Genomic DNA, 72,089 nt, shown 5'->3' with positions numbered 1-72,089 from the left:
CTCTCACAGCTGGGGACGGCTTCTCTCCTTATCACCTTGTTACATAAAAAGGGAGATGTCGCTGCTGGAAATGTAAACTTTAAAGATCTAGGACAAAATAATGGTTTTGGAATTCATACTTTCAGCAGTTCAGAAGGGTCCGTTCAGACATACAAACACATACTCTCTGTGTCTCTGATTCTCATAAGAACAGTGTCTGATTATCCGGGATCTTGATAAAGTAGGAGGAAGCTTTCCCTTAAGTCCTGGTGTGAATGGAACACCCACAAGGAGTCGTAAGCTCCGGACTGTTCTATCTGCGCTCAGTTCATATACTGGGGATCAGTGTTCTTGGATGTTGATAGTAGTAAGGTTAGGATTTATTTTATCTTGGAATGAAGTTCTCATGATAAATACCTCACAAATTCATTGCTTTTGGTAAGTTGAACAATCTCTTATCAACAGGGTCTTTGCCAGAGATGGGATGAAACTCTTCCTGGTTGAATGACGTTCCAGGAACCAAACCACTGGTTCCTCAATTGGACCTTTAAGGCCTGTTCTTGCTTGGTTGAAGTGACAGTGCGTGTGGCTGACTTCTGCAGGTCCACCTTGGTCTGGATGGAATATTCTCAGTCCGTTGGATCTTCAGTTCATTGCGTAACAAACAGGGTGCTCCTTTATTCATCCACTTATTCTTCCAAACAATCACTGAACACTTTCTACACAGCAGGAGGCATCCTAGATGGTGGATACACAAAAGTTAAATAGAAGAGACTCTCATGGATCCTAGCATTCATGGAGAGACAGACAACAGAAAAACACACCATTAAATAACATGGCGTGAGATATAGATAAAGACAACAGAATTAGGTTGGAAATGAGCCCAGGAAAGAGGTGTACAGAATTGTCTCCGAGGAGCTGAATTTACACTGAGACCTTAAAGGAGGGAAAGCATCAGTCATATAAAGGTTGAGATGAAGAGCGAATTCCTTCCTTGCCCTTTCCGCAGTTGATCCAGCACAGATTTAATTAGTAGCCTGTTACCATTGTTTTATTTATCCATCATTTGCTTGCTCTGCTGAATCTGCAACCTGATTAAATTTTGTTCCTTTCCATTACATTTACACTTACATTTTTATCACACAGTTAGTGTGACAGCTTGACCCATCATGTCTCACAGATACATGCTGCCTTTAAGTGGTGGAGCACGACCTTCCCCTATCTTGCTTGTGGTATTCACTTGGTATTTCCGTGGTGGGAAGGACAGATTTTTTTTCTTCATCCAAGTTTCTGATGGTGAGAAGTACCAGCCTGTATTTGTAGGTTTGATATATAGGTTAAGATCCAACAGCTTATCCCAGTTTTATATAGATCAATACCCCAGGAAAAGACCCTGGTACCTGGTCAGTTTAAATCTTGTTGTCATTTCCCTTGTCCTGTTGACATGTTTAGGAGCTGTCTATCGATGCAGGAGTGCAGCACACACACATCCACACCACACACACCTTCCTCTCCTTCCTCATTATCCCCTCGAATGATTTCCTCTTCTGTACTACAGACTTGTGGCAGTGACATGCCCATCTTTCATTTTCCTCTGATTCTAAATCTCCACATCAGGATTCTGCCTCCCTTTCCTCTCGGACATCTACTCGGTCACAGAGTTTGTTTGCTCAGTCTGTTTTGCTTTCTCCCTTGTAGCCTGGCATTTTTCTACCGGGAGCACCTATTGTTCCAGGTCTGTGCTAACCCAAGAGCCACTGGCTACATGTGTCTATTAAAATTCAATAACGTTAATTGAAATTAAAAATTCAGTTCCTTGGTTGCTTTAGCCAGGTTTCCAGGACTTTGAAGTGTTCTGTCATCCCAGAAACTCCTATTGGGCAATGCTTTCCCAGGCTGTTACCACCGTCTCCCAGCCTCCAGAACTGTGTGGGTTCTCAAGCAAAGCCTAACATCATCCGCTATTTCTTGCTGTCAGAGTTAATCTTCTCAAAGAACTGTTCTAGATATTTGCTCCCTTGATCAAAAACCTTCAATGGCTTTCTCATTAACTTCAGAATTAAATTCAAGCTTTTGGTCTTGATACTCATAAAAATACTGTAAGAACTAATCTCTTTTTCTACTCATACAATTAGCAAACTTTTTTTTTTTTTCCTTTATTGATGATACTCAGTTCTGGCAAAGGGAACAGGAGGACTCGTTCTATCCTGTGCTGGTGATAAATTGACATTATTCCAGAAACAAGTATAGGAGGTAGCAAAGTACTTAAAATCAGTACCTCATGTAGTTGACTGATTTCATTTCCAGTCATATCATTTTTAAAATCCAGTTAGATTTAAAATCCTAACATCATCAATAGGATGATGTTCATCACAGCTCAATATTTGGGAAAAATCAGAAATACTCTAAATGCTCAACCCATAGGAAAATGTTTAAGTCATTCAGGCTGCACCTATACCAGTGAGTCTCTGCTTTAAGATCTTGATACCACAAAATATTTTACAGTGTTCTTTCTTTCCACCCCCCATTCTTCCATCACTTCTTTATGTACATCAAGTACTTCACACATATCCTCCATGTTTTGTGTAAGCTGTTCTGTTGCTGGTAATGCTTTCTCTCTCCAGGCCACCACATGCCTGCTGACACTTTGAAAATGGGGCAGATCCCATCCCTCCTCTTGGACTCCACCAGACGTGACAGTTCTTCTCTCTATACTCCATGGCCCTCAGGCAGCGTTTATCATACATGGTTGCAATCCAGTATTATGCCTTTATATTTCCCAATTACAAAATAAACAATCTCAAAGGCTGAAAACAGTCTTTGCTTTTTAAATTTATCATTGTGCATTTAGCATGTGACATGGCACCTGGCCCATTTTAGTATTAATGTTTCTGAATAAATGAATGCAGGAATAATACTAAAGGTAGCTGTACTCATTAGTGCTTGGAGGATTCAGTGAACACTGTCAGATCTTCCTTTTCTTTCTTCTTCTTCTTCTTCTTTTTTTTAAAATGATAGAGTTGGGGAAATCGATGTGGGCAAAGAGGAGATAACCACAGAAATGAACTACAGGAATGCCAAAGGTTTAATTTTGTGTTATTGTTAGTGCTAATCCTCTTCAGGCTGTGTAAACTTTGCTCAGTTAAGCAAATACTCCAGAAGACAAAGATTTCATATTTACTAGGAAATTCACAGTTGCAAGTGCCTGTGTGTTTTCAGTGTCCTCAGGAACCTCAGCAAATAACTAACAGATTTGCATTTTCTTTCCACCTAGAGCGAAAGGTCTCTAGGTCCCTTACTGAACAATGACATTAAATAAATACTTAGAAAACAGGACCAGAGTTGGTAGAAGGGATTTGAGTTGATCTTTGATTTTGGAATAGATTACTCACAAATGCTGTAGCTCTGTAAGGAGAACAGAATTAAAATTACATTTATAATTATATTTGTACTCACTCCATAGGCACTGTTAACTTAAGGTTTTAAAAATCGTGAGTTTTATATATCAGGCAGGTCAGGTAATTTTGAAACAAATATTCAATTCAAAGTCAAGCAAACTCATGTAGTTGGGAAAAAGTGGCTCCTGGTAGGTCTCCACTGGTATCTTAAAAAATCATATTAAAAAATTCACGCACAGCGTTTCACCACCAAATCCCCCAATTTTATGGCATATGTCTAGGTTTTGGGAACTAAATTCATCAAGCTTATCTAATTTTTGATGCTCCATAAATAAATAATAAAAGGGGAGTCAATACATCTAAATCACCTCTCCACATATTTATTTATATAAACTTATATTTTCAGGAATTTACATAATAATTTATATGGAGAAATGCTCTGCAGGGATTTCTGTCATCAATACTTGTCAGAGCATTTTGACTTTACCCAAATTTATGAATTTTGCTTTACATATAGTAAAAAAGAAGACAGAAAGATGGTGATTTCCCGAAAATGACGGATCAAGATGCTGGAAACTGGAGTGGAAAAAAAATTCTTGGTTTCCACTTGAAAAAGAGGAGATTTGAATATCAGTGTTTTTTGCAGCCAAGAGGAGCACTGTCAGTGAGAAGTGTGTGCGGGAGCCAGTTGCTCTGGTCCTGGGCCCACAAGGCCAAGGGAAGGGTGGTCTGACTTGCTTGGTGACCTTGGCCCGTGCTCACCAACTTCTGATGTTCAGTGAGTTGTTAGTTGTTTAATGGTCTTACATGTATTTTTTTTTTTTTTTTCTGGTGAGATGTGAATGCAACTTTTGAGTGGTTTTACTTCTTAAAATAGGGCTACCCAGTTGTGGAGTGTCCTGGCCATGTGGTCTCTGTTCCCAAGTAATGGTGACTGGTCACACAGGGTGGCCACAAATCTGAGGGAGGAAGCAGAACTCTTGGCTGGATTCTTAAAAGCCAGGCAAAGAGGTAGCTCCAGGGACAGAAGGAGTGAGAATGTCACAGCAGGTCCCAACAGACGCCTGTCACGATGACCCAGGAAGAACGGGGGGCTTTTGAGGGACCCTGCAAATAGGAGCACAAGGCCCAGTGGTTGTTCTTCTGGAAAATGGTCCAATGTGGGGAGAACTGCTTCACTGTTCCCTTTGAGCAGATTCGACAACCGTAAGGACCACAGCGCGTTTCCTCCCAGAGGCACAGCGAGTCTCTGGGGGAGACCACTGGGCTCTTTGGACAGTTCTTAGAGCATTTCAGAATTTTCTAGTGAATTTGTGTTATACAGTCTTGGCCCACTTTAGAAAATAATACAGTATATTTTTTGCCTCTAAATACATTTGATTTTTCATTACATTTTCTTGGCCTGGATCCTGGAACTAGGTGACAATTTACCTCAGCAAGAGTCCTCTGTTTCCTTTTATGCATTGCTTCTTTGGAAAGAGGAGAAATCATTTTGCTGACAAAGTGATTTCTAAACCTCATCTCAACTGCTTTCACTGAGGTAACCGGGTTATTCTCTTCTCCTGAAATCCCCACGACTTGCTCTTGGTACTGAATCATTTCCTTTATACCCTCATCTGGCCTGCCTTGTTTATGTCATCAGCATTATCTCCTGATGATCTGTTCATTTTCTTCCATCCAGAAACAAGCCTCTTCCCCTAAGTCTCTTCATCTGGTGCCTTCAACGTACACTAAATGTCCTTAATCTTTATATATCTAAAGAGAGTGATTGTCCTCTCTTAATAGATACAAACCACCTCCTGAGAAGTCTAGTTTCATTAGTTAAGGCAGGTGATGAGCCCTCGTTTAATCAACTATGGCTCACCACCTTGATCAATTTCTCAGTATGACTGTGCTTAGCTCCAGGAAATATTTTCACTACAGTTTCTTAGACTTCTTCTTCTTCTTCTTCTTTCCCCCACCCTAATCTGGGAAGGAAAAAATGCTGGAGATTTTCAGTTTTGAGTGTAAACTCAGTACTGTAGGTGGAAGAGTGAAAGAGAGGGGCATATGGCTACACATTCTTACACTGTCTGGTGCAGAGAAGCCAGTTGCTATGGTCCTGGGAACAAAATGATACTTGGATTCAGTGTTGACTGGGGTAAGGAAAGCAGGGTCATTGAAGGAGTTCTAGAATGATCCCTATCTCCTTGAAATCTAAGATTTCTTCATGGAGTGGGTTGGAAATACCCCACCTCTATGAATATTCTCCTTCCTTTATGACCATTTAATTCTTTTTTAATTCTACTATTTTCCATGGTGGACTGTGGTATTGGTCAGTAGTGACACACATTTATCTAACTCTTCCGTGGCTGAGCATTGGGCCTGGTGTGTGGCTGGGGCCACACAAGAGGAGTGTCTAGAAGGCAGACAAGGCTTTCACACTACAATGCTTTTGCTCCCCAGCTGATCCTGATATATGATTCAAAGCCTCTTATTCTTATGATTGCCAATTGAGCATTTTTGCCACCATAACTTTGATTTTGATATGTGCCTGGATTCAAAAAGGCAGATTGTTGGGAAAAAAAAAAAAAACCCACTATTTTTGCACTTTTCTTCTACAGAGAAAGATGCCTTTGGAGCCATTGAAAGTGGGATGTAGCTGTTTTCCTGCTCATCAATAGAGAAGTCTGCTGAATTTATCAGGTCATCATGGATACATGTAAGGTGAAGGATGTCAGTTCCCTGCTCAAAACCTTCTGCTGGCTTCCTGTCATACACTGAATGAAGCTGAGTCTTCACCACAGGGTTTAAGACCCAACACATCATGTCCCTGACTTGGCTTCTTCCATCTCATTTCTGACCATACAACCTTCAACATCCCTCTGGCTCCACTGACCCAGCTGCTCTTTCTGGAGTGCATCCCACATGGTCCTGTCTCAGAACCTTTCTACCTACTGTCCTTTCTGCTTGGAGCACTTTTCTTCCAGATGTTCTCCTCATGTCTCTAGTCAACTCCCACCATAGTCTTTAGCATCAGCTGAAGTTATAGTCTATAAACTACCAGATCAGGGACTTTGCCCAATCCATACTGTCATGTTCCTCAAAGCCAGGAGCAATGTGTGGCTCCTAGGAATCAGTCAATAAATATTGATGCATTTTGCTGTTGTTAATGTGCCGATATCATCACCATATTGTGATAATAGATTTCTTTACCTCCTTTAGTCACGAAGGAGTCATTCCTGGGATGTGTGGTCTTCCATTTAGTGCTATAGAAAAAAAGAAAATGATTTTGTTTTGGTTGGGGTGCTCCCTGTCTTGATCCATTCTGACCAAGAGCCGATTTAAATCAGTTATGTTGGGGGTGTTCAAAAAAGAAATGGATTCTTTAGAGAAATTTAGTAAAATTTATGGAAAAATTGATAAGTCTGTATTAAAATTTCCTAGTATTATGGTTTGAATATGAAATGACACCCCAAAGCTCCTGTGTTAATGCAGGAATATTCAGAGGTGAGATAATTGGATTGTGAGCACTATAACCTAATCAGTCCATCCTTGTTTGAATGGACCACTGATCTGGGTGGTAACTGTGGGCAGGAGGGGTGTGGCTGGAAGAGATGGGTTACTGGCAGTGTGCTCTGGAAGGGTTCTTTTCCCCTTATTTGAACCTCCCACCCCCTGCTTCCTGGCTGTCATGCATTGAGCTGTTTTCCCATTCCATGCCCATCCGCCATGATGTTCTATCTCCTCTCCGGCCCAGAGTAATGGAGTTGGGTGATCATGGACTGGATCTCTGAAACCTTGACCCCCAAACAAACTTTTCTTCCTCTAAGCTGTTCTGGTCAGGTATTTTTCATGAAAAGCTGACTAACACACCTGGTAAAGCTGGCACATGGGTTTCCTAGTACACACATACATCGACTTTCCTTTTCTTCGTGTTGGGGAGGCAGGTCTACGAATTGGTTAACATCTACTCTGTGGTAAGGACAGAAGGCAGCAGGGGTGGTGGCTAGAAACATCACAATGCCAAACAGAAGAAAGTCCTCACGTCCAGTGACAGTGCTTGGAACTGCAGAGTACAGATGGCTTTTGTGAGCCTGCCCTCTCCTATTCTGCCGTCATTCATCTTAGAGAGTCCCTGGCCTGTTCTTTGACCTGAGTTGCAGTATCACAGGCTCTTTCTAGTGCCACAGCTGTGCTCTCACAAGGATAGTGGTAGAGTGGGAAAAAAACTGTCTCACTCCACAAAATTTCCTATGATTTAGCCGTATCAAAATTTCTTTTAGGAATTCTCATACAAGGGTAATTTAGTTAAGTACAAATTACACATACTAAAACTGGCTGGAAAAGAAATATTGTAACTCATATTCTTCTCCATTGTAAAACATTTCCTATTTGACCATGAATTTCATCTCAGTAACAGCATTAAACTGCCATGTGTAGATTTTAATTAGATCCCAATTTTGACTAATAGGTATGACTTTTTATGTATTTAGTGAAAAAATTCCTTTCTCTCAGTGAATTACAATCCTTGCTGTATCCCAGCAGGTCCAGGCGGAGTTTGGTCTTTTTTCTTCAGTTGCTGCTATAATCTGTATTCTTAAGGTTCAGAATGCAAAGCCTGCAATCAGCTCATTAGTAGATTTGGCCATTATATGCTCAAATTATACATTAATTTCACCTGAATTACTTGGAGCTAAGTAACAACAAAAAAAATCTGCTTCAATATCTGCTGCCTTAAAGGTTATTGAATTCAATCGTATTGAGATAATAGTTTTAAATTAACATTTATATTGAACTTTACAGATATGCAGTTCTTAAATTATTGAAACTGGTTGCTCACATCACAGAAATGGCATCCCAACTAGATTTTGCTTCTAGCCTTTCCCTCTCTCACTCATTCATTATCTTGTCACCACGTTGTTTCTCTGAGTCACAGATAGGGTTATGTGTCTGCCTGCTTGAAAACTGGCTTTGACTCCTTCCAACCTACAGAATTCGGTGCAGACCCCTTGGCTCAATGTTCTGCGCTATTTATAATTTCAAATCAAGCTGCCGGCTCACCTCATCTCCCGCATACTCTATGCTTCTTCCACACCTACCCTCTTCACACTGACCTTAACAAGGAGCCATAATTTTCTAGTCATGCACACACTTTCCTGTCTCAGGCCCGTCCTCGTGTTTTCAGCTCGGTCTGATGAGCCTCCTTCCCTTTTCATTGGGTTACATTCAGCTCCACCAAGATGTCGCCTCCTCTGGGCTGCTGACCCTCTATTTATTTGCTTACTTCAGAAACAAGTTATTATAGTCTCTTTGAAGATTCAGAATAAAGAGAAAGTTCATTACTAAAAAGCAAAAGTAAATCCCCCCTCTGCACTGACTACCCAGGTAAGCCACTGGATGTGCAATGTTCTATTATTCTATTTAAGCTTAGGAACCATCAAACGACTTGTGCATAAAATCTGTTCTGTTATTTATGTTTATACAACAAATAAAAGCCGTGTGTTGCTGTTAGCTGGGCTCTTCGGCTTGTGAATCAGCTGGCCGGGCGCAGGGACCCCCGTGCCCCCCAGTTCACCAAAAGGCAACTCACCCGGGAAGCTCAGGGTCCACTGCTAGACTGGCTCTGGCTTCCTGGGCTCCCTGGAAGGGGACTGAGCCTGGGCTCCCTCTCGGTGCAGACCTGTTCTCACCAGCTCCTCTGCCAGCCCAGAGGAAGCTCAAGCAGCGCGAAGCGAGCTGTGGCGGAGGAAGCCACCAGACACCCAAGACACGTGGGACGGGTTTGCAGGCTCAGGGAAAGCTTCCAGGAGGAAGGATCCGCAACCAGACTCCAAGGAGGAGCTGGTGTTAGGAATTAGCCGGCTAAGCAACAGGAAGCAGCAGATCTCGGGAGAGACGAGCCCATGTGGGACCGGGAAGTCAAAGAAGCCAGAGCAGGATTGTCATTCAGCGTGGCTGCGTCACAGCGTCTGTGCCTGGGCTGTGCCTAGTGTGTGCGTGTGCGCGGCCGCTGCCCAGGGCCAGCAGGCGCCAGGCAGAGGCCAGATGTTCCAAGGAAGTTCAGTTCAGTTCAGCAGCCAAACACCTTTTTTTTTTTTTTTTTTTTTTTTTTTTTTAAACAAAAGTAGCTTTTAAACGTTTTTCTCCTTACCTGGTTATTGTTAGAATGCTATCAGATATTTAACACTTAATGGGAGCCTACTATGTGCAAGGCACTGGGTTGACTGCTCTGGTGGACAAAGGAATTTGAAGATCTCAGCACAAAAGAGATAAAGTCTGCATACAAATAAGTATAATGCAAGGTAGGAAGTGATAAGTGCCATATGAGGGATAAAAATAAAATGCTACGGAGTTCAGAGGAGGGAGCATTCACACATTTCTGTGTGGCTGACCTATTTTTACTAACACTATGATAATCTTAGCTCTGCGACTCATCTCAACCATGGTGATGTTAATTTCGCAACTACTTTGACCTTCTACAGAGGACAGTCCCTCAAAAACATCCTATTTATTGTACAAACTTGGTCCCACTTCTCAGTGTCTGCTGGCTGCCAGCTAGAATGGAATTAAAGACTAAGAGTTTCAGTGGGCCGAAGCTATAAATGAGAGGAGGTAATGGAAACAGAGGTTGCCATCAATCAAACCTGGCGTCTATGCCTCTTAAGTGTGGGCAGTTGCAGAATTTTAATTGTTGTGAATGGACAGAGGGGAAAATGAAGAAAAACCAGGAAGTTTTATTAATATTGTGCCAGTAGGTTTCTATTCTGAGGGCAGTTGCTATTGCTTTGCCCATAGAAGAACACATTTAATTTGTGAAGAGACACCTATGCTTTCACTATAAGACACCTTCTATGCCCACTGAGTGGACACTACCAAATCAGAGGGACTCTACCCTATCTATAGCTGGTGGTTGCCAGCTGTGGCTTCCTCAGGCCCCCACAGGCCCAGTTCCACTGGGTGGCGAGCCTAATTCACCAGACCTGCTAATTGGATGCCCCAAAGCACCAGATGAAGAGATCAGGATTAGTTCTTCTAAGTCCAGCTTTGTGCTCACCGAGTGTGATCATTTTATCCTAAATTCTGCTGAGCCTACCTGGCCTTTATGACTAGAGAGTTTACATCCTTCCATCTTTGAACAGGTGGTGCTAAGCCTGTCAGCAGAAATAACTGTAACTTTCCATTCCCTTGAAATAATATACTGGTCAGAACCAATACCTTGTACTTAATCTGATCCCTCAAGCAAACATTTCCAAAGAGGCGAATAGAGCAAATGCTGCATGATGGAAAATCTCCCATTCAGAGCTGGATTCCTGACTCTTTGGCTGAGTAATTATGTCGGTAGGGCAGATTGGTTACCTGGTTGAGTCTCTGTTTCATCACCAGCAAAACGGATTGTTGTGGGATTAAACGTGAAGTGTAAACACAAGGCTTACAATGCTACATAAGGTAAAGTTTTATTTATTGAAGATCAAAAGCCTTTTGGCATTGAAAATGCTTTTTCCTTTTCCTGGCTCTTACACATATGGTCATTTATTATCGCTATTTAATTTACAGATCAAAGTGGGAGCTCTGTTCTTCTGGACATGCAGTTGGAGACACTTCCAGAGAGCAGAGATGAGGGTGACTTTGTCTGCCCTTTCAGGGGTTTGTGCATGCAGGCTCATTAAAGCAATGGTCATTTTTGTAAATTCAGTCAGTTGAAAATGAACCTCACATTCCTTGTAAAAATGGCATATTATTCCATCAAACTTCATTTTCATACATTTCACGTAGAATATGAACATTTAAGTGAAATAACATTTCAGGAGAAAGAAAAAAGGACAGGACAGTAATTACAACCAAACTTTCCTTGAGCTGACAGCAGCCAACTCATTTATTAAGTCAATGTAGTCAAGCAACACAGCACCATCACACTTGATTGAAATCTTGGCCAAGTCTGACAGATGTTCTCTACTCATTGTCAATCTCAAGTACGTTTTAATGAGTTTCAAGTGGTTGGAGCGCCCCTCTGCAGATGCCACTGTTGCTGAGATTGTGAACAGATTCTTCAGGGCAATGGGTTTTGTGTTTAATAAGCGGTGCATGGTAGGTAACGGCAGAGATCATTGCGGCAAATGCACTCACAACTTGGGAAACAGCCGCTTTTGGTCTGCAGCTGATGAGCTTCCTTCAAATCAGTTAAATTCAGAATAGTGCCCCAAAGCCAGTCTGTGTGCACCACTGCTCCAGTCTTAAAAGTTGATAAGAGTATTTCAAAACCGCAATCTCTTTAGAGAATTAAGAAGATTCCTACTTTAGGAGACTCTCTGGAAACATGTTTAAAATGGCTTTGCGATTTTTCCCTTTGTTTGTCCATGAAATCGAAGTGTTCAAGAGTGCGGGGAGGCGGGCAGCTTACAAAGTAATTCCTATTTATTTGTATGTATTTCAAGTAGGTGCAGCATACAGTTTCAGATGGTTATTTTTTAGTTTTCAGAGAGATAGTTTGATATTTATACTGGTTTATAGACCTGCTTGTTCACTTTAAAAATTATTACTTGTGCAGAGAAAAGCTGTGAGGATAATATTTCCTTTGGTCAATCTCTATCTCAAACAAAATGGTTTATATATTTTGTATACTATGCCATAAAAATGAATATTGCTTAGCTGCTGTGCTGTATTAGTTTTTTCCACACCAGGATAAATCTACTTTCAATTACTAGCCTATCTTTCCAGTTCAAATGTAATAGAATATATCCCCTTTTCTTTCCTTATAAGTTAGATATAACTCTTTTCATGATCTAAAGTGTTTTTTCAGGGTGGGTCTGAGCTAAACAAATAATTCCTAAAAAAAGAGAAAAAAAAATTTGTTTGGTCCTAGGATGCACATATTGTTTAAGAGCAGAGAAATGTTTGAGAGAGGGGACACACCTTCACATAAGTCAGAGGAGGTGTGTGTCTGTCCTAATTTCATTTATCTGACTCATTGTCTAAAGTAAATGGAACCTGCGAACATGAAGGGGTGCTTTGTCAGGCTATTGATATTTATAACTCGTTCTGCTTCATGCTTGATTTAAAACCCAGAGTCTGTCAAAGCCAGATGGCAGGTAAGGAGATCTTTGATACATGAATATTTAGCTACTGTGAGGTAGCAAAGGATGGAAGTGTGAGGTGGAGAACTGCTGCCCTGGCATTTCATGACTGCAGGGGTTTCTGTGTGCGGTATTTTCTTTAAAAATGCCTTATTTATTCTTACCTGTTCGGCTTCCATAGCTGCGTGCCCTTGGAATATCCAGAGCCTGGCTGCTGCATGATGGCAATTAGTTTGTGCCCGAGAGAAAATGAGTTGTGAGAGAAATCTTGGGGCTGAAATGTGGGTGACAAACACAGTGGAATCTGCAAGAACTCCTTGTTGGTTAGAAGTGTGTCTGGGGCGGGCTGCAGGTGGGCAAGTCGTGACTGTAGGTGGTTGCTCTCTTGCTGGGGCAGTCTTATGCTTCTGTCAGCCCTGGCATGCCCTCCAGGGAGCTGTTCATGGCACTGCCAAAAGAACACAGTATTTATTGGAAAGCCAACTGAGAACAAGACATTATTTGTGACCAGGAAAGGCAATCAATAAGGGGGTATGGAGGCTGGGGTGGGGTCTTTCCTCTCCTCCAAAGAGAAGGGCAGTAAGGGCTGAGGTTACCCCTCTTAGGCTGATTGGAGAGCAAAGATGGCAGGTTGGTGGAGGGTGTGTACACAGACCACAGAATCTATTTATCTAGAAAAGTACATTTGTGTGTGCTCATTTGAATGTGAGGCTGAAGGTGGCTGAGATCAACTGCAATATTTAAAGTTATTGTTTACCAAAGCAGCATTCCTGTGTCCTTGGCATTCTTATGAATTGTGGGCAGGATCTATGGGCTGAAAAATTCAGCCTCCAAAAAGCGCAGCTTTGAAGCTTTTGAAGCCATTAAACTGCCTCTGCTGATTACATAGCAGGCTCTTCAGCCCGCCCGTCTCCCGGCAGGCAACCCTGCCTCACATTTCCCTATTTATTTTTACTGAAACTCCACCTTGGATTTTAACCTGAAAGAAAAAAAATAAACATGCAGGCATTTGTTTAAGAAGAATCTGGGACCTCTGTGATCCGCTGTGTGAGCCGAGGAACACCAGTGTGGCTGCCTATTGTGTGCCACCACCTGGAACCACTTCCACTGGAGAGCACTTTACAGTGTTCTCTTTAAAGCAGTAATTGGTAAGTATATTTTCTGCCTGTTATCAATAGCTTTTATATTCCACGTAATATTTCTCTTTGTTTATGTGGAATATAAAAGCTATTGATTGCAGAGAGCCGATGCCTTTTCCACATGCCACTCTACGGTACGAAATAATACGGAAATTCTATCATGCTACCAATGTGACTAATGCCTCTGTCATTAACTGGTTCTCCAATCTTTGAGAACCAAGGAAAAGGAAATTTCTTTACCCAAATCTCCAGAGAAACCATGACCTTTGTATAAAAATAATGCCATTTGATATAAACCTCCCAGAATAAATTGAGGCCTTTTTATCCTCATAGTAAGTTCTTGCATATGTGTGTGTGTGTGTGTGTGTGTGTGTGTGTACCTAAAATATGCATGTGTGTGTGTTATGTATCCACATTAGTTTTCCTGATCTTCCACATGGCTGAAATGGATGCTGTACCTTTGTGTGTGTGGATGGGTATAGACATCTCCCCGAGCCCATCTTGTCTCCACCATGACTGATAGGCAGTCAGCTCCCTCATCATATCTGTGTCTGCATCTGCATCCCATTTCAGCTTGTTTTGTACACACACACACACACACACACACACATACACATTATATCGGTACTGATTTGTAATCCCTCCACTGGTCTTTCACATCCTAATGGTAAACATTTCCAAAGTAGCTGACTCTGGTCAGCAAAGGGAATTCTGAGTAGAGTTCAAGTTTTTTTTTTTTTTTTCTTTTTTTCTGTAAAAACGAAGGAGCTTATGTCATGATGTTTACTTTGGTTGAGCAGCATTGGTCCACGCACGCCGCTGTACCAGTTGGACCCACACTGGGCACCTTCCTGAGTGGGGCAGGGATATGTGATCCACCTTGGCTGGCTGAACTCCAGCTGCCTCCCTGTGAGGAGAGAACTCCTTATAAATCTGTGTGAAGACATCCTCTTCTGTTCAAGCCGTGGTGGAAAGAGGTTTCTGTGGTATGGTGGCCGTTTTCTGACTCTGCTGTATGGGCTGGCAGGGACCTCCCTGGCACCGTGAGGCATGAATTTACCTAATGAATGAGGCAATAGCATCGGTGTACGTAATAAGAAAGACAATCCCTGAGTGATCCTGAATTGGAATATGGGTTATTTTCAAACTGAGAAAAATATTCATAGATATGAGATTTTTGTAAACTGTAACTAATCTAATAAGACGGTAGAGTCAGATGTAACCGAGAGAAATTGAAGTAATCAAAAGTCTTTAAATCAGAAATTGAAGATATGATGCAGCTCTTCTATCATTAGACTTCATTATGATAAAGCCCACTCCATAAACACTAAAACATGACCGAAATGTTCTTCTTCGGGTCTGCTACCCTGGAAGGGCATTCTGAAATACAAACATGGGGGGCGGGGTCAGGAAGATTAGAATGAAGATTTTTTTCTCCCTATGAATAGAAAGGGAAACTAGATTAGCAGCACATTCTTTTAAGTGGCTCTATCCTAACAATATTTAAATCTCTGACCATTAGTCATAACACAAAATAATGTGAAAGTCTTAAAAAGATCAGTTTTGTACTGGGCTTTACACAGGAGCCCTGCGTTAACACAGGTCCTCACTGGGGGCTGACAGGCTGTGGGGGATGAGCTGGCCAGCTGAGATTTCCTCCTGATCTAATCCTTAGCTCAGAACCCACAGTCTCAGGGCCAGTGAAGTCTTTAGGGACAAACAAGAGAAGCCATCAGATAATCTCCCACCACTGAGAGCGGCTCCCTCTGGAAAGGGGCCGCAGAGGAGAAAAGACAGCTCTCTGAATTCAGTTGGCACACGAACAGAAGAATTCAGGCTCCAAAAGAGACCACCTGCTACCCTTTATAGGTGCTAAGAAATACCAAAATTAAAAGTACAAGAAATACGAGACTCTAAATAGGGAAGGGAAAAAAATGATAATGAACTTTTAGAATAGACAAGTAGGTTGCACTGGTGGCTATTAAAATACACTTCCACAGGCAGAGGAACAGTCCCCCAAGTTGGGCAGGGATGTTCTAGCCCTCTGGGGTTATGCTTTTAACTTACAATGAGGCAGAACAAAAAATATTCACTTTTTGTGCTTGTGTCTATGGATCTGTGAGTTCAAGTTTTAGAAGAGACACTGTTTTTTTTTGGGGGGGGGGTTGTGTATTGGGGGAAATTTATTTCTTTCATAGTGCTTCATTCCCTAAGGGAAGCCATGTAAGGTGAGTTGTTTGATGTATGGAAGAGTGTTTTATATAGCATTAAATCCAGGGTTTTATTATTTGGGGCCAGACTCACATTTCAGGGCAAGACCAGTATTCACCTTACTGTATTCTATCCTTTTCTTGGCAGAAATATCCTGTAGAGATCTCCAAATAGCAATTCCCTCAAGTCATAGAACCAGCAAATATCTTACTCACAGCACAGAGTCATTTTTCCTCCAAACATGCTCGGAGCTATGAGACTCCTTGGTGATGGTAAATCTTAGGTCTCCCAGCACTCAGGGGTAGTGCTGCAGGGTTCATTGATGATGAGTTGAAGCACTAATTAGTATGTTTGCATTAAGGTTTTGAGTTTCAAATACTACACCTTAAAGAGGTTGGGTGTGCATAGTTTTAGACACACACATACTCAAGGATCCAGGCACTTATATGTGTATAGATCATAAGTTCCCTTATTCCGGTGTAATAGTACTAAAAACATTTGATCTAGCAGAATAGAAAGAGAATCAATAAGCCAATTAATAAGAAAAGTGTTTGAGTTCATGACTATTTACAATTCCTTGTGCAAACAGAATCTGGCATGGCAACATCAGTCAGAACATTTCACAACCATCAACCTCATCACAAGCCAGGTGACACATGTCAGTACATGTACACATATACATTGTATCCTTCACATATCTGGAATTCCTAGCTTTTTAACTTAATATAATCTAGAAGTTACTGTTATTGAAGAGAATATGCAAAAATCAAGGCTTTTGCAAGCACTTTAGAGACAATTTAATCCAACTGTTCGGTGTTAGGTAAAGGTAGAATAGGAGGCTTTAAAAACAAACAGCACTTTTCATTTGGATAAATATATTTATTCTGATAGAGACCTGAAAGCTTTTTAGCCGTGATATTATTCATTACAACCTAGACTGTTGTACTTTAGGATGTGACATTCTTAACGTATTAGATGGGCTTCAGATGAAAATTGCACTACTTTTCTGCGCTGTAAAAAGTGGATCTGTAGGTAACAAGGCTGAATAATTTTATGTGCTATACTGACACATAATGATTCTCATAGTGTGACCCTTGTCTAAAGCTAGTGACCTGCTTTGCATGTGAATATATGTAGTCAACTTAAATATGCTGATGCTGTAAATAAGAATTAGTGGCTTTTTTAAGCACAGTTGAGAGAACATTCCATTTAAAAACTAAAAACTAAAAACTCTGGTTCAATAAATGAAATAGAGCAGCCAAAGAAAGAATTTTTTTATATGATCTAGACTTCATCCTGCAGGCTTTCATAAAAAGTTGAGATGACAGACAGCAGATGGATTTATCTTTTTACTTAGCTGCAAAACTACAAATCAGTTTTATATAAACAGATCTCTCAACAAAATATAGCTTGACAGTAATTCTATGAGATTTATCAAGTCAAGGGGGGTGATTATGTCTGATGACATGTAATAATGTAGAAGTGGGACATATCGCATGATTCCAACATATTAGGATGGGAATCCATTCAATATAACCTTTTTCTTTAAATGAAAATGTTTTTTTTTTTTCACCAAATGATTTCCATACTCATTTTCTTTTTAGAATGATAAGCAATATTTATACCTTTTTCACACTTTCACCACCCAGAAAGATCTGAAAGAATTACTAAAATGGGTTTTGGCTTACAAGTAATACTAAATGTTTTTACATTGAGAGGTCCATGTAAGGTTTTAAAAATATTTTTTGTTTCACTTAATTAGACTAACGCATACGTAGAAACTGCATATGGGATTTAGGTAGTTTTCTTATAAGAGAAAAACTAAAAGGTGAGGTGCACAAAGCACTAATCAATTGTAGGTTAAACCTCTTTTATTTCTCTTATTCAGGGCAGAGCCACACCAACTTGAGAACAGTGATGGAGAGAGATTCTGTACGTTAACAGAACCTCTCAGGCTGCACTTCATTCTGATATAGTGACATCTGGCCAACATTCTTAGATGAAATTTTCAATAAGTGCTGGCAACTAACACAATTCATTATGCTTTCTCCTGATAAAGGATGTGGGCAAGAATTGCTTTGGCTCTAAAAAAGCTTTCACTTCATTATGGGCCTGGATCAATCACCATCCACAGAAGATACACGCCGGCAACTTCTTTGCACTTGTTATGCACTTTGTCTTCGGGGCCTGTGAAGACACTAAGAAACTGTTTTTATTAGGCAGGCATTATTGTTAGCCTCCTCTAAGCTAAATGCGCTTTTAAGTGTATTTCTTTGGTAAAGAGATGAAACCACCATCTGAACTGAGACTGGCGTGAGGTCACCTGCTTATCCCCATTAAAGGAATGCCATTTAGAAGATGTTTTATTTGTACTTCTGCACAGAAAGAAGTGATAACATATATTTTTCCATTAAACTGAGAAAGGGAAGTCAGATTCCTCAATGATCATTATGCATTTGCGATAAGTGGAGAGGTTAAACCTCATGTCCAGTGACTCCTTCCTTCTCTCTCCATCTTCCCACTACATAAGGAAAATTTAAACACTGCTCTAGGTTAGAGCTGTGGTTTACAACTAAAGCTGGAGAAGCCTCAGCTAACTGCTTCATTGTTTTTCACGTCTTCATTGATTTTATGTCCGTATTTTAGAAATGAGACAGGGAAAGAATTAGATAAAATAAAAACCTTCCTGAAAACAGGTCTTCTGACATTGAAATGAGTTTTAATAACTATCTCACCAAAGATCACCTGATGTATAAGCATTATTTTCCATTGTACACTTGTGGTTTCTGAGTAATCCACCATATATTGTAGCAGATTCCTTTGGACAAGCTGTATTTAAATTTTTACTGCTTGCCTCTCTCCTGGGCCGTCTAGGAAAAAAATGCAGAATCTTATGTTACCCATAGAATCAATTAATTCCTTCAGTCAGATTTTCTTTACCCTTAAAGAAAAATTCAAAAGGTTGCCCAGCATTCTGTAGGTAGTTCATTCTGAATGTGTCTAAAGAAAAATATGTAAATTAAAATATGAGTATGTACAATGGTTCTTATTTATTAAAGAACTATAAATTATTGCAAATGAAATAAGAATTTGAGAATAAATGAGCATGCTGCAATGATGGAAAATAACAACTAAAATATTCCAAAATAGAGCTTGCGTGTGATTTGGTTCTTCTACATCTCCATCAACAAACTAAGAGAGGCAGTGTGCAATCCCATGTCAAGCTGCTTAGTATTTCACCAATGCTAAGGCATAAAAGTATTATTGAATATGTTTATCCTTATTGGGTAAGGCAGTGAATAATTGGCTAGAAAAAAACAGCTGGAAAATTTTTTTCAAAGAAAAGAATTCTCAACTCTCCCACACTATCATATTGGTGCTGTAGAAAAGTCTTATCAGAAAATATATTTTGATAAATTTATAGGCTTCTCTGTGGCCCCTAAATGGAATAGGATTTTGTCTCCATGTCTGATATAAATAAATACCAAATTCATTGTTCCTATGAAACATCAATTGACACCACTAACAAAATACATCTGAAGTTTTTATTTTTTTTAATTTTTTATTTTCTTACAGTTTCATCTGAAGTTTTTAAATGGCAAAGGAAAAGAAAAAAGTAGGTCAGGGAGCTGGCACATTTGTACTAATGAAGGTAGCATCAGTTGCTATAACAAGTGAACCCTAAGGTACTTTAATGGCTCAAAAGTGCAGGGGCAGTTCCAGGTTGCCCAGTTGCTTTGCTCTGCACAGGCAGTCAGGACCCAGGCTCAGAGGCTCTGCCATCATCAGCTTGAGGATTAAGATTGGGGAATCAACACCCAGCAGGTGGATGGCAAAAGGCTATGCATGGTCCAGACCTGGAAGTGGTGAACTTTACCCCGCCTCACATTCCGTTGACTAAGAACTCAGCCACATGGTCACAGCTAATTGTAAGTGAGGATGAGAGTGAATATCTAGATGTATGTTTCAGAAGAAGAAGGAAAGAGTCACCTATCGTCAGCAAAAACACTGTGCTGTATTCACGAGTGCTTGGGAATACAAAATGGAAATTTATTCATCTGGATGCTACAGAAATTTCCACAAAACCACTTCATGAGATAGAATCTCCAAGGATAAAACTTCTAAGTTGGGACAAAAAGGTAGAATTTTGCTTAATGAAGCGCCCATTAAGCAGAATTTGAATTTAACGACTGGCCACCAGCCTTCTCCCTGTTCTTCTTTCATCTCCCCCCTTCCTATGTGCTTCTCTTCGGAAAAGCACAAATTATATCACAAGTTATAAATACTTCAGCCAATGTTTAGGCATTTTTAGCATTGTTATTTATGCTTTTAAAACATTTACTTATCCTTACATAATAATATGAGGGCCCTTGTTAAAAACTGAAATATTACACAAAACCTCGTTTGCAAACCATGCAAATTTGAGTTGTTTTGACTGAAGTAACTTCAAGGATGCAAAGTCACTGCCATTCAACTTGCCTGTATCCCCTCTCCTGCCCCATGTCGACCTTAAAGAGTCTCTAAGACACAGGATGAGATCAGCTGTTCTACTTCAATACTACTGAAGTCAAATGCGAACAGCCAGTTTGTGTGTACCCACTCCATATTTCAGGTAATCCTATGTCTCCAGGTTCTTTGGCCTGTTTGGTCATTCCTTATGTGATGTTAAATAAAAAAAAAAAAAAAAAGTGGTCAAGCATTTGTCCACCTCAACTTCATCTCTGGTTTGCTAAACAAGATTTCCTAAGAGTTTCAGACAGAATCCAGTTCTTGTAATCATCTCCTTTCCAATGTGGTTGGATCAAATACATTCTTCAGTGGTCTTTTCCACTGATGGGCTTTTCTATTTCTACTTCTTGGTTCTGAGTCAATCCAGTGGGTGATACAGCTTCCCCACCACTGTTCTTATCTTTAGCTGCACAGGAGACAGAGTGGGAGCAGGCTCTCAGGAAGGTAAGGGTCCTTCTGGGAGAGGGTTGCATGTTTTCTTAGAGCACAATGGAGAGATGTTCATTTTTCCCGTTGCTTGTCCCTGTCCTGAGGTGGGGCCAAATCACTGCCAGGAACTTCTTGCAGCCCAGTTTCCTTGCCATTTCTCTGAGATCTCTCCCCTTCTCCTCTCCTTTTCCTGGTCTTATGGACCCCTGTCTCCTTCTCTTCAGAGTGCATCCTGTGGAAAGTCAAGTTTTTTCTTTTGTTTTTACCCCACAGGGTTTTGTTGGTCTCATTCCAGTATGTTCCGCTGATACCAAGAAAACTATTTGTATATACATAAAATAACTTGTCAAGGCTTCTGTTGGCTAAAAAGCACAACTTTTATGTAAAGAATTTTTCCAACAGGTTTTAAACACCCATTTAAACTCCTTTCTACTGGCTGAATCCTGCCCTTCTCCTCCTGACCTGAAGCTTGTACAAAAGGAAGCCTTTACATGTGGACTCATGGTTCTTTCCTTTTAGAACTCAAGATTAAAAAAAAAAAATAGTTTGGAATGAATGCACAGAGGGACCTGTATACAGAGACAAAGACACTGCATGGAGGTTGATAATAATATTCCTCCCTGGAACCCAACAGCAGAGAAAGCAAATATCCCATCACCTGCACTCAGCCATTGTCTCCTTCCCATGAGTAGACTATCTTAGGTTTTAAACTGTGTTTGAAGAATTATGTTCTTTGAATAAATAATGTATTATGGCCAATAGTGGCTCCTCAAATATGTTAAGCAGGAAACTTGACCAGACTGTTTAAAAAGAAAAACACATCTGAAGTATGACACTTGCGTTTTTGCCATCTCACCACATGCACGTTTCTGCCCCTGTTACTGCTCTCCCGGCTCTCCATCAGATTTCCATAATGCATGTGCATCCTGCACATGCTTATTACAACAGATTGCTGAGTTAACTTAGCATGGCTTTCCTGCATTTATATTTTCTCCCAATTTAAAGTTTTAGGAGATACCAGGGCAATTTTGACAGCTACCTAATAAAGTTGAAATTCTGCCTCCGGTTGGAGCGTCCTGGGACCCCGGTTGCCTTGAGCTCTGAACACAGGCTGTACGCCGGTGCCGCACTGATCAGAACGAGTCTGCCTGCGGTGAGCCCTGGGCATGCTCTGGGCGGTGGACGCCAGGGGAGCGGTGTAATCATCCCGAGGGCCGCTCAGATGGATGCTCGTGACACCAGCCATGAACCTCTCTGGAGGCGTGCACTGCAGCTGGGAAGTCAAGCAAGCCTAAGTGTGGCCGGCTGCAACTTCAGTTTTTCTCCATGTAAAAAAAAACCAGGGCAGGGGTCACAGGTGAGGGATGAACAGCTTGGCTCTCTGGGGTGTCTGGGAAGATGGGGAAATACCTGCGGATATTTCCATAAAGGGCCTCCTTTAGTTTTAAATATATACCATTGGGTTAGTAGGAAAAGGAAACCTGCTGCGCTGCAAAGACAGGGAACCTTCACACTCTGAGTTCGCGGGACAGTGACGCGCGGGTGGGGCATGGATGGGGAAAGGGAGCCACGGGGAGCAGCCTGCTCCAGCACCAGGGGTCACTTCAGCCCACGCGTGGGACCTCAGGGCGCGGAGGTGCGCGCCTTCTAAGAACGCTACAACTTCATTTCCTCGGATTGGTACTGGGCTGAAATGCGCCTTCCTATTTGTGGCCCCTTCATGGTTTAAGTTGCTATCTTGTGGTTAACCCTCGCCTGGCAGTGTCTTCGGAAATGGGGAGCCCAGTGCAAAGGGCAGTGTTGTAGATTGAGGGGAAAAGTCACATCATAGTGGGATTGTCACGTTTCCTTTGGTGGCATTGCAATTTACCTACAACCCAAGGTCACCTTAGCTATTTTGGCAGTTACGTGTAGTTATGTCGGTGTGGGTGGTTTTTTTTTTTGTTTGTTTGTTTTTTAAAATAAAGACTGCTTTTAAATTGAATAGTTGATTGTCAAACGATACTCATTGTTGATATTTATTCTCATCAAGTTATACACTCTTAGCTACAATCTGCTTTAGAACCCATTACAAAGTTTATAAATTTATTGTTAAATGGATCTATCTTTTAAGTTAGTCATCAATACATTCAATAAAGATGTCTGCACATTTTCTAAAAATACCTTATATGATAATTAAATCACTGATTGAAGTCGGACTGGGCAGGGTGAAGTGTTTCAACTAGTTTTCTACATTGAGCTGATATCAATTTATGAATTTGTTGTTTGGATTTTGTTCAAACAGCTATTAATCCCTTGAATTCCGCTATCATCCAGTCTCCATGTCTCCTAAGGAATCATGGGAAAATTTGTTATTTTTTTTTTTTTCCTGAAATTTGTATTTGCTTGTGTAGGTTATTCATCTTTGTTAATGTAGGGATCCTGTTGCAAAGAAAATGAAGTTGGCATGATCTGTTCTCAGCGGAACCATGGAGCTGCTAGTAATTGCTATTTTACCTAAAAAATGTCTGTAAGATATAAGTTAAAAGTTCTGCTCTCAAATTTTGCCAGAGATGGATATGAAGTTATCAGAGCATTTGGAGATGGTAGGGACAAGGGCATTGAGAAAGGGCCATGAGAATTTGCATGTACATAAGGGACTCCATTCTAATTCTCACTGTAGGTAAGACTACCATTTACCTTGTCTCGTTGGTGGCTCTGGAAGGAGATCAGATCCTGTGGGGGCAGAACAAGAGCAGGCGGTGCTCGAAGGCTGACAGAATGCTGTGTGTTGTACTTTCCAGAATCCACTTTCTCTCACTTATGAAAATTGAATAAATTTTTGGCTCTCAATTTTTCTGAATCCTCTTGCATTGTCTAGACAGTTGCCCCTAGCCATTCTGCAATCGCCGGTGGGTACCCCTTCCCCACCCTTGTGTGCATTTCACCTGCACTTGGAGACTTGAAGGTAATTTAAAGCAACCCAGCTTTTTCTTAGCAAGTCCTTCTTTAATTTGTAATCTAGTCGACTGGTGGCCAAGCATGTTCTATCATTTCTAATGCAAGTGTCGCTCTCCTTATTAAAGAAATGGAAGTAAAATAGAAATCGAGTACCTTTGCTGCATCTCTGTCTCTGACATCACTGAATCTCATGTCTCAGTGTCTTCTCTACCCAAGCAAATGTCACTGTGTGTTTACTCTATGTCAGTTCTGGAGCTAAGTATTTTATTTATAATATTATTTACAATATTATAAAATATCATTTATAATGTTTGCTTTTTTAACAGATGGAAAAAAAAACCTGATATTAGATAAATTTTCCAAGGCCAGTAGTTAAAGAAACAAATTCAGGCTTAGAATCAGGTTTGTCTCTCTTAAAATACTTTTCTCCCTAGCAATATATTTTGTGGTGCTATTTTAGAAATTCTAGCACTTTGTTTCAAAGGCTCAGTGCAGGGCTTTTGCCGGCCTACTTACATCCCTCCCCCTAAGTCAGTGATAATGTATTTGTCTGTTTTTGGTTAGAAGACTCCATCCTTTTTTTATGCATGTGTTTTCAGAATGGAAATTCATTGTGTTTATCTACAGCTACCGTGGTGGTTTCTTTTGATGAATCTGTGTGCTCCTTCATTTAGACTGTATTTTCAGAATGAGTGTTGGAATCAGCTCAGACCTGAGCCATGCATCTCAGCTTTCTGTATTGGTGAACTCCGTAAACGGTGTAGTCACAGCAGACCTGTAGTCAGCTGGAGCAGGTCCTTACTGGCCCCCTCACTGCTTTCACCAACAGATAGCCTTGCAGGCGTGGAAGCCACTCCAAAGGCATGAAGAAGCTGCAGGGCCTGTGACCAGCGCCCCAGGGAGTGGAGCCTGCATCACTACGGCCACAGGCAGGGTAGGGTGTGTGTGCGCCCTTCTCGTGCAGAACCAGCTCATTCAGTGTTTGGGTGGACCTGGCATCTGCAGGGATGAGGCACTGTGGTCAGATAGAAACTACTGGATGAGTTCTGATCCTAACAGTGAGGACATAATAGTCTGCAGAGGGTGAAAGATGATACTGTATTTTTTAGATTATAGTTTTGTTTTGGTCGTCACCAGGTTATTGCTGGGGCCTCATTTTTGGACTTTCCTAGCCACTTGGCCTATGAAGCAGAATTTAGGCTTCCTGGGAATCTAAACATTTGTAAATATCAAGTTTTATAATCATAAAAATATATTTTCCACTTTTTAAAAGATACCATAAGTCTCAAAATTTTATTTTCACTTACATACAAGTTTTCTAATGTAGGAGCACAACTTTGCAACTGTCATCAGTAGAATCACCAACTTGTTACTCTGATTTCTTGGTTCATATTTTAAAGAAGAGTTTTTGAGGCCTCATTTAAAAAATGAATTCAGCTGATCATTAGATATAAATTTATAATTTTTCAGTCTTCCCACAATTATTCTGGCAGTAACTCTCTGAGAAGTCTATATGTTAGAGGTAGTTTAAAAAATAAACATTGAAACGTGTAGAACTATAATTCCTTTCTGTACCAGAGTCTGCCTATACCTCTATATGGATCTCCATCTCCATGACCATCTCCATCTATTTATTTATACAAAACAATTGGAGACTCAGAAGCAGGACTGAAGTACAGCTCTTGCTCAGGACAGGCACTTGCCCTCTGAGCTGTGATGAAGGATAGTAGTGCTACTTACCTTGTGGCTGGGGTGAGAAGTCAATGAAAAGCCCTTTACGGACGATAAAGCTATAAAGACATTAGTTACCTAAAGTTTGGCTTTGCACTCTGGGCACACCTCTTTTCCCATGGAAATTGTATTCTGTCTTCCTCACGGCCCACATCCAGCTTTGCAGATCCCTTGCCCTGGTGTCATTCAGCAGAGAGCACCGTTTTCACAGCCAGGTATAGCAAGTCAGCCACCAAGGAGCTCCTCAGTGCAAGAGTGTGTCTCCCATGTAAATCAGCACATCTTGTTCATTAACACCGCTCAGGATAATCAGGCCACAGAGCCAAGAGCATGTTGGAAGAGATCCAGACTGCTACAAACCCAGCTCGATGGAAGCAGATTGGGATGTGTCTGGAAACTAGAGTCTGCCTACTAAATACTACCTGCTTCCCCGGCAGCCTCTGATGCGGGGGGTGGTGGGGTTGGGGGTGTTAAATGCCCCCACCCCCACAGAACTCTCAGATGAAGCCAGACAGAATCATCTCCCCTGGCTTTCTATAGATCATAAGAGCATCCTCAAATAACCACTGCTGCATGCAATTTATTTTCTCTTACCCTCTGTTCTTCTGAATGACACTGCTTGGCAGGAGGTTTTGCCACTTTCAGAAGGTTCAAGGCCTGAGTGGGTAGCAGGCTGCCTCAGTGGAGATTTATCATGTAGAATAATTCATTGAGCCATATGTTCCAATGAATATATACAGAGCATTGTAAATACATCCACTGAATTTCTCATTTGCTACCAGAGGGAATCCATCTTTCGCATTTTCTAGCAGAGCACTTGGCTGCAGATGTTAGAAAATATTTTGCTTTAAGTTTTGTTCTGACTGTTCCCTCTGGTATGATTTACCTGGTTTTTATTTTCTGCTAAAGTCTAAGCTCCGAGTGGATATTTCACTTGGAAATGCCATAAGCACCCTTGGGTATTTGTGGGCTGATTATTTCCACCAGAATATTCTCTCCTGGCGTTTCCCTATCACAGCAGAATGACAATGTCTCATATGCCACCTGTTCAGGCACTTGTCCCAGGCGAGGCAGGAAAGGATTTGATTTCAACCCTGAATTCAAGCAGCACAACCAGAAGCTGTCCTAACTAGCTGAGATCCTTGATATAGACAGTCTTGCCCAACTTGTTCCGTCCACGTGGCTTCTTCTCCTTCTACTCTCCGGGATGAGCCTGTAGTCACTGCCCCTGAGTGACACAACATCATCCTTAGCTGGGTCTTAACTCGGTGTCGGTTGACATCAATATCAGTGTCTACACTGATGAGAGGTGGTTGGCAGTTAATTGGAAGATGGGTACTTGAAAATTTGTCCTTAGTGGGTTGAAGATTTTGGAGGCCAGCATAATAAAATAGATGTTGGGAATTGAGAAGAAATACAGGGATGAAGATGGTAGGCAGGACGGAGAAGTAATTTAATCTGCTTGGATAGATTGTATTTTTGTAGAGGATCCTGAAGATGTTTGTGAACCACTAAAAATCATTTCCTCCCGCCTTGTGAGCTATACAGTGGCCAAAGCATGATTTGGGATGTGTGGAATATTCTGAGACCTTGAAAATGGAAACCATTCATATTAGTTGGTGGCTCCTCTGGGACATGTTGGTCTAATCTCCTCCACTTCTTCATTGTTGAAACAACTCCATTTTCCATTTAGGACAGAAGAGGATAGATGTCGAAAGAAAGAAAAGAATGAAAACTAGGACGGTAAATTCTTAATGAATATCATGGTTAAAATAAGTTAGTTTTCATCTTTTTCATTTTTCATTATGGAACCTCAGAGATCTCTTAAAACCTACTGAAATTCTTCAGATGTCAACAGTTGCCACTGCTCTGGAGACAACTGGATTTATGTTCTAGATGAAGAGAAGGGAAACAATACAGCCGAGTGTAATGAGTTGTGGTTGGGAGATGACCACTTCAGGGAAACACAAAGTTTTTGAATATTCATATTTCATCTCTACCTGCAAGCATGTGATGAAAACTAAAAAATAGAATTAAGAGATGAATTTCTCTCATGTAGCTATTGGTGATGATTTTTCTAATACAGTTAATAAGCATCCCTTTTAATTTTTCACTCTATTTCCTTCAGTTTTCTACTAAAGGAGCATCCCCCATTCCCATGTCCCCTGCAGTGATCTTTTAATAATACAGGGAAGAACATGCTTGCCGTTGGCTTATGGAGATTGTGTGAAAGAAGCTGGTGACAGCAGACACAGCTGCTCCCAAGAAATACAGTTTGTTGGCAGCCTGACAGCTGTTGACTGTATGAGTATTTAAGTAGCGTGGCCCTGAATGCCCTGCAGTAATCCTATAGAAACGCTGAAACTCTCCCAATTTAAGACACCACGAATGTGACTGTCATGACTGCTCGTGCCTTTTTTTATCAAAGGTAGTTTCATCTTATCAAGTTAATGTCATTTCTGAGCAGAAAACAGGAACAAGAAAGAATGTGCCTTCCAGAAAAGCAAATTCAAAATGGCACCTGACTGTCTGGTACTGGGATTGTCCATAAAGTTAGCTTGCCATTAATGACACAATTTTGTAATCCTGCTTCTATTATTATTTAAACCAGTTCTAATGTGCTTTCATCTCCATCTCTAATAGCTCAGTGCTTGATTAAAAAAAAAAAAACAAGTAAAAGCTACTGTAAAGCTTGTTTTTGCCCTAGAACTCCACAAATCTTCAGTATGGAAGTGTTAGATTATTAAACAAAGAAATTTTATAATGTTTGAAATAGGAGGAAAAGAAAAAAAATGAGATTCTACATGTATTAATTCTTCATCACTGTCACGAATTACCTGACACAGGCTACTGAGGAAGAAAAAGAGGTTCAGTTATTTAGTTCACAACTTTAGAGCTCTGAAATCCAAGTGCTGTGGTGCAGGCTCAGTAAGGGCCACTCCTTGACTGTATCACCTCATGATGCGTGGTGGAGGGCAGTAGCTTTGTTCCGATTCTGCATCATTCTTTACTTCTTGCTACATCAAAAGCTGAATCAGTCTTTTTTCATGTTATGCTGGTCTCCCTCTTATGTAACAGAGTGCTGGGCTAATTGAAAATAATTTTTTATTTATTTGCATGCGACTGGTTAATGTCCAGTCTCTAGGACACATCAACTTCCCCTGCACTTCCGAGTCTATTTGTTGCTACATATAATTGCTGTATGCTGGAGAGGCACTTCTTTATGTTCTCTTCAGAATGCATGTAAATGCCTCCAGAAAAGAACATTTTCTGCAGCTGCAATGAGAGATTTATTTATTTATTTATTTATTGTAGCCTCCTTGATGTTAGAAGAAAATAAGAATAACTTCTGCTTAGATTTCTACCTGGGAGACTTTACTTCATTACTCAAAAGCCTGGTGCCTCTGATTGTTTCCCATAATCAAACATCACATCACCTTTCAGTGACAAACTTGGAGTTAAGAGTTGGTTTGCATCTTCAGGGTTTTGATGCACAATTTATTTCCTGTTGCATATTGATTACCTGGAGTGCCATTTTGAGCATTGTGGGGTAGTCCAAGAGTCAGTTCTTGAAGAACTAATAAGTTTTAAAGAGCTTGGAGTGTTAAAAAGAGGAATTGTGAGTTCATGAAATTTTTCCCATTAAAAGCTCATAACAGGCAGTGTGGGAGATAACTGTTGAATGATGATCAGTCCATCTTGACTGGAGCACATGTATTTGATTGAGATGTAAAAAGAAAGAAAGAAAGAAAAAAAGGATTCTGGTTCAATTTGTGTCACAAAGGCCTTGTGTTTGGACTTCATTTAGTAAGCTGGGGAACTCTGAGGACGATGTGTAGGAAGGTTCATTTGGTAGTGATATAAACAGTGGATTTGAATAGGAGAGGGACTGGAGTCTATCCCAGCTCCCAGGGAAGTGCCCTCAGTTAGACGGTTCTCTAAAGTACCAGAGAGATAGTAGGGACTTAGGATGGTGACACTAGGAATAGAAGAAATAGGGGGTTGGGCTGGGGAGGTAGCTTGGTGGTAGAGCCCTTGCCCAGCATGCACTGAACCTTGGGTTCTACCCCAGAAGGCCTCATTTAAGGACTGATCATTTCCCCACACACAGTTGCCAGCATCAGTGATGGAGAATTTAAATATAAACCTGAAGCCTCCACCTGGGCTCTTGTGATGGTGTTATTTCCAAAAATAAGCTGGAGAACAGTGGGAAGATCCAAGGACAAAGGGAAAGAAATTTGCTTTAAGAATCCACTGTACCCGGAGGTCCACGGAGAACCTCTAGGTGGCAGCCCACGCAGGCCAGAGAGAGCATCTGTTGCAGGCTCAGGAGGGTAAATGCGGTTGGAGATCCAGCTTCAGGAGCCAAGGTGTGGAAGGAATGGTGTTTTCAGGGAGGGAAACAGTCTCGCTGCCCATCTGAGCCATCTGTTGGCTTTGATATTCAATTAAATGGCATTCTGTAGAGGATGGTTCCATTGGTGGGTCTCATTGGGTAATGGATGAATAGGTCGGCAGAGGAAGAACTTGGGCCAGAGAAAGGGAACACATGGTCACCGGCCCCTGACCAAGCCACAGGTCCTGGTGTAAGGCCTCCCTAAATTATTAAGGAAAAGAGTCCGCTGCTTGCTTGACAATCTACTTTTTTTTTTTTTTTTTTTTTTTTGTTAATTTGCTTGCTGATTTTTAAAAAATTGTATTTGGTTTTCAAATGAAGAATAATTCTGCTTGAATTGTTATTTAGACCAAATTAAATTTTTTTTTTCTACATGAATCGCATGGATTACACAAACTTTTCAAACTATTTATTTTTTACTATCATGTAGATCTGGATCATTTTAACAGTTATACTTGATCATTAAAACACTTATTTTTTAAAATTTTGTCATGTGAACTAAAGGTTGAAAATTAAAAACAAATAAATGGTGAAATATTTGATAACTGCCAAATACTCTATTTGCTCTGTTGGACAATTTAAATCTCCATAATTGTTGAAAATATGATATGTTATTTAAAAAAAAGTCTTTCAGGAATTCAGAAATCAATGTTTGCGTCAAAAATGATTGGAATTATCTTGCCACACTAGGGATTGAATCAAAGCCCCGTGCTTGCTAGGCAAGTGCTGTCACTGAACTGCACCCCGCCCCTGTGACTTTTTTTCTTTTTAAAATTTGAGACAGTCTTGCTAAGTTGCCAAGGTTGGCCTCGAACTTTTGATCCTCCTGCTTAATCTCCCAAGAGCTAGGATTACAGGTGTGCACCACTATACCTGGCTGATTTGAACTATCCTTAATGGTAAGAACTTGTTGAGGACTGATTTAAGGGATGAGTCCAATAATCCATATTTTTCCGTTTCAAGAGAGTCAGACGTGTGTAAGACACAACTTTTCTTTTTTTAATAACAGAGCAACTTGTTGTAAAAGCAGAATTCTTCCTAAACTTTTCCAGTTACATGGCTGGCATTAAATACAACCAGACTCATCTTCTGTATTTAGCCACTGAACTAAATTGAGATGTGAAGCTTCATGAAATAGTAAAAACAAAACCAAACAAAACAAACAAAAAAACCTTCCTCATCCTGAAACTTTATTTGTATCATTTTTGACACTTTTAAAAAAATCTCCAAGCTTTTGGAAATTAATGCTTTGGCTCACTTTACTCCTTAAGCAAGTGCTTTTGGGAGGAACATTTGTGTTCTGAGCTGAATCAGAACCAAGCACAAAGTTGCCATATAGCACTCTTACGTAAGAATTATGTTCTGCAGCTCCAGTGCGGGGTGTCTGTTCTTGTCTGTTGGCATATGTGCAGCAATCTGCTTATATTTAGGTGCTGGTTTTAAGTGACATCCTCTAGGAGTTTTGACTGATGCTAAAAGGAAGATATGGTAATTGTGTAAGTGACAATCTCTTCAAAGACTCAGAATTGAAGTTTTATACTCTTAGGTATGGGGGTTTTGCCCGTGGATGCTAACCACTGATGTTTGCCATACTGTACCCCTGGCTGGATTGATTTATCTTGTGTCCTATGTGTTTCTCCTATGCTTTCTCCTCTGGGCTGTGGTGTAAGAAGAGAGCTGCTTTTAAAAAGACTGACACTGTCTTCTCCACACATGAATCAGCCTGTGATTGTACATCAAGGTCATCAAGGGACTTCACAAACAGGCTTCTGCAAGAAAACCACTTTTTTAAGCAGGATTACTGGTAGGAAAGTTCACCTAATCTTGGAAATAGATGGATTTTATTTTTCTACTATAGTAGCTGTAACTAGAAGTTTTCAAACACTATAAAATAACAATTATTCAGAAATACAACAAAAAGTATCATTAATCTAAGTCTTGTTTAAAATGACAATTTTAGTTTTTTGTTGCATTGTAAACCTGGATTGTTTTGTTATATATCCTCATGCAGAGGTAAAAACAGGAATGACAACCCGAAACAATTTCAATTCCTGCATCCCTTCATCATCCTATGCAGGGGAAGGAAAAGATGTTTACATCTTCAGAAATCAATCAGGAGTCAATATAATGAATACAGTTTTGCGTTATTAAAAATGGAAAACTTCATTTTTTTGCATGTTTATATAAGAGGGATTAAGTAGAAAGTACAATATTACACATTCAGGAACTTTGCTAATAATATATTTACTCATGCCACATTATTGACCTGTCAGTGTTTAAAATAGACTATGTTCACTTTTGAATCACTCATGTCTGTAGGAAAATTTAAAAGACATGATTTTGCTACCTTATAATGCAGTATTATTAATTTTTCAAATTTGGTCTCATATTAATGGCAGCAAAATTATTCCTGAAATAAATTAAATCTTAACCTTCACAATTTAAATTATTTAACATAATATGTTGGACCCATGGCAAAAAAAATTTTTTTTTTTCTTTCCACTTACTATTTAGATTTCAGTCACTTTGGCCACCCCTTTGCTTGGCTTCCCTGAAAGAGGAATGTGATCTGAGTCCAGCATGCAGGTCATTTATTCAGGAAATGACCCCAAGGAGCAAGAGGGAGGGGCTGAAGGGGTGAAACAGGGGAGGTGACAGCAGAAGGATGTGTCATGGACAAGGTCACACTGGAGAAAAACATGCCGCAACCATGGGCCTCTCTGGGGGCCTGTGTTGTGTGTATCTCAGAAGCTTGGCCCAGGGGATCCAGGAGAAAGCACTTATCTGTTGGTTCCTATTCCCATTAGTCAAGGGCAAGTTCTTGGACAGAGGTCACCCCTTGCATACTTGGATTGGACATATGTTGAGGGCCACTGAGTTCTCATGGGCCAAAGTACCCTGCGGGGATGAAGTGGGTGGCGTCACTCATTGAAGCTGCTCAGAACTGGCCTCCAAGGAGGATCTGGAACAAGGGTTAAGCTGGTAGGATTTAAAGGATGCATAAGAGGGGATCTCTGCGACTGACCTCTGATTCCTACAACTGTTATCCACTGCATTGTCTGCTTGAGTTGCCTACAATAAAAATCTTTAGAAAGTGTTCAGCTTAACTATTTTATAGCCTCTTGCATTTGCTCTGTTGCCTCCCTAATGATGGACAGTTTGTGATATTTACCCCGTTTGCTCTTGTCTCTGCCGACACCTAGCTAGACATTGGGTGTCTTCCTGGTCTCTAATTTGCTTCAGCCTCTATGTTCAATTACTCATCAAGTATTAAAGCCTTAAAGTATAGAATGTTACCCAAATCTATCTTTTTCAAGCCAATTCTATTTATATGGATCTTATTAGTGGCTTATAATTTGGTAGATGTGTTTTAGCTTTTTTAAAATTGATTTTTAAAAATTTTATATGGCAGTGAAATGCATTGTAATTCATATCACACATATAGAGCACCATTTTTTCATATCCTGGTTGGATACAAAGTATATTCACAATAATTCCTGTCTTTATACATGTAAACTGGATAACGTTGTCCATCACATTCCACCATCATTTCTAACCCCATGCCCCCTCCCTTCCCCTCACACTCCCTACCCTGTCTAGAGTTCCTCTAATCCTCTCATGCTCCCTGTCCCTATCCCACTATGAATCAGCCTCCTTATATCAGAGAAAACATTTGGCATTTGGGTTTTGGAATGGCTAACTTCAGTTAGCATTATCTTCTCCAACACAATCCATTTACCTGAAAATGCCATGATTTTATTGCTGAGTATAATTCCATTGTGTATATATACCATATTTTTTTAATCCATTCATCTATTTGAAGGGCATCTAGGTTGGCTCCACAGTTTAGATATTGTGAATTGTACTCTATAAACATTGATGTGGCTGTGTCCCTGTAGTATGCTGTCTTTATGTCCTTTGGGTGTAGACTGAGGAGAGGGATAGCTGGGTCAAATGGTGGTTCCATTCCCAGTTTTCCAAGGAATCTCCATACTGCTTTCCATATTGGCTCCACCAATTTGCAGTCCCATGAACAATGTATGAGTGTGCCTTTTCCCCCACATCCTTGCCAACACTTTATTGTTGTTTGTCTTCATAATAGCTGCCATTCTGACTGGAGTGAGATGATATCTTTGAGTAGTTTTGATTTGCATTTCTCTAATTGCTAGAGATGTTGAACATTTTTTCATATATTTGTTGATTAATTGTATATCCTCTTTTGAGAAGTGTCTGTTCAGGTCCTTGGCCCATTTATTGATTGGGTTATTAGTGTTTATTTGGTGTTTAGCTTTTTGAGTTCTTTATATACCCTAGAGATTAGTGCTCTATCTGATGTGTGAGGGGTAAAAATTTGCTCCTATCTGTAGGCTCTCTGTTCACCTCACAGATTCTTTTGCTGAGAAGAAGCTTTTTAGTTTGAATCCTTCCCATTTATTGATTTTTTAATTTTAATTCTTGTGCATTAAAGAAGTTGGGGCCTAATCCAGACATGATGGAGTTTAGAGCCTACTTTTTCCTCTATTAGACGAATGGTCTCTGGTTTAATTCCTAGATCCTTGATCCACTTTGAGTTGAGTTTCATGCATGGTGAGAGATAGGGAGTTAATTTCATTTTGTTGCGTATGGATTTCTCAGTTTTCCCAGCATCATTTGTTGAAAAGGCCATCTTTTCTCCAATGTATATTTTTGCTACCTTTGTCTAATATAAGATAATTGTAGTTTTATGCGTTAGTCTCTGTGTCTTCTATTCTTTCCATTGGTCTCTCAGTCTGTTTTGGTGCCAATACCATGTTGTTTTTGTTATTATTGCTCTGTAGTATAGTTTAAAGTCTGGTTAGTGATGCCACCTGCTTCACTCTTTCTGCTAAGGATTGCTTTAGCTATTCTAGGTCTCTCATTTTTCCAGATGAATTTCATGACTATTTTTCTATTTCTATGAGGAATATCATTGGGATTTTGATTGGAATTGCATTAAATCTGTATAGTGCTTTTGGTAGTATAGTCATTTTGACAATATTAATTCTGCCTATCCAAGAACGAGGTGGATCTTTCCATCTTCTAAGATCTTCTTTAATTTCTTTCTTTAGGGTTCTGTAATTTTTATTATATAGATCTTTTACCTCTTTCATTAAGTTGATTCCCAAGTATTTGATATATTATTTTAAGGTTATTGTAAGTGGGGTAGTTTTTCTCCTTTCCCTTTCTGAGGATTGGTCACCAATACACAGAAATGCCTTTGATTTATGGGAGTTGATTTTATATCCTGCTACTTTGCTGAATTCATTTACTAGTTCTAGAAGTTTTCTGGTGGAAATTTTTGGGTCTTCTAGGTGTAGAATCATATTGTCAGAATTAGTGCTAATTTGAGTTCTTCTTTTCTTACGTGTATCCTTTTAATTTCTTTCATCTGACTAATTGCTCTGGCCAGTGTTTCAAGAATTATGCTAAATAGATGTGGTGAAAGAGTGCATCTCTCTCTTGTTCCAGTTTTTAGAGGGAATACCTTCAATTCTTCTCCATTTAAAATAATGTTGGCCTTGGTCTTAGTTAGAGAGCCTTTATTTTGTTGATATATATTCCTATTATCCCTAATTTTTCTAGTGTCTTGAACATGTGTGGGTCCTGTATTTTGTCTAATGCTTTTTCTGCATCTATTAAGATGATTATATAGTTCTTATCTTTAAGTCTTTTGATGTGATGAATTACATTGATTGATTTCTGTATGTTGAACCAAACTTGCATCCCTGGGATGAATCCCACTTGATCATGATGCTCGATCTTTTTGATATTTTTTTGCATGCAATTTGGCAGAATTTTATTGAGAATTTGGGTATCTATGTTCATTAGAGATATTGGTCTAAAGTTTTCTTTCTTTGATGTGTATCCATCCAGTCCTGAGCTTTTCTTTGTTGGTAGCCTTCTGATGGTGTCTTCTATTTCATCGCTTGATATTGGTCTGTTTAAATTGTGTTCATCACCCTGAATTAATTTGGGCAAATCATATGGCATAAGAAATTTGGTGATGCCTTCGATTTTATTGGAGTACAAATTTTCAAAATAATTTCTAATTATCTTCTGTATTTCTGTAGTGTTCATCATGATATTTCCTTTTTCATCACAGATGTTAGTAATCTGAGTTTCCTCTCTTCTTTTCATTAGCATGGCTAAGGGTTTATCAATTTTATTAATTTTTTCAGAGAACCATTGTTCTTTGAAATTGTTTTGTCAATTTTTTCAATTGTTTCTTTTGTTTTGATTTCATTGATTTCTGCTTTGATTTTAATTACTTCCCATCTTCTACTGCTTTTGGTGTTGATTTGTTCTTCTTTTTCTAGGGCTTTGAGATGTAATGTTAGGTCATTTTCTTCTTTTAAGGAATGAACTCCATGCAATGAGTACTGCTTTCATTGTTTCCCAGAGATTTCGATATGTTGTGTCTATGTTCTCATTTACCTCTAAGAATTTTAAAATCTCCTCCTTGATGTGTTTTGCCACCCATTGTTCATTCAGTAGGATATTATTTAGTCTCCAGGTGTTGGAGTTATATTTATTTTTTATTTTGTCATTGATTTCTAATTTCTTTCCATTATGATCTGATAGATTGCAGGGTAGTATCTCTACTTTTTTGTATTTGCTAAGAGATGCTTTGTGCCATATTATATGGTCTACTTTTGAGAAGGATCCATGTACTGCTGAGAAGAAAGTGTATTCACTCAATGAAGAATGAAATATCCTATATAGTTCAGTTAAGTCAAAGTTATTGATTGCATTATTGAGTTCTGTAGTTTCTTTATTCAACTTTTGTTTGAAAGATCTATCCAGTGGTGAGAGAGGTGTGTTAAAGTCACCCAAATTATTATATTGTCAATTTGACTCTTGAACTTGAGAAAGATTTGTTCTTGAACATAGATGTTCCATTGTTTGGGGGATATATATATATATATATATATATTTATAATTGTTAAGTCTTGTTAGTGTATGGTTACCTTGAGCACTATGTAGTTTCCTTCTTTATCCTATTTGATTGACTTCAGTTTGAAGTTTACTTTATTTGGTATGAGGATGGAAACCTCTGCTTGCTTCCACGCAGTCCATGTGAGTGTATGATTTTCCCCAACCTTTCACCTTCAGTCAGTGTATGTCTTTTCCTATCAGATGAATCTCTGGAGGCAGCATATTGTTGGGTCTTTTTTAAAAATTCAATCTGCTGGCCTATGTCTTTTGATTGTTGAGTTTTAGCCATTAACATTCAGGGTTACTATTGAGGCATGATTTGTGTTCCCAGATAGATTTGTTTATTTTTGTTACTTGATTTTTTTATTAGTTTTGTCTTTAGGGTAATATCTCCCTCTGCTGATTTTTGTTTCCTCTTCATGGACTATTTTGCCAAGGATGTTTTGAAGTGCTGGTTTTCTAGCTGTAAGTTCTTTTAATTTTTGTTTATCATGGAAGGTTTTTACTTCATCTTGAATTCTAAAATTTAATTTTGCTGGATAGAAGATTCTTGGTTGGCATCCATTTTCTTTCAGAGCTTGATATATCTTGTTCCAGGATCTTCTAGGTTTCAGGGTCTGGGTTCAAAAATCTGCTGTTATTTTAATTGGTTTCCCCCTATATGTAGTTTGATCCCTTTCTCTCGTGGCTTTTAATATTCTCTCCTTATTCTGTATGCTAGGCATTTTCATTATAATGTACCTTCATGTGGATCTGTTGTGGTTTTTGTACATTTGGTGTCCTGTAAACCTCTTGTATTTGGTTTTCCAAATTTGTTCATTATGGAAAGTTTTCTGATATTATTTTATTGAATAGATTGTTCATTCCTTTGGTTTGGAACTCTATGCTTTCCTATATCCCAATAATTTTTTAAATTTGTTTCTTTTATGCTACCCCATATTTCTTGAATGTTTTGCTCATGGTTTCTTAACATTTTCACTGTGTGGTCTACATTTTTTCAAGATTATATATTTTGTCTTCATTGTCTGAGGTCCTGTCTTCCAAGTGGTGTACTCTGTTGGTGATGCTTCCAATTGAACTTTTAATTTGGTTTATTGTTTCTTTCATTTTAAGATTTTCTGGTTTTTTTTTAGAACCTCTGTTTCACTATTGAAGTAATCTTTTGCTTCCTGTATTTGTTTATGTAGCTCTTTGTCAGAATGATCTTTTGATGCCTGTATTTGCTCTCTTATATCATCCTTTAGTACACAGAACATTAATCATGCACATCCTGAACTGCTTCTCTGTCATCTGTGCTGGCCATGGAGTCTACTAATAGTGTGGGGTCTGTGTTTGTCTGGGGCACTTTCCCTCCTTGTCTTTTCATGTTGCTCATGTGTCTTCCCTTCTAGCACTGTAGGCCAAGGTGTTATTGTTTTTACCCTATAGGCTTATAGTGCTCCTGTAGGGTTCCCAAACCTCTCCTTTGTGGGGACGGACAATGCTAACAGATCCCAATATCAGCAATATACCACCTATAAACAATTCCTTGCTATTAATCCATTTACAGTTTGGTCACAATGTACAGAAATGTTGAATTCAATTATTATCTATAGTATAATCAGTAGGTTTATAAAAGAAATCACAGTTTCTGATGGTGAACAATGAGCTGGGGTGAGGCATAGGACGATAGGCTGAGGAGGCAGGATGTGAGGATATGGAGTTAATATATCTTAGAAAGTGTGAAGGAGAAATCTAATGAAGAGGACTACGAGCAAGAGTATAGACAGAAGTGATTTTGGGTAGACAAGTATGTGGGAAGACAGTCGAGTACATAAAACAAACACACATATGTATTCAGAAAAATAAAGGATGTCAAAATAGTAAAAACTGGAGGGGAAAAAGGGAAAAAAAGGCATATACAACACACCTCTAATATATTACTCAGATGTCCCAGTCCTCAAAATCTTAATTTCATGCAAAGTACTTGGTTTCCCATATGTTGGGGATGTGGGGGCGGGAGGATAAATAGGTGAGAAGAAAAAGAAAAATGAAAAAAAGTCTCAAAGGAAGAAACCAGGCTTGTTGACTGTTCTGAAGATCAGTCTCTTTTCCGCTTCCCTTCTCATCCAACAGGTGGGGTTGTCTGTTGTCAGCTGGTCTCTCTGCCCTCAGGCTGGTGAGAGTATCCAGAGTAGGAAGGTGGTCCTGGTGCAGGGTGCCTGGAAGTGAAGTGTGGCACTCGCCAGTCCCTGCAGGGAGGCTGCACCTCAAGGCTGTCTTTTGGGTCCATTCCTATGACTTGAGCACCCAGTCCTCTCTCCCTATCTTGCTTGGAGATTTCCTAGTTCCTGGTCTCTCTGTTGGTCTCCAAACTTTTGCCCTGTCTCCCTCTCCCTTAGCAGTTCCCAATTGAGGGACCTCTCTCCCAGGGCTCACGTGGGTGATGCCCAGGCTGCGCTGAGCACTTGTCCCACTGAGAGTTGTTTTGTTTTGGGCAGTTACTGTGCCAGGTTTGCCAGGTTACCCCTGGTGGCCAGGTACCTGGCCAGCTGGAGTTCCAATCTGGGAGCTGCCCCCACCAAATATGGCGACGGAGATGACCCAAGATGGAGGGAGTCTGCTTCCAATGCAGTGGGGGGAGCTGGGCGGTGGCCTCATGTGATGTGTTCAGAGATGAGCTCTGTGATGTTCAGGATTGCGGCTTTGCTATCTTCAGAGCCTGTGAGATGTCCCCAGAAACAGGAAGATAACCACAGGGGACTATGGCCATAGCTGCCGAGTCCAGTTGCAAGATAGAGGTGACCGGGGAGCCCTTCATTGGTAGATGGGGGTCCACAGGGGAGTGGTGGCCCAAGTTCCTGCTGGTAGGTAGCAGCTGAGTGACCTGTGGTACTGACAGGTGATCCTGCTGGGGCCCTCGCCAGCCCTGCGTGGGCTAGTAGTGGGGGGTTGGGTGTCAGGAGCCAGGAGTCCTGCTCCAACGCTGAAGCCCTGGGCCCTGCACAGGGGCTCAGCACTGGTGATTTCTGCGTGAGACCAGCTCTGGAGGGGTCTTCTATCGCTCTCAGAGAAGTATTCCCACAAGTTGAGATGCGGGTCATGGAGTGACACAGAAGGCTGCCTCCCTCTGCCATCTTGGATTCCTATGTGTTTTAGCTTTTTGTCGGTGTGACCAAAGTACTTGACAAGAACAACTTTAGAGGAGAAAAAGTTTATTTTGGCTCATGGCTTCAGAGGTAAGCTGACTCCATTGCTGTGGTCCCCAGATGAGTCAGAATATCATGGTGAAAGGGTATAGGAGAGGAGCACTGTTCTGCTCCTGGCACCAGGAAGCAGAGTGAGGGCAAGGGGCCACAAGGAAGATGCACCCTTTCAGGGCACATTCCTAGTGACCCACCTCCTCCAGCCATGGCCCACCTGCCTGGGGTTACCATCCAGCTAAACCTGGTGGTCCTGCTAAGGTGCTGCTAGTAGTCCACTAAACCCAGGATGGACTAATTAGGTTACAGCTTTCATAATCTAATCATTTCACCTCCAAACCTTCCTGCATTAGCACAGGAGCTTTGGGGAGAGACCTCACATCCAAACCAGAACAGGGCATCTTTCTTCTCTGTCAGGGATGGTCTTGGGCATTTAGCCATATAAATCATTTATACCCTCTTCTTAGTGAACCTTGATAACTCACATTGAAAAGGTGGGAAGTAACACCTGTTATGGGTATTTAATTGAACAATATGATTATTCGAATATGAAGCAGTCTGTTAGGTTATGGGCAACTGAGAGAGCTGGAGGAGGAGAGTGGAACAACAGGCAAGGAAGGTGATTCTTATCAGAGCATTTTCAACACTTGGAAAGTCACACACTCTACGTTGTGTACAACAAGAGATATGTAAAAATGTGCTATGTATGTGCAATATGAATTGAAATGCATCCTGCTGTCATATATGACAAATTAGAATAAGTTAAAAAGAAAAAAAGGAAGGCACACACTCCATGGCCCCACCCTGGTGAAACCTGGGGCCATGTGTTTCCATCTCAACGTATCCATCCCTAAACATTACAAGAGATGGTAAATGACTTCTGAGGGTTGAGATATTTAAAGGGTACGAAGAGGCCAATACAAAAATTATAGTGTCTTCCAATCACATTTGGTAAATCAGATGGAAATGTGTGTAATGTTCTCCAGGTTAATTCTGCATGTATTATTGAGGATAAACTTAGTACCCATTTCACAGAGTTATTCTGAGGAGTGGAGGATTAAATAAACCAATACATGCAAACTACCTAAACAGTCCTTGTGACATAGTGTTTTAGCATTCAATAAATGCTTATTATTGTTGTCATTGTCATTATTGCTGTTATATTGATTTTTCCTACTTTAGCTAAATGTGTAAGATTTTTCCAAGTTTTATTTCATTGGCCCAGATCATAATATTTGAAATCTAATCATGGGAATCTTGCAAGAATCTTCCTCTTTATCCCTCAAATATATACCTGTTATATATCTAGTAATCCTTTATTTTTTTTGTGTGTGTGTATGGTCACTTAGAAATTGTAGAAGACAACTAATACTACCTAATTAACACACTACAAAAGAATTGCCACAACTTTTTGTGTTTTAGAACCCCAAATTATCTACAGCAAGAGTTCAATCTTCTCTGGTCATCCTAATGACCAAATTACAAAGCAAAAATTTTAATTGGGGATCAGAGAGGGTCTTTTTTTTTCTTCCAATAATTGTAATTGGAGTACTATGCACCAAAGTTACAAGAAATTCTCTTTATATTTTCTTATTTATTGATGTAATTATTTTCTGATTAAACATAATGCTGGTTAAAACAAATAGGTCTGCTCCCAACCATCAACCTTAACATCTTATAGAAAGAATTTATTGTGCAACAGGAAGCTGCGTAGGAAGCATCTGATGTATCCACAGGCAGCTGTTCTCTTGGAGAAGACCGAGAACCTGTGTGCACATCAGAAGGTGACTTGAGTCATCTGCTCCACCTAGGGTGGGCTGCTTTTGGCTTCCTCTGTTGATGAGATGCAGAGGAAGAGGGGTCAGTCAGTACCACTTGTGCTGTCTTTTCATTGGCATGAGAACCTAATACAATGGAGATGTCAATCAATACACGTCTCTGACCACAAAGCCTCCCTTAAAAATAAGATAACGGCAAATGCTTCAGCCCAGCAAGCCTTTCTTACTTACCAGTGGACTGCATAGGGTGACCACCAAGGGTTTTGTAAATGAAAAGCCTTGCACATCCAGGCAGGGGAGAATTCTGAAGTCGAATTTAGCAGAAACCATATAAAACATCACAAAAGATTGTGAGATGCCACACAGGTGGCTCCGTGGAACATAATGTGTCACTGTTATCACCTCCTGCCTGTCCATTGAACACACGAGCCCAAACAAATAGATTCGTGCTTTCGCTAAGAGAAAGAGATCCTTGCCTTTTCTTTTCCATTTTATACAATGTCAGCAAGAAATGAAAACTTGCTAGGGGTAAAATTGGAAATGAAATGATTTATTATTAGAATGCTTCTGATAATGACACTGATGTAAAGAATTTCCATAATAATTCGGAGCCTGTCAAGGCAGTGGGACTTCATTAGTGACTGCAGAGTCCTCATGTTGGCCTCCTGAGTGGTGTCCTGTAGGAAGTATGTCCACAAGCTCCCCCCACAGGGGCCAGCACCCTGTGAAATGGGAAGTCATCTGTAAAATCTGGAAATGAAAGTTAACGTGAAGAAACCTCTATTTTGATAGGAAAGCAACTTGGGGACAAAATAATATCCAGGGCTTTAGAAATGTGATCAAGTCACTTTTCATAGATCTCCTTGATATCCTTACAGACGGGATGGGATATTTGCACACCGGGGTGAGGCTTGAAGCCCCATGGAAGGACAATGGGAAACCCAGAATGCGCTTCCTGACGCTCAGGAAGAAGAAGCACTGGATGTTTGGTGCTCCTAATAAGATTTAAGATGAGAGTCATAGCCAAAGTGAATTTTTAATGAAAATCTGTTGAAACGCCAAAAAGTAGGAAGAAAAAAAATTCTAAATTTTGATTTTAGTTTGTTTTAAATTTCTCATAAGATACTTGATCTTTAGTCAAGTCTTAAAAAAAATCTTCCACCTATTTTATTCACTGTACCAATATTTAAGCTTAAGCCATTTTTATTAAAATACTGAACTCTTTCTCCCCGTAAATTATCACACATATTTTTAAATTAAAGGGCCCATACCTCTCCTGAGTTAATGGGTTTATTCTGGTAAAAAAAAAAGTCACCTTGCTAGTTAGAAGAGTGTCTTCCCCAAATTCATGTTCACTGGAACTCATGAACGTGATCTTGTTAGGAAATGGGGTCTCTGCAGTCATAGTGAAGGTGTGGTCACACCTGATTAAATGGGTCCTAAATCCAATGTGACTGATGTCTTTAGAGACAAGAGACATGGAGGCCTGCAGACACATGAAGACAGACTGATTTAAGAGGTGACACATTTGATAGGACAAGAAATGCTGAGGATTCCTGGGAGCTAAAAGGAGTATGTGGAGTAATCTCTCTCAGTGCCTCCCAAGAGGAACCAACCCTGCTGACACTTGGTTTTGGACATCTAACTTCCAAAACTATGAGAGAATAAGTTTCTGGTTTTAAGCTACCCATTTGTGGTAATTTTCATGGGGACTCTAGGAAGCTAATGCATAATTATAGTTTACGACTTGTGTGCTCAGCTTTCCATCCCTGTCCCAAAAGACCTGGTAAAAACAACTTAGAGAAGAAAAAGGGTTTTGTTTTTTTTTAGTCTCATGGCTTCAGAGATTCACTCCATGGTTGGCCAACTCCGTTGCTCTGGGCCTAAGGTGAGGCAGAACATCTCAAGGTATGGGCATGGTGAAGGAAGCTGCTCAGTTCATTACAGCCAGGAAAGAGAGAGAGCTTAAGTGTAAGAAGCCAGGGAAGATACAATCCCCAAGGGCATAACCCAGTGACCCACTACCTCCAGCCACACCCTACCTGCCCATAGTTAACCAGCCATTAATTCATTTAAATGTTTAATCCATCAAGGGGATTAGTCCAAACTGGTTAGGTTATAGCTCTCCTATCTAATCTGCTTTCACCTCTGAACATTCATGAGTTTTGGGGGACACCTAATAGCCAAACCATAACACAACTTAATGGGACATTTTCTGTTTTTCCATAATTTTCTTCTTCATACTGAAAATTTCAGTAGAAATTTTGAGTCTAACGTACTCTGCTTTGTTTCTTTGAATTGGATTTCCAACGTAATTCTTATTGAGAAAGACGTCCATGCCACTCTCCTATGGACCATTATGAAAGGAGAAAGTGAAACACACATCTTATGTCAAGCTAAAGGTTGAAAAGAAAAGTACAAAAGGAAGTGTAAACCATACAATCACCACACAATTGCTCCTGCTGCCAGACTCTCCTCTGCCCCTTGGTCTGCAGAGGAAGTATAAACGCAATCACTGAGGAGGCTTTTTATGTTTTACATGTTCAGTGGTGACAGCAACTTTATTTAACTTTTTAAAAATTAACTAATAAATTTATTTTGGGTATTGAGGGTTGAACCCAGGGGTGCTTTACCACTTAGCTTCATCCCTGGTCCTTTGCCTTTTTTATTTTGAGATAGGGTCTTGCTAAGTTCCTGGGGGGCCTCACTAACTTGCAGAGACTACCCTTAAACCTGCCATCCTCCTGCCTCAGCCTCTCAAATGGCTGGGATTACAGAGTGGGCCATGGTGCCCAGCTAAATTTTAGTAACTATTTTAAAATAGCAAACCCAAATTTTCTGTCCTTTAAGTCGAATAAGCCTGAATTGGACACTGCCTTTGAACCAAACTAATGCATTTCAGTTGTCCCATACAATTTAGAAATACTGATTTCAGACTTCAGGTACATCTCAGATCCTAGTTCACCATTATAACTGAGTCCCCTTGCACTTGAATCATCAAAGGGCATTAACTGATGAACCTTTAAAATTTGTGACAGTTTATAATTTTGTCAAAGTTGACGATCTTTTTTCAGCTAACATTTTTATTATGACTAACATTTCACCTTTAGATTTATAAACAGATTACAATAATCAATACACATTTAAGCGTCATGTCCCTCCCTCCTTCCCTGTTATGCCTGGTCTCCAGCCTTTGTCCACTTGTGATCATCAAGTGGATGGTCACAAGATGAAAGGATAGTGTTGGATGTTCCCTTATCAAAGCAGGATGGTGTGAGTTCTTGTCCCACAATATTACACGATGAAGTTTTTCCCATTGATGACAAAATGGGGAAGAATGCTGCATTTATTTCCTTTTGTCCTTAAAAAAAATTATCACTCATTGATCTTGACTTGGAGACATTCACAGGGGCATTGTCCTCTGAAGTCTCAGAGATTTTACTCACGCTGTCAATCTCCCCATCAGCTCTAGTCCAGAGTGCTGCTGTCTGTCACTTGGCATTCTGTCTTCTGATCTGTCTGATAATTGCATCGTTATCCCCTCTCAATTTCATTTTCTTTGCAAGTATGGGGGAGAAAACAAAATTTCTTCATTCTCAACTGTGTTTAACGAAAGCTAAAAGCAGTCTGAAATGATTGTGTCTACAGTCTCTTTTTATCTTTTTTTGAAAGTTAATGATGCAATGCTTTGATCAGCTCAGCATGAAAACATGCAATGGTGATTTATTTCACTGTTGCAACATCCTTTTAGATGATTCCATCATTTTTCTGTTTTCTTGTTATTTAATCTTTCTTAGCATTGTTGGGAGCAATCAGTGAAAACTGATGAAACAATTCTTGAGTGATAAAAATAGCAAATTACTTCAAGACAAAAAGCAGCTCAGATTTGTGTTGTAATTATATGATAGAATGGGTTTTATTCCACTTAAAAATATAAATGGATTTTATCTTTGCTTTTTGTGAGACCTTTAATAAGGAACAAAATGGAATATCATGTAATACCAATCGTCACAAGTAGAGAATTGAAAAGAAAGATACAAAAGAAAGTGTGTACCTTTAATAAAGTGTTTTGCCCTCTCTCTCTCTCTCTCTCTCTCTCTCTCTCTCTCTCTCTCTCCATATATATATATAAGCTTTATTGTGGGGTTTTCTCGGCCACTCTGCATGGAACCTGGCTCATAGGAATTCCCCAGGAATTTCGACTGCTGAATAATGGGAGAACCCTGGGTCATTTTGTTCACCCACCCGAGCAGGAGCACATCGGATCACACCAGACTGGGCACTGCCAGCAAAGGAGCTTTATTTTCATGTTGTTTTTTAAATTTAATTTTTAAAATTTTTGTTTGTTTATTTATTCATTTATTGCTGGTACCTGGAATTGAACCCAGGGGTGCTTACCTGCTGAGCCATATCCCCAACCCTTTTTTATTTTGAGAGAAGGTCTGGCTATTTTTTTTTTTTTAAACTCAAGAAAACCCTTTATGTTTCAGAGTGTGGTGAGTGAAGTCAGGCAGCCCATCTCTGGACCCTCACGACTGGGTTTGAATCCCGAGCTTGCTCTGCACTAGTGTGTGATTGGGGCAGGCTACCCAGTCTAGCTTCTCCAAGCCTCAGGCTAAGCAAGTTTAAATTAGAAACAGTGTAATACCTTCCAAGGACACTAGGAGGATTAAATGACATTATTTGGTACTCAGTTCAGAGTTTGCACATGGGCCTCGAGTAAGCTTCAGCTACTATTATTATTATCATCATTGAGATGAATATTACTATGTTGGCCTGTAATCTGACCACACAGGATCTCTAATCACTGAGTCTCATTTATTTCTGAAGTCTCCCCAAACCAATGTCTCCTACATAATAGCCATCCAAGTATGAGAAGTTGGCTTATTCTTCTCTTCTTGTAAGTTTAATATTGCTTCAGTGTGCCTCATAATATTTTTTTCTCTAATTACTTTGGCCACCTGAGTCTGACTCATCAAAATTAAATCATCAATCCAATGTCTGGCATTGAATTCAGTACCCAGGGCTGTCCAACCAGCTTCAGCAAAGGACATTTCTCCTTTGACCTGAGCAGTTGTTTTGTCCATTACCAAAGCTGAGAATCACGTTATCTTTTTTGGCAGACACAGCACAATGTTGAGTTTACTAAAGTTTTACAAAACCCTAACTTTTTTATGCAGAGCTTCTAAGAGATCTATTTCGCATTCTAAACTCCTATTGTTTTATTTTAAATAGGTTACAGTTCTGCAAAAATGCTCAACATCGCCAACCATTAGAAAATGCAAATGAAAACCACAGTGAGATATCACCTGCCCCAGTTAGGAGGGCTATTCACAAAGACCAGTGCTAGCAAATGCTGGTGAGGATACAGAGAAAAGAGAAATCTTTGACATGGTTAGTGGGAATGAAAGTTAGTGCAGCCATTATGGAAAGCAGTATGGAGGTTCTGAAACGATAACAAATAGGTCTACATAGATCTGGCAATCTCACCACTGAGTACATATTTAAAGGAAATCAGTATGTCAAAGAGACAGCAGTACTCCTGTGTTTTTTGCAGCACTATTCACAACAGCCAAGATAGGAATTGACCTAAGCACCTATGAATGGACAAATAAAATGAGCTGCATATACACAGTGGAATCCTACTCAGCCATAAGAAGCATGAAATCCTGTTATTTGTGGCATTGTGTATGGATCTGGAGGACATTATGTTAAGTGAAATAAACCAAGCATAGAAAGACAAATAGCATGTGATTTCATTCATATGTGGCATCTGAAAAGGTTGATCTTGCAGAAGTTGAGAGTAGAATGGTGGTTACCAGAAGACTGGGAGACAGGTTGGTGGAGAATAGTGGTTGGTAGTTGGTTACAGTTCTGGTGCTCTATGGCACAGCAGGGTGAATATAATTAACAATAGCACATTGCTCATCTCAAAATAGCCAGAAGATAGAAATTGAATGTAGTCACCATTAAAAAATGATAAAGGCTTAGGTGATGGACATGTTACTGCATGTGATCATCTCACAATATACACGCATCAAAGCTTCACATTGCACCTCATAAATGTGTGTAGTTATGTCAATTATAAAAAATTTTGAGTGAATGAATAAGTGAAATGAGATAAAATGCTCTTTTTAAAGATAATAGATATACTTTAAAAGTATGGTATAAAATATAAGCATATATTATGAAGGATTATGATGATTTAATGTTTAAAATCTTGTTTTTTTCACATAGATCATGTTTTTAAGTATAAAAACAAACTTATATAGTAGAAATGATCAAATTTCTATGAAAAGAAATGGAATAAAGAAAGGGCAGGGACACTTCACAAGAAGACATACCAAGCAGGTGCAGAACTGGCACTATTAATTGAGTAATCTTATTTTTTCCCTGTGGCAAATACCATAGTTTTATCATTCAAGATTTTGTCATCTGTTTCCCCTGGATTGTTCTACTCTCTCTTTTTAAAAATATTCCTTAATTCTTTTTTTTTAACATTTTAAAATGTTTGTTCTTTTTGGTCATACATGACAGTGGAGTGTAATTTGACTTATTCATACAAACACGGAGTACATCTATTGTAATTAGGATCCCAGTCTTTTGGTTGTACATGATGTAGAGATTCACTGTGGTGTATCATATATGTACACAGGAGAGCCATATCAGAATCATTCCACTCTGTTTTCTATTTCTTTCCCCATACCCTTCCCTTTATTCCTCTTTGTCTAATATACTGAAATCCTATACCTCCTCTCCCCTCCCCTGTGTTGTGTGTCAGCATCCACACATCGGATAGAACCTCCATACTGTTTTGGAGATTGGCTGATTTTGCTTAGCATGTTGGTCACCAGATCTATCTATTTTCCAGCAAATGTCATAAAGTCATTCTTTTTTTATGGCTGAGTGATATTCCATTGTGTGTATATCCACAACATTTTCTTTAACCATTAATGTGTTGAAGGGCTCTTTGGTTGGTTCAACAAATGGTGCAGTTTGGTAGAAAGGGATTAAATTTTTATTCTGCTACATATGGATTTCTAGTTTTTTCAGCACCATTTGTTGAATAGCTCAACTATTGTGAATGGAGCTGCTGTAACATAGATGTGGCTGCATCACTGTAGTATGCTGATTTTTAAGTCCTTTGGATATATACCAAGGATTGGAATTACTGGGCCAAATGGTAGTTCCATCCCATGTTTTCTAAGGATTCTCCATTCTGCTTTCCAACCAATTTGCAGCCCCACCTGCAATGGATGAGTGTGCCATTTTCCCCCACATCCCTCGCCAACATTTATGATTACATGTCCTCTTAATAATTGCCATTCTGACTTAAGTGAGATGAAATCTCAGTGTAGTTTTAATTTGCATTTCTTTAATTGCTAGAGATAGTGAACATTTTTTTCATGTTTATTAACCATTCATATTTCTTCTTCTGTGAAGTGTCTGTTCAGTTCCTTTACCCATTTATTGATTGCATTATTTGTGTTTTTTGGTGTTCAGATTTTTTTTTTTGGTTCTTTATGTATCCTGGAGATTAATGCACCATCTAAGGTGCAGGTGGCAAAGATTTTATCCTATTCTGTTCTTGTTTCCTTTGCTGTGAAGACACTTTTTAGTTTGATTCCATCCCATTTATTGATTCTTGATTTTACTTCTTATGCATTAGGTTCTTGTTGAGGGCGTCTGTTCCCAACCCAAAATAATGGAATGTTGGGCCTATGTTTTCTTCTAGTAGATGTATGGTTTCTGGTCTAAAGTCTAGGTCTTTGATGTACTTTGAGTTTTGGGCAGTTTGATAGATAGGGATTAAATTTTATTCTGCTACATAGGGATTTCCAGTTTTCCCTGCACCATTTTTGAAGAGGTTATTTTTTTTAATGTAGGTTTATGGAACTTTTGTCCAATGTGAGATAATTGTATGTGGGTTTGTCTCTGTGTCTTCTATTCTGTACTCTTGGTGTACATGTCTGTTTGGGTTCCAATACCATGCTGTTTTTGTCACTATAACTTTGTAGTATAATTTAAGGTCTGGTATTGTGATGCCTCCTGCTTAACTTTCCTATCTAAGGAAGGATTGCTTTGGCTATTCTTGGTCTCTTATTTTTCCAAATGAATTTCGTGATTTACTATTCTATTTCTATGGAAGACATCATTACAATTTTATTAGGAATTTCTTTGAATCTGCATAATGCTTTTGGTATTAAAGCCATTTTGATAAGATTAATTCTGCCTATCCAAGATCATGGGAGATCTTTCTATCTTCTAAGGTCTTCTTCAAATTCTTTCTTTAGTGTTCTGTATTTTCACTGTAGAAAATACACTTTTTTTAAAGGCTATTGTAAATGGGATAGTTTTCTCAATTTATCTTTTGGTTCTTTCATCATTGGTGTGCAGGAACACAATTGATTTGTGGAGTTAATTTTATATCCTGCTACTTTGCTGAATTTGAATATGAGTTCTAGTAATTTTCTGGTGGCATTTATTTGGTCTTCTAAGTAGAGAATCAGGTTGTCAGTACATAGGGATAGTTTTAGCTTTTTTTTTCTCCCTATTCATATTCCTTTAATTTATTTCTTTTGCCTAATTGTTCTGGCTAGAGTTTCAAGGACTATGTTGAATGGAATTGGTAAAAGAGGGCATCCCTGTCTTATATCAGTTTTTAGAAGGAATGCTTTTGGTTTTTCTGATGTTGGCCTTGGTTAGTATATATACCTTTTACAATGTTGAGGTATGCTCCTACTATCTCTAGTTTTTCTAGTGTTTTGAACATGAATGGATGCTGTATTTTGTCAAATGCTTTTCTGTATCAATTAAGATAATAATGCTTGTCTTTAAGTCTATTGATGTGGTGAATTACACTTATTGATTTCTCTGTGTTGAATGAACCTTCATCCTTGGAATGAACCCCACTTGATCAAGATGTACTAACATTTCAATGTGTTTTTGCAAGTGATTTGTCAGTATTTTATTAAGAAATTTTGCATTTATGTTCATCAGGGATATTGGTCTGAAATTTTCTTTCCTTGATTGTATCTTTGTCTGGTTTTGGTATAAGGGTGATTTTAGCTTCATAGAATATGTTCTGAAAGGTTCCATCCTATTCTATTTCATGGGATAGTTTGAAGAGAATTGGTGTTAGTTCTTCTTTGAAGATGTTGCCGAACTAGGATGAGAATCCATCTGATCATGGGCTTTCTTTGTTAGGAAGCTTTTGGTGGAATCTTCAATTTCATCACTTGGAATTAATGTGCTTAAATTTTCTCTGTACTCCTCATTCAATTTAGGTAGGTTACATGATTATAGAAATTTGAATTTCTATTTATTGGAGTATAAATTTTCAGAATACTTTCTGATTATCCTTTGTATTTCAGTGTTGTCCCTCATGATATTTCTTTTTTTGTCACAAAGTGTAGACGTTTGAGTTTTTCCCCCTTTCTCAAGTTAGCATTGCTGAGGGATTATCAGTTTTATTTTTTCCAAAGAAAAATTTTTTGTTGTTGTTGATTTTTTTTGAAATTCTTTTCAATTTCATTGATTTCAGCTTTGATTTTAAATATTTACTTTATTCTACTTTTAATGTTGATTTGTTCTTCTTTTTACAGGGCCTTGAGATGTAATATTAGGTTATTTATTTGGTATCATTCTATTATTATTATTCAGAGCTCAGTGCCCTGAACTTTTTACTTAGAACCACATTTATAGTGTCCCAGAGATTTTGGTATGTTGTGTTCTCAGTGTTATTTACCTCTAAGATTTTTTTATTTCATACCTGCTTTATTATGCTATTAATTGATCATATAGTAGTGTACTATTTAGTCTCCACGTGTTAGAGGAGTTTATATTTTTTATTATATCATTTATTTCTAATTTCATTTTATTATCATCTGATAGAATGCAAGGTATTATCTCAATATTTTTTGTATCTGCTGACTGTTGCTTTGTGGTCTAAGATGTGGTCTATTTTAGAAAATGATCCATGTGATTCTGAGTAAAAAGAGTATTCAGTCATTGATGATTGAAATTCTATATTGTCTGTTAAGTCTAAATTATTAATTGTATTCCTTTGTTAAAGTTTATTTATTTATTCTAATTTGTTATACATGACAGCAGAATACATTTCAATTCATAGTACTCATACAGAGCACAATTTTTCATGTCTGGTTTTACACAGAGTCACGTCTTTCATGTCTTCATACATGTACTTAGGGTAATGATGTCCGTGTCACTCCATTATCTTTGTTATTCCCATGCCCCCTCCTTTTACCTCCCTCCCCTTTACCCTAGCTTAAGTTCCTCCATTCCTCACATGCCCTCCCCCCTTCCTATTATGCATCAGTATTCCCAGATTTGAGAAAATATTTGGCATTTGGTTTTTTTGGGGGATTGGCTTATTTCACTTAGCATAATATTCTGTAACTCCATCCATTTACCTGCAAATGCTATAATTTTACTCTCTTTTAATACTGAGTAATATTCCATTATGTATATATACAACATTTTTATCTATTCATATATGGAAGGGCATCTAGGTTTGTTTCACAGTTTAGCTATTGTGAATTGTGCTGCTATAAACATTGATGTGGCTGCGTCCCTGTAGAATGCTGTTTTTAAGTCCTTTCGGTATAGACCAAGGAGAGGGATAGCTAGGTCAAATGGTGGTTCCATTCCCAGTTTTCCAAGGAATCTCCATACTGCTTTCCATATTGGCTGCACCAATTTGCAGTCCCACCAGCAGTGTATGAATGTGCCTTTTCCCCCACATCTTCGCCAACATTCATAGTTGTTTGTATTCTTAATAGCTGCCATTCTGATTGGAGTGATATGAAATCTTAGTTTTGACTTGCATTTCTCTATTTGCTAGAGATAATGAACATTTTTTTCATGTATTTGTTGATTAATTGTATATCCTCTTCTGAGAAGTGTCTGTTCAGGTCCTTGGCCCATTTATTAATTGGGTTATTTGTTTTTTGGTGTTAAGATTTTTGAGTTTTTTATATATCCTAGAGAGTAGTGCTCTGTCTGATGTGCGTGTTGTAAAAATTTGCTCCCATTCTGTAGGCTCTCTGTTCACCTGACAGAATTGTTTCTTTTGCTGAGAAGAAACTTTTTAGTTTGAATCCATCCCACTTATTGATTCATAATTTTATTTCTATAAAATAAAATTCTATAGTAGTCTTATTAAGGAAGTAGGGGCCTAATCCGATATGATGAAGATTTGGGCCTACTTTTTCTTCTATTAGATGCAGGGTCTCTGGTTTAGTTCCTAGGTCCTTGATCCACCTTGAGTTGAGTTTTGTGGATGGTAAGAGATAGGGGCTTAATTTCAGTTTGCTGCATTTGGATTTCCAGTTTTCCTAGCACTATTTGTTGAAGAGGCTATCTTCAATCCAATATATGTTTTTGGCGCCTTTGTCTAGTATGAAATAACTGTATTTATGTGGGTTTGTCTCTGTGTCCTCTATTCTGTATCACTGGTCTACCAGTCTGTTTGGTGCCAATACCATGCTGTTTTTGTTACTATTGCTCTGTAGTATAATTTAAGGTTTGGTATAGTGATGCCACCTGCTTCACTCTTCTTGCTAAGGATTGCTTTAGCTATTCTAGGTCTCTTATATTTCCAGGTGATTTTCATGACTGCTTTTTCTATTTCTATGAGGAATGTCATTGGGATTTTGATTGGAATTGCATTAAATCTGTATAGTGCTTTTGGTAGTATGATCATTTTGACAATATTAATTCTGCTAATTCAAGAACAAGGAAGATCTTTCAATCTTCTAAGGTTGCCTTTAATTTCTTTCTTTAGCATTCTGTAGTTTTCTCTGTAGAGGTCTTTCATTTCTTTCATGAAGTTGATTCCCAAGTATTTTATTTTATTTTTGAGGTTATTGTAAATGGGGTAGTTTTCCTAGTTTCTATTTCAGGGGATTTGTCACTAATGTACAGAAATGCCTTTGATTCATGGGTGTTGATTTTATATCCTGCTACTTTGCTGAATTCTTTTTTTAGTTCTAGAAGTTTTCTGGTGGAATTTTTTGAATCTTCTAGGTATAGAATCATACCATCTGCAAATAGTGAGAGTTTGAGTTCTTCTTTTCCTATCTGCATCCCTTTAATTTCTTTCATCTGTCTAATTGCTGTGGCTAGAGTTTCAAGGCCTCTGTTAAATCAAAATGGCGAAAGATGGCATTCCAGCCTTGTTCCTGTTTTTAGAGGTAACATTTTCAATTTTTCTCCATGTAGAATGATGTTGGCTGGGGCTTAGCATAGAAAGCTTTTACAATGTTGAGATATGTTCCTGTTATCCCTAGTTTTTCTAGTGTTTTGAACATGAATGGGTGCTGTATTTTGTTGAATGTTTTTTTCTGCATCTATTGAGATGATCATATGATTCTTATCTTTAAGTCTATTGATGTGATGAATTATATTTAGTGATTTCTGGATGTTGAACCAACCTTGCATTCCTGGGATGAACCTCACTTGATTGTGATGCACTATCTTTTTGACATTTTTTTTATATTTGATTTGCCAGAATTCTATTGAGAATTTTTGCATCTATGTTCATTAGAGATATTGATCTGAAGTCTTCTTTCTTTGATGTGTCTTTGTCTGGTTTTGGGATCAAGATTATATTGGCCTCAAAGAATGAGTTTGGAAGTATTCCCTCTTTTTATATTTCATGAAATAATTTGAGGACTATTGGTATTAGTTCTTCTTTGAAGGTCTTGTAGAACTCAGCTGTGTATCATCTGGTCCTGGGCGTTTCTTGATGGGAAGGCTTCTGATGGCATCTTGTATTTCATTGCTTGAAATTGAATTTATCCATATAACTTGTGTATATTATCCTGACTCAGTTTGGGTAATTCATACGACTCTAGAAATTTGTCAATGCCTTCGATATTTTCTATTTTATTGGAGTACAATTTTTCAAAATAATTTCTAATTATCTTCTTTTTTCTGCAGTGTCCATCATGATATTTCCTTTTTCATCACAGAGGTTAGTAATTTGAGTTTTCGTTCTTATTTTTTTTTCATTAGAATGGCTAGGGCTGGGGATGTGGCTCAAGTGGTAGCACGCTCGCCTGGCATGCGTGCGGCCCGGGTTCGATCCTCAGCCCCACATACAAACAACGATGTTGTGTCCACCGAAAACTAAAGAAATAAATATTAAAAAAAATTCTCTCTCTCTCTCTCTTTCTCTCTTTAAAAAAAAAAAGAATGGCTAAACATTTATCAATTTTATTTATTTTTTCAAAGAACCAACTTTTTGTTTTGTCAATGTTTTCAATTGTTTCTTTTTTTTCCAAGTTCATTGATTTAAGCTCTGATTTTAATTATTTCCTGTTTTCTACTGCTTTTGGTGTTGATTTGTTCTGTTTTTCTAGGACTTTGAGATGTAATGTTAAGTCATTTATTTGTTGACTTTTTCTTCTTTTAAGGAATGAACTCCATGCAGTGAACTTTCCTCTTAGTTTTGCCTTCCTAGTGTCCCAGAGATTTCAATATGTCGTATCATTGTTCTAATTTAACTCTAAAATTTTTTAAATCTCTTCTTTGATGTCTTTTGCAATCCATTTTTCATCCAATAGTATAATATTTGGTCTCCAGGTGTAGGAGTAGCTTCAATTTTTATTTTATCATTGATTTCCAATTTCATTCCATTATGATCTGATAGAATACAGGGTAGTATCTATTTGCTAAGAGTTGCTTTGTGGCATAGTATATGGTCTATTTAGAGAAGAATCCATGTGCTGCTGAGAAAAATGTGCATTCACTTATTGATGGATGAAATATTCTCTATATATCTGTTAAGTCTAAGTTATTGAATGTATTGAGTTCTATAGTTTCTTTGTTTAGGTTTTGTTTGGAAGATCTATCCAGTGGTGAAAGTGGTGTATTAAAGTCACCCAGAATTATTGTGTTGTGGTCTATTTGACTCTTGAACTTGAGAGAGTCATAGTGAAGAGTTAAAGGAGAAGTGCAAGAGAGAACAACAGAATTTGACTGTTAATGAAAGATAAGAGAGGAAGTGGATCAAGGGAGATAGGAGAAAAACAATGTAAAACAAAAGACAATGTAAAACAAACCAAGGTATACTAATTAAAAACCCTAGTCTTCAAAAGATAGTCAAGAAAATAACTACCTTCAAAAAATGCTTGAAGTGAGAAGAGTGAGACAAATATGTATACGTTCAAATGTCCATTTGACAAATGGACCATTCAGCACACAAAGGTTAAAAAAAAAAAGGTTCTTGATGGAAGATAAAGGGATTGTTTCCACTGTGATCATCGAAAAGTTGTCTATAATAATATCACGTGATGGTTGTCAGTTCCCACTTGTTTTTCTCTTTGTTCTTGAGCTATGTATTATGCACAGAGTCCTCCAGGGGCTGTCAATTCCTTCTTTTTCTGGAGCTTCTCATTGTTGCTGGTTCTTAGCTTCCCTCCTCAGCAGTATGGGGTGGGGTGGGAGGAGGGTGCTGTGCTGTCTTCTCCCCTCACAGTGAGGGGTTGCTACAGAGTTCTGTGAAAGGGGCTCCTGTAGGCGGAGCTCCTAGAGGAGCGTTTTGGGTCCAGGTAGACCCCTGGTGCTTTGTGGAGCATTGTTTGTGCAGCTTTTAACTCAGCACACTTCCAGAGCCCAGCTGCTTCCTGTCCACACTGGGAGTCTGTATGGCTGAACTCTCCCCTGGGTTCTGCTCCAGAGCTGAAGAAACAGTCCTTCGCCCCTCTCCACCTCCCATGGCTCCCATGTCTTGGCTTCCTGTGCTCAGTTCCAAAGTGCCCACCCGCCACTCATCAAGTCCCTGTCCTCCCAGCTGGTTCTGCAACACGCACTTCAAAGACTGAGAGACACCCAGGATCCCTCGTAGCTGTCTGATTGTATCAGTTCTCCCAGGTGCAACATGTCCCAGGCCTGATTTCACCTGGTTTTCTAGTCACCTTCAGGGTGGCAGGCCTCTGCCAGGTCAGCTTTTGCAACCCCGCCCGAATCGCACAGGTCTGGGTGCCTGGGTATGGATTCACCCCTGCCAGCCACTGCAGCACAGAGGGAGGGGATGGCAGCTGACCCTGTACTCCACAGGTCACTGGGAGAAGCAGGGCGTCCCTGTCACATGAAAGCAAAGTGCTGCTCACCCACTGGATCAGCTCACTCCCCATCACCGTCCTCTCTGCTTCAGGGCACACTTTGGTGCCACCTGAAATGCAGGCTGTCTTCGTCTGTGTCTCCGACCTGCCCACAGCAGACATCTGTTTTTCTTTTCTTTTCTTTTTTTTAAAAAAAATTTTATTCTGAACTTTCTGTGTCCCTCAGAACTTCTGTTCTGAGAGTCAAATATTAAATCTTAATAGGATTTCTTTCTTTCCTTTTTTTTTTTTGCCTCAAATAGAAGCTGCTTGTCCTCTGACCTAGTCCCATGACGTGGAGCAGTTTGGAAAGTAACCCTCTCTCCTCTGCCATCTCGAGGACTCCCGAGTGATCTCATTTCTTTACCCCACGATGGGGCATCTTCCTATAAAGCTACTACTGTACATTATGGGTTAGATTTGGCCTTTGGCTGGATTTAACGTCCCTTCCAGCTTTATCTCATCCAAATATTTGATTGACTTGCCATCAATGTCCCTTGGAAGGTTGACTGGTCAGCACAGGGTCAACAAGGCTCATCTGGCAGGCATCCTTCTTTCGACACAGCTCCTTTCAAAGGGGCAGGTGGCCTTCATCCCTGGTCTCAGCAGTGGCCACTGAACAAGTTTACTTACTAGTTCCATTTCTCCATCTTGCCTACAGGGATATTTTGGAAACCATAGTTAAATATCTGTTGAAAAACTAGAATCACAGTGTCTTAAGAGTTTTTTCGACTTTTGTGGATAGTAACTTTGTCAATAAAGTAAAACAAAAATATATGCATAATTCTGTCCAATGTCTCATAATTAAATATTGCTTTTGTTAGCTCTCAAAAATATTTTTAATGGTCATCACAAGACTCATTCCTAGAATTAATCTCATAAATTCATAATATGCAAATCAATTTCCTTCCTTTTTATTTTTTTAATCTAAGCTAATTTGGGGGGCAGTTTTGGTAGCTAGCTCCCCTGTCATTCTCTGGCTCTCCAGTTCTTCTGGGTTTCATGTGACTCACCTCTAAATAGTAAGAAATCAGGGAGGTGAGGAGCTACAAACTCAGTTAGACTGTGACTCAAAGTCCTTTTGACAATGCTTTCTTTTTTTTTTTTCTTTTTGGTACTGGGGAGTGAACTCAGGGCCACTTCACTGAGTCACACCCCCAGCCCTATTTTGTATTTTATTTAGAGACAGGGTCTCACTGAGTTGCTTAGCACCTGGTGTTGCTGAGGCTGGCTTTGAACTCGTGATCCTACTGCCTCAGCCTTCTGAACTGCTGGGATTACAAGCCAGTGCCATAGTACCTGGCTTTGACTATGCTTTTTGAAAGTGATTTCTGCCCCACAACTATTCTGCCTCATAGAGGAATCAGGGATATAATACAAAACTCACATTTCTATAATAAAACTAGAAAGTTTCTTTTGTGTCAAGGATCATCCCTAATTAGACAAATAGGACTTGGTTTCGGATTTCCAAGAGTTGTCAATCCATGGAAGAATAGCTTCCTTATTTTTTTCTGCTATTTTGCACTGTACCACACCTAGTAGCACATATTTTCTCAACTAATTGTACTTTCTATCATTTTGGGGTCATTTTCTTTCTTTCTTTTTTTTCTTGATATTCTTTTTATTTTTTTCTCACACTCAGATGGTAGCTTAAATTGTCTTTTTTGTTTCTTTGTCTTTAGAATTTCCCTTAAGCCTAAACTCATTTAGTTATAATCCATATTCGGTTTTCACTGCCGCTGAAATGAATCACTGTCCGCTTGGTGGTGCACAGCATGCCAGTCCCCAGCCTGTCTTCAGAGGTTCAGAAGCAAATCGTGGGCCTCCCCGGCGTAGACCGGTGCAGGCAGGCCAACTGCCCTTGGTGGACTGGAGGAGGGTTCCTGTCTTTTCCAGCTTCCGCAGGCTGCCCATGTTCTTTGCTCCACCTTGGGCCGCAGTGCCAGCAGGTGAGCACTGTTCACATCCCGTCTTTTTGACTTCTCTTTTGCTGTCATTTGTCACTGGGACCGCAGCCCTGAGAGGTTCTCTGTTATTAGGGACTCTGGTGATGAGATTGGGTCCACCTTGACAATGCAGGTGATACCTCCCCTTCCTCACTTCTGCAAGGCACCTTTTGCTAACGGTGTCGCAGGTTCTAGGGGCTGAGCTGTGCAGGTCTTGGAAGTTGTTATTCTGCCAACGACAACCTGAAAGTCAGGCCTGCAAGTCTCTCTGGTCATGCCTGATTCTATTTAAATATCTGATCGCACTGAAGAGCAGTTTGCGAAGATTTGGTGGTTTATTAAGTCTCACTTTTCATCTTAAGTGAGTTAAAATATTCTTAGGAATTTACATCTAGTTTTTAAGGTCTCTTCAACATTTTTGAAATACCTTTTCATTAGGTTCTCAGGCCACAGTCCAGACATAAATTTTTAAACTAATCGCACATGTGTGACTGCACACAAAATCTTTTTTTCTGAACAGATATGTGGTGTGGTAATGTATGCGGTGGTAAGAAATGTGTGCATACAGAGGTACTGTTTGGCTTTTTCTCTTTGCATGTGGTGAAAGCTTGTGAATAGACGTTAGACCATATGGTCAGATTTCCAGCAAGTCTCCTGTTGGCCTCAACTGGTTGCTTACTTATTAAAAGAAGTTATGCTGCAGTCTTCTTTGTTAAGTCAAAATTATGTTCCCCTTTTCTTGCATAGGCCATTAAATTCAATCTCTTCTCACACACACACACACACACACACACACACACACACACTAAATCCCTTATCTCAAAGAAATTTCCCTCTGGAGTCCATGGGTCTCACGCATCCCTCTGTTCTCATTTTCTATCCTACCTTGTCATGTACCTTAAATTAGCTAGTATCTTTTTATATATTCACATCACATTTTTGCAAGGTAGATAAAAGAAATTGCTCTCAAGTGATGGGATTTTTACTTGCTGTGTTTCAGCTTAAAACATAGTTTCCCCCACAAAAACTAGTTTTATAAACATTTGCGAAGAGGCTGCGTAAAAGAAATTGCTGACACAACTTAACTGCATCTATAATCGTGCAAACGATATGAGTGCATGGGGAGAGAAAGAAGACAGAGGCAAGAACCCAGCAACGTTTCCAACTTAAGGCTCAGTATGATAAAAGGGACTGATGCCATTTAGATAACTAAATAATTGGAAGCGTTTGAAATATTTCTGTTTTGTGGATGCTTGGTCAGAGTGCTCCAAATAGAGAGGTGTGTCTTGCAGTTTAAATGGGGCTGTGCATGATTTGCCTATGGATTAAAGGTCTCTAAACATAGAGGAAGGGGCAGGTGCTCTGGGTATTGGGAAGGCTTATCTCACCTCCAGAATCTGTACTTACCTATTCCTCCAGGAATATTCTGGTATCAGTGTCTTTCTCTGCAGGACCAGGGCTCATTATGCATTATGCTCTCTGTAATCATATATATATACATAAAATCTCCAGTCTTACTCTAGTCTTGTGTATTTCTATCAATATGGCTTTGAGTAAGCCATTTACAAATTGTGAGCTTCAGATTCCCAAAGGGATGAGCTGTAACTATATATTTCTATCCTGACCTCCAATATCAATATGCTGAGTTTTAAGATTAAGGTTCTGATAATACTAGTGTAATACTTCTTGAGTGCTTAATTGTGAACCAAGCACTCTTCTATGTACTTTCCTGTATAAATGTCTTTAACCCTCATAAAAGCTATGAGATGGATATTTTAATGTTTCATTTCAAAGATAAGGAAATGAGGCACAGAAAAATTAAGACACTTTCTAAGGCAAGTATCAGCTTGTAAGTGGCAGAGCTGGTATTTGAACTCAAGAGTCTGTCTCCAGAGATTGCATATCAGAATTTTTTTTCTGTAAGTAGGTAATCTTCCTGTTGGAGGTATCCTTAGGTGAATCTTGAAATAGACCATGCTACTTCTACTCCAAAGGGCATCTTCTCCTAAATGTTAAGTTTCTCCAGTACTTCAAGCTTGACTCCTATCCAGGGGGCTCCACTCTGCCACTTCTCAATGTACAAAGGATCTATCTACTTCCTGTGTTCCCAGAGGTGGGTGTCCTGTTTCTTTGGAATTTTGCTCTGTTAAAAAACTGATGAGCAGTTTCAAAGTAAGGGCAACACATCATAACAAGTTGAATGGGGAGAGATTTTTTGCAGGGAAAAGATTTTTTCCTTGAGACTAAACTTTGAATCTGTAATTGTTAGATATATCACACTGCAGCTACCCACATGATTAAGCACATGATTGACCCACATCTGGGTGCTCCTGACACACACTAATGAATTAAAAATCTTTTCATGTCCCACTCTGCCACCTATTAGAGCCAGAGAGGTATACCAGATGTCTGCCTCTTTTAGTGCAGTCCGAGTCTTCAAGGATTTTGTCTTGATCTTTGGTGCTGCACTAATGTCCATGTACTGTGTCCTCTGAAAACAGAGCACTATGGTTCCAAGAGTGCATTTATTAGAGTAATAATTAGAAATAAATCTAAAAAACATTAAAAAGTTTTTAGTGTAAAGTAACAATTAAAAAAAAAAGCCAAGGACACATTTACTAAAGTTATTTTACTGAACTAAGAGGGGTTATCACTTCCTTCAAAAAATTTGACATGCTTTTGGTCCGTGAAGCTTGTTAATTACAAGTTCATTGAAACACAGTATCAGTTTTAAAAATCTTGCAAAAATGTTTGATTTACACCATTCTTCTTTTGGACAGTTTGTGGTTAGTTAATCCCTGAGAGATGGTTTTGAACTATTTGAACAAGCCTACTTGGAGCTCATGCAGAAACAATTATTTAGGTGTAATTACAAGGCCTGTACTCATTCCTATTTCTCTGCTCTTTATTTTTCCAGAGGATTATAGCAGATGCTTTAGACTTTGTGAGAAAGGTCAGGTTGTTCTCTTCCTCTATTGCCATTAGGAAGAATACTCATGAAAACTATTTGTTAATGCTATATTTAGACAGAAGCACTTATATACTCAAAAATCAAATTTACTTTGGGACAGTTATGGATGAAGTAATGGAGGCATTGCATTAACGAGGAAGAGTGAAACTCTCGACCCAGAGTGGACATAAAGTTAAGTACTGCTCCAGTACTGCTTGCTCAGCTTCCCTCTCAGCACCGCTTACTGTCTACCTGCTCATCTGCCCTTAGCTTCATTGAGGTCTCCTCAGGAAGGTGTTGTGTGTGCACTTGGGGCTACCAATCAGTCCAAGCATGGAGCTGGGGCTATGTAGCGCAAGGGACTCATTCATTGTTTTTCAAAAGAATACATGATTCGAATGTGCTGGCACAGGCCTGTAATCCCAGTGGCTTTGGAGACTGAGGCAGGAGGATTGCCACTGCAAAGCCAGCCTGAGAAACATAGTGAGGCCCTAGTCAAATAAATAATAATAATAATAATAATAACAACAACAACAACAACAAGGGCTGGGGATGTGGCTCAGTGGTTAAGCTCTTAAGTGTTCAATCACTAGTACCCCTCTCCCCGAAATAAAAGAATAAATTTTCAGTCATTCTATCATTCTAGTAAGCAATTTATATTAACATCTGGGGAACTTCAGATCCCACACCATAAGTGAGCAGAAGTAGTGCAAGATATGTTCATAATCTGTATGTGTTTTTTGTTTGTTTGTTTGTGTAGAAAGAAAGCCTAAACATTGAGAAGGATGGTTAAGCTGTAAAAGATATAACACATAATATAAATGATTAAGGCAGTTTAATAATGGAATATGTTTTAGATTTGGGTGAAGAGAATACCCACTTCGGTTGTCATTTTCTAAGAAATTAAGAGATGAAGACTTGGTTTAATATATGCCAACAAGGGCTTCATTTTTTAAAACTGACTTTTGAGAATTTTGAGCAATGAGAGAAAAATCAATACTGAGGGCCTGTTGAGTCCTTGGGAGGTACAGCTAAGGAATCAATGTTGATTATAAGTCCAAAGTTATGGTTCCAGTGCTTCTGTGTGGGAGAGCTGCCAAGGAGAAGAGGCAGCCTTCGTTGGTTAAAGGGCTGATCTCTGATTAGCACGTCTACATCCTGGAACTTCTGGTTTGGGTGCAGTCTGACCCCGTCTCTCTGGCGAAGCCTAATTTGGTTAGCATGGATGCTAACAGTGAGTCCTGGTTATACAAGGAAGAAGCAGGTTAGGTGGTCTCTACACAATTTTCATTTTCTCTTATGAATTTTTATTTATTTATTTATTTATTTATTTATTTTTGTAATTAGAGAATCCTTGCTTATACTAAAAATTCAGAAGTACTGACTGCTGTTTGCAACTGTTGGGTGCTGATACTCATCTCCACTACTGAAAAATTAACATTTGAAGGCAGGATCTTCATCTCTGCATCACCAGTGCTGGGTGAGAATCCCTGATCCAGGTATCTAAAATCTTAAATGCTCTGAAATTTGAAACTCTTTGAACTCCAGTGCTCAAAAGGTTTTGGATTTTGAATTTATGTATTGGGCATGGTCACTGGTAAAGTCTATGCAAATGTTTCAAAATCTTACAAACTCTGAACTCATAAGCACTCCTGGTCCTAGGCATTCTGAATAAGAGATGCCCACCTTGTACTTAGTACAGTTCCAACACGGGTGATTGATGCAAAAGCTTCCCATGAAATACATCAAGGATAGGGCTCCTGTTGACCACTGGCTTAGGATTAAACTCAATTTTGCCCGACAGGGTCACCTTTGATCATCCCGTTATTGATGCTAATTGGTATGCAGAGGTGACAAGGATCGACACTGCACTCTGTAGTATAATTTGAGAGCAAGTCCACCCAAATTAAGGAGTGCTTAACCTGGGAATAGTTCAGACTAACCATTGATCATTGGTCAATGATTCTTGGTTACCTCCATGAGTAACTAATTTGATTTTTGGCTACCTCCATAGGTAGCATAATTACATTTGAGGAATGATTTTTGCCAAGTAACTTGGCAAGTGCTGCTGTTCTTTCATCTTAATCAATAGCGTAGTAAGTTCCAATCCATAGAATATGCTTAATTTTCATGCAAGTAAGTTCTCTCAGTCCTGTGGTTAGCCATTGTTTATAAAATGGCGGCTGACAACCAGTGAAATAGCAGTGCAGCTGTCTCAGCCATTTCTGACCTGATTTTTCAGTGCCTACCTTGACCTTAGTTAGTTTGTGGTAAAGGACTGCTTTGGCTCAATGCATTGCTTTCCAAGAACAAATACTCTGGAAGAAGTGGGTCTAGAAAGAATCTCAGCATGAGAACATTGAGGAGAAAGGACCCCAAATCAGAACACTGGGATGTAATGCCACCGTGGCTTCTCAGCACCATCGGTCCATCCTTCATGTCCTTTCTAGTGTGACTCAAATGCCAAAGCTACCTTTTTCGGGCACCTTTGCCGGCTAGCTTGGTGCTGTGCTCTACCAATGGAGTATTTTGCTAGGAAATCAAATGATAGAAGTTGGGAAGACTTCCTGCTTTGGGATCCAATGATGTGACGGTTGGTAGCAGTTGCTGGAATTTTCTGGGAGTTTTTGTACTAACAGAGGAGGTGGGAGGATTCTGGACACCAGTGGCCAGAGAACACACCTCACAGCACTTCCTACCCAGGTCCAGGCAGTGCATATTTGATAGATCTGGAACTGGTGGCACTGCATCTCCTCAGTGGGGTAACAGGTGCAGGCTTGTGTTTCTGGTCCAGAAATGTTAAAGGGCTCTGATTTGCTCCTTCCTTATCTGTTTTTTCCTTCCAAAGTGATGGTTTACCTATATTAACTTCCTCATTTTTGATAAGCCTAACGTGGATCACTGAGTAGGCACTGATCTTTTAGTTTTCTATTCAATAGACAAAAAGATTGTCAGATATCAGCAAACATGATCAAGGACAGATGTGTAAACACCACTAGATTTTTATGTTCAAGTAAAACCTCCACATACTGCGAAAGTAAAACCTAGGTACAACTGCAGTTTTTATAAGTTCTTTCAATGATCATATGTAACTTTTGTCATAGGCTATGGGCTTTGGGGGATGAAACACACCTTATTTATTTTTATATTCCCAGAAACTTAGTCATTCTCTTTCCTATTTCAGAGTAGTGAGTTCTGAATGTAAAGAGTAAATCTGCTTATGTCACTACTACTTCAAACCACTCAGCATCTTCTTGTTGCTCCTGGGATAAATTGTTTAGTGTGGCGTGCCTGGAACTGTAAGTTTAGAGCACATTTCTAGACTTATCTCTTGCCTCTTAATTATAATCCTCAATTTTTTTTGTGTCACTTGGGCTCAGTAACTTGCAATTCTGCCAGACACCTATACTTTGTCTCACTTTTGGGTAGTGTCACATAGAGGACCCTCCTGTTTTGCATTGTTATTTTATTAATTTTTAAAAATTTTATTCTTAACTGGTACATAAAAATATTAAATTGTGTGGGAATACATCCTCCTGGGGTGACTTGAGAACTTCACCTGTACAACTCAGAATGCCTGGCCACACCTGGTAGATTACAGTGGGGTCAATGAAACATTGTTTCTTTTCTTACTACTCTCACAATGGAGCAGCCAGGATCCAGCATGAAGAGAAAGGGGAGAAAATTCCTTCCACCGGTGTGGGAGGATGGGAGGATACCTGTTTTACACTGGCTGCTGGGAGGTTAGCAAACTGTGGAGTCCGGGGGCACATCCCGCAGATGAACACTGTCACTCGGGACAGCTCATCAGTCTCTGATGCAGCCTTTGTGTCTTACTTTATTTAAAATGGCCTGTGTCCAGAGTCAAGCAGCTAATGACATGAGGTTAATGTCCTGGAAACTTCCCAAGATGGTTAGTGAGGCTCTGGAAGGATTCTTTCAGGAAAACCGTAATCCACTCTGTGTTAGGTGAATGTGACAAATACAAAAGTATATGAAGAGCTCATCAGCAAGTTTCACGGTGACATATATAAGGAGAGATGTTTGTGAAATCTGAGCAGAGAAGATGATCATGATTCATGAGTAAGTCCTTTTCTTTTAAATAAACTTTCGATGTTAGGATGTGATAGTTTCAGATTTATAGAAAACTTATATAGATTATACAGAGTTCTTATATCTGCCACAACCAATTTTCCTTATCATTAATATCTTAGATCAGTATGGTGAATTTGTCACAATTAATGAATCCGTATTGACACATTAGTGTTAATTAAAGTCCATGCATTATTCATTTTTCTTAGTTTTTACCTAATATATATTTTTTTTCAGTTCCAGGATCCCATCCAAGATATCACTTTGTATTTAATCATCTCTCCTCTTGAGGTTCCTCTTAGCTGGATAGTTTCTTTTTCTTTAAAATAATTTAATGGCCTTGGCAGTTCTGAGGCGTAAGACCTGGGTGTTTTGTAGGGTGTCATTTGGGATTTATCTGATGTTTTCTCATGGTTAAACTGGATGGATATGCATCTTTGGCACGAGGCCCATGGAGGTAAAGGGCCATTTTCTACCTTCCATCAAGGCTCCATGATATGAGCTCTGATGTGCCTGCTGATGCTGACCCCGGACACCTGTGCAGTGGGCGCCTGTCAGATTTCTCCACTGTAAAGCTCTCCCCCAGCCCTTCCCACATCGAGATCCTGGAGAAGAGGCAGCACACCCAAGGCTGGAGTTCTGCACAGTCTAGTTCAGATTCTTCTGGATGAGAGATTTACTTCCTGTTTATTTATATTAAATTATTAGTTAACAATTTATGAATATCAGTAAAGACTCATATAGATTATATCTCAGTTTACATTATGATCCTCTAGGACTTCATTCCCAGGGCTCCAGCTTTGGCAATTGAGAGCTTGCTCAGTGCTGTGACAAGCCCTCTATGTCTCTTGCCCCTAGAACGTTGTGATATGTTAGTTGCTACAACAGTTGACCTAGATCAACATTTTCTGATTGTCACTCTGGCCTTAATGCAATTAGGTAATTATGTCCAAATTGCCTCAAATGGTCCTACTACCATTTAGGAATCTTGTCATCCTCACTAACTTTGTGGGGGCTATTCCATGTCAGGTCTCCCTGTCACACCAGCGTGCAGAGGACAGCTGACAACGGGGTGCCAGTGCTTTCTACACTGTGAATTCCCTGTTGCCACCATAGCAGGGGTGTCCTCTGGGTGTCCCTGGAGGACAACATGCCATGGCTGGTTTTCAGATCTTAAATAATATCTCTATTCTAACAATCTCCTCTGCCTGTGCCTTCCGACCATTTCTTCACAAGCATATTCAGGAATTCTAGAACCTTCAACTTGTTATAGTAGAATACTCTTTTTTAATTTAAAAAATATAGAGAATATGTTCAAGTTCTGTTATGTGGGAACCATTTCATTGAGCTATTCGGATCACCTCCAAGGGTCCAGAGAAGGAAAGCGCCTCTCCTCTAGTCAGGGAAAGAAGCAGTTTTCGCAGAACAGAAGCTTGGAGATTAGGGGCTCAAGGGTCTCAGAATTCTCCAGGTAATGAAGTTCTATTATTTTCCTTCAGAACCTATAATTTGACACAAGAACTTTGAGGATATACTGTCATCTCCTTTGCTTTCTCTGCCACTGTTATAATTTGTCCTCCAGCCGATTTCCTGCACAGTGAGTTTTGAAGCTATAGAACAGAATTATTCCGAAGTTTCATAGAGACCCATCAACTTTTATGGTATCCTTTTAATCAGCGGTTAGCTGTCTTGAACCTGTCAATTTGTTTTAGCTAGCTCTCCAGTGCCACAGAGAACAGACTCCCCATGCCACAATTCTTTTAATTGCTGTTGCTCCCACTTCCATCACGTGAAGCTTTATTAATCATGCTACTACCCTGTTGAGTGGAATGACTCCCGTATCACCTACAATAGAGTCTGTAAGACTGCCTTAAGACAGCGTGGTTATATAATCCCCAAATCCCACCTTGAAAGGAAGTTTTCTAAGGCCACTCATGGTAATAATTTTCTTCGCTTGCTTTCTTCAGTAAAATTCCCCAAGGCACAACATTCATAGTTGAATTTAGTCAGTTCTGTCTGCTATAATAAATTGCCATAGACTGGGTGGTTCACAAACCACAGAAACTTATTTCTCATGGTCCAGAGGTTGGAAGTCCAAGGTCAGGGTGCAGCATGCTCAGAACCTGGTGCTGGCTCTCTTCTTGGCTGAAGACCACTCCTGTCCTCCCGACGTAGAAAGAGTCCTCTCTTGTCTCTGGGTTCCCTTTGGTAAGGACACTAACCCCATTCATGAGGGGCCCACCCTCATGACCAATCACACTGGAGTCAGGATTTCAACACATGACCTGGGGGGAGGGTCATAAGCATCCAGTGTTTAACATACCTCTTTTTTTTTTTTTCATTTTAGATTTTTAAAATCTGAGGGCAGTACAAATAAGGGAAAAGAATGAAGCAAAGGCAAACATAAAAGGGAGAAAGGAAAGAAGAAAGAAAGAAAAGGAAACGAGAAAAAAAAGAGAGGATTGGAAAAATCCAATACAAGTTTCCATGTTACTGAGTTGACCACATTGTTGTACAAATAAAATATTCAGGCAATTGCTTGGTTATGCACTCTACCTCTAGGCAGGTGAGATCGTTGTAATGTAATTGCAGAATTACTGATAGCTACTCCGTGTAGAAGACTAGAAGTTTATCTGTTGGATCTTCTTGTTTTTGTCTCTCAATGGTAAAAGTTTTCCTTATGTGTTATCAATTCCCTTGCACTTCCAAATTGTCTTTGCCGTCCCCTTTGGTAGGGCAGAGAGATTTAATGTTATGGCATTTCTATTGAGCACAGAAGTGGTGGGAGTTCATAAATCCTCCTTGGAGCCATTCAGACTGGATGTTGGCTCTGTACCTATTCTGCTTCCTGCCAACTGGGGTGCAGCATATGGGGGGTGGGATACGGGTCAGACCAGCGCTCAGCTCTAGTTGCCCAAATCTATATGCCCTAATAGGGAAGTAGCTAGTGCTTCCCATGGAGCAGGTTTCAGAGAGTATAGATTACAGGCTGAGCTGAAGAAATCTTTGGGGGTTCATAAATTACATCTCATATGATACTGAAACAGAAAAAAATTGAAAAATGAATCATTGTATAAACTACAGTATCAATACATTTTGTTGCCTTTTCATCTGTTTTACTAGTAAGACTTTCCTGAATTGTAATATTGATCACTTGATGCATTCTTACTCTGCGCTGGCTATTATGCTAAACTCTTTACATGTGATCTCATTTCACTTATACTGCAGTGTAAAGGAGCAACACTATTATCCCCTTGGTACAAAGAACAAGATTAAGACTTTGAGCAACGAAGGAGCTGGTGGAGGTTTACACAGGGAAGCAGCAGAGCTCAGGAGAAGAGCAACCTGGCTAGCCCAAATCCAGGCAGGCTTCATGCAGGGACGAGAGCCCTGTGCCACGGTTATTATCATCTTGTCTCCCCTTTGTAGCTTTTGTCTTTGTCTTGATATAAGAAACTACTTAGAAAACCTTAAGAGAGTTTATAGCAAGTTAAATTAAAATAACAATATTACCTATGCCGTAGGAGTACAATAAGTACATTAATTCAAGAGAAGAGACTACTTTATCTCTGGTACATAATAAGTGCTCAATACTAGTTAGCTCTTACTACTATAATTACTATCATTATTGTCACTGTTAAAGTTGACTAGGTTTGTTTGCAAACATTCTAATAGTTTGTATGAAAGAGGACATTCAGAAAGACTGATGCTCTTGCGCTCAGTGATGGATAAGAGAAAATCACATACATTACCCTTCTAAAAGGGACACTGTGGGTTTCCTCCCCATCACTCCTGCCTTGCCTCTGTTTCCTCCTAAATCCTGAAGTTTCTTGACTCTGTCTTACAGTGTTCTGCCTTTGGGCCTGAGCCTTGTCCCTGTTCCTGTTTTAGGACTGTTCCTCTTGGCTCATTCTGCCTGACTGAACTTGGCCATTCCACCCTGACCCATTTGGCCCATTGGACCTTCGTCCTTATTAGCAGCAATTCTGGCCTGGGCTGTCTTCCTTCAGGCTCTCTCTCTCTCACTTTCCACCTGCTTACGGGTCATTCTTTCCCTCTGGTCCTGTGTTAGCTGAGAAACAGTCATTCAGTTGCTCCCAAGGCATTTACATTTTGCAGCAGCCTCTACCACGCCCTGCTTTATATACATCAGACAGTCCTTATTTTGCTAAATGATTTAATCAGTATTAGGGGAAAAATGTAGTTCTTGTAAGGAACCTTGAATTTAGAACTATACAGGTCCTGCTTAGTGAGGCCTGCTTGCTCCACAGAGATTTACCTAGGGATAGAGGCCGTGGACGTCCCCGTAGGTTGTCAAATTTAGGAAATAAAATACACGACTACCAACTAACTTTGAATTTCAGATGAATGAGGATACTTAAAAATATACCCTATGTCTCAAATATTGCTTGGGAAGTACTTACAACCAAGCAACTATTTGTTGTTCATATGAAATTCAGATTTCACTGGAGTCCTGTGTCTTTTCTGGCAACCTCAGAATGGCACCTCCTGTCACATTTATCACCGGAGACAACCACTTAGATCTCTGTTACCTGGCGACGTTTGAGAAATAACCCTTCCTTCTATAACTTATTCTTACCCTGATCTTGACTTTCTGTCTCCTTGGGGTGAAATGATCCCAGGGTGACTTTACATCTTGTTTGGTGTGGGGCAGTCTCATTTTATTTCTGTTGTCTTGACGTAATTGTTAGCACTCCTCTTTCGCTTTCACAAGTGTCGGGGTCTGGATGATACATTATGTGGTCACCAGTGCCTCATTCCCTCCTTGATTTCCCCCTGACCTTGTTAGTAAGTAAATTTTCAGCCTTTTTCTCTCAAAGCCACACTTTTATATCCAGAAGTTGCCAGCATTCTGACGGATCCTTATTTCTCTTCCTGTAAGCAAGGGGTCACACAACACTCTCACACACAAATGGCTCCCTTGCAGCCCCTATTAGTGACAGGAACTTTCTGGTCTTGTTGTCGAATGCCGGAAGGGAAAAGTGCACACCTATTTGATGAATCCAGTAAACATAAGTTATGGGCATATATACGTGCAAGTGCCATTTGTTTGAAAATATTTTGGTAACTTTCACTGTAGAGAAACATGAAGAGGATGGTGTCCATGTGCAGCACCTGGGAACCACTGAAGACTCTGTGTCCTGACATGTGCAGAAGGACAAGAACGATGAGCGTATATCCTCAGCCCAGCTTGTGTCCGGTGTCTACCAAGTACAATTCTTGAATCAAACAATAAAGTGGTCAAAGAATAAGGTTGCAACTTTTTCCCCTGTGAAATGTCAAGCGACTTTTGACATTGATCCCCCTACATGGATTTATCCATTTATGTTTTATGTTGTAGGCTCATGTGAGTTAGAGAGAGGGACGCTGGGCATGGACACAGGTTTTATCTGTACATCTGTAACATTATAGAAACACTTGTCTGAGTCAAAACCACCTTTACCTTTGTGCTTTTCTTCCTAAGTATTCCATAAATACAGTCAGAGCCCTTCAAAAGCCAAAATAGATAAGTCAACAAATCCAACTGATACATCAAGCAAAAGCAACACAGAACAAAATGTAGCCTCTATAAAATAAAGAGGGACATCTACTATTATCAGTAACCTTGATTTGTTTTTGTGTCCATTGGTTTCATATAAGCCAAGATACGAAGAGTGTTCAAAACATTCAATAAGAATTAATATTGTAAGAATATTGTTAAATGTCTTTAATTTAAGTATTAAAAAGTTATTTAGAACTTACTAGAGGAAAACAAATATGCCATTTTATGTTAACTCATCCAAGATAAATAAATGTAATTTATTTATTATTATATCTTTGTAATCATGATTGGATTTTATTTTTAGATAGTAAAATAATAGTTGTCTTATTAAATCTAAATCAAAGGCTGTTTTGGAAAGCTTCATTTGAAATATTGGTACTATTTTCATCAGCATTTTAATTGCATCCAAGAAAAATTGTGAATGTTTTATGAGTATTTAGAAATAATGGGTATTCTGAGGAGAAAAATGGAAATAAAAAAGTGTAGTTTTATAATTACCTCATTAGTATAGAGAAGGCATTAGCAAGAAAATTCCAGGAGAACATAAAATGGTCTTATGAAGAGCAGGCTTTTTAATGACCAGCACAGGAGAGTCATTCTGTCCCAAACTAAAACCTGTGTTAAATTCTATAAATGGAATTTGAAAGCAGATAGATGCAAAATGAACCTTTCAGTTTGACACAAAATAAGAATGTGTGAAAATGTTTGCTT

This window comes from Callospermophilus lateralis, chromosome 8 (genome assembly GCF_048772815.1).
Source record: "Callospermophilus lateralis isolate mCalLat2 chromosome 8, mCalLat2.hap1, whole genome shotgun sequence".
Lineage (NCBI taxonomy): Eukaryota > Metazoa > Chordata > Mammalia > Rodentia > Sciuridae > Callospermophilus > Callospermophilus lateralis.
Note: the sequence above shows the minus strand (reverse complement) of the source record.